Source organism: Elaeis guineensis, chromosome 4 (genome assembly GCF_000442705.2).
Source record: "Elaeis guineensis isolate ETL-2024a chromosome 4, EG11, whole genome shotgun sequence".
Taxonomy (NCBI): domain Eukaryota; kingdom Viridiplantae; phylum Streptophyta; class Magnoliopsida; order Arecales; family Arecaceae; genus Elaeis; species Elaeis guineensis.
The window spans coordinates 13,168,527-13,225,253 of record NC_025996.2 but is presented as its reverse complement, the minus strand read 5'-3'; the positions used below and the strand labels follow the sequence as shown (position 1 = coordinate 13,225,253).

At 37.5% G+C, this 56,727-nt stretch overlaps 1 protein-coding gene, 1 long non-coding RNA gene and 3 pseudogenes across 6 annotated transcripts; 4 read left to right on the top strand and 1 right to left on the bottom strand.

Annotated features, from left to right (window-relative positions):
* Positions 1–2,344: 2,344 nt before the first annotated feature.
* LOC105043818 (probable purine permease 11) lies at positions 2,345–5,457 on the top strand. The gene is made up of 2 exons (XM_010921536.4): positions 2,345–2,574; positions 4,152–5,457. Exon 2 carries the CDS (start codon positions 4,219–4,221, stop codon positions 5,239–5,241), a length of 1,023 nt encoding a protein of 340 aa, XP_010919838.2. The 5' UTR covers positions 2,345–2,574; positions 4,152–4,218; the 3' UTR covers positions 5,242–5,457.
* Positions 5,458–6,892: 1,435 nt separating this feature from the next.
* Positions 6,893–9,061, top strand: LOC105043891 (probable purine permease 11; annotated as a pseudogene).
* Positions 9,062–20,393: 11,332 nt separating this feature from the next.
* LOC105043819 (uncharacterized) lies at positions 20,394–21,593 on the bottom strand (annotated as a pseudogene).
* A 12,957-nt stretch (positions 21,594–34,550) lies between these two features.
* On the top strand, positions 34,551–42,047 carry LOC105043820 (uncharacterized). 5 transcript variants are annotated; one of them, XR_012140640.1, is made up of 6 exons: positions 34,551–34,979; positions 35,056–35,186; positions 35,608–39,343; positions 39,420–39,741; positions 39,881–40,052; positions 41,913–42,047. It is a non-coding gene; the product is annotated as an uncharacterized lncRNA (long non-coding RNA). The 5 variants fall into 5 exon arrangements; XR_012140639.1 differs by lacking the exon at positions 41,913–42,047 and adding an exon at positions 41,314–41,678; XR_012140637.1 differs by lacking the exon at positions 41,913–42,047 and adding an exon at positions 40,998–41,678.
* Positions 42,048–44,252: 2,205 nt separating this feature from the next.
* LOC105043821 (uncharacterized) lies at positions 44,253–49,029 on the top strand (annotated as a pseudogene).
* The last annotated feature ends 7,698 nt before the right edge of the window (positions 49,030–56,727 follow it).

Here is a 56,727-nt window from a genome sequence, read left to right as displayed (position 1 = left end):
CAAAAATTCATTGGAACACAAATTTTAACAACCTTTACAAAAAAATAATTAAATAAAATGATATTAGGAATAGATTCTAAAGTCACTAAAACCAATGACCAACTAACAATGGAATCCAAATTAGATTGGGAGGTAATGGATCTCAATACTTCTCCTCATTGCAAAATCTAACCCCATAATATTGACTTTGTTAATGTCATGAAATACCATAGTAGCCTTCATCATCATCACTATAGTAACATCAATATATAACAACTTGTTAAACCAATAATTGAATAATAGAAATCTTTATTAGCTTGAACATTAATTTCTTCGCTTCTCATTCTCTTTGATAGATATATTAAAATCGATGATGTCCACCAATTTGTCTTAGCATTGACTCCATGACTATGATGTCGAGATTTTTTTGAGCATCCAACTTATTTCAAGAGGCATCAGGTTATCGGTTATAATAATTACGGCCATTACTTATACACAAGTAAAATAAAAAAAAAATTTAGTCAAATCCACATGCCTCAACTTGAGGAGCTTCAAAAACTTTCTGCACATAATTGGCTTCGACATATGGGATTAAATCTTCATGCATAGAGTTATCTAATAACTTGAATTTCAAGTAGCTTCAAAATTAATGATGTAACAAAAATCTTATAGACTACTAAGGCACAACAAGAGTCATCTCCATCAAGCATATTTTTATATTGTTTGATTTCTAAAACTACTTCAAAATTAGTCAACTCTTCATACTTATAGTTGACTAAATCTTTATATGAAATATCCAAATCTTGGATAACTTCAATATAAGACTCTTCTGCATGATTTAATTCCTTAATAGAGATATTCATAATCGGATCAATTGTAGCATCATCTAACTCTTCTTGAATAATTTTAGAATTAATGGATTTTTCAATCATGATCTCTTCTAAACTTAACATAGGATCGATTTGATCGAGCATCTCTTACTCCAAATTCTTTTCTGGACTTAATTGATTCTCAAGCTGATCAATCTTATCATACTCTAAGTTCTCAGAAATTGATCCAGTCTCTAACTATTCAAACTCCATTTTTCAAATCTTCATCTTTAAACCAATTTTGTTCTTCTTTTAGATTTTTGAGAAAGTCTGAAATCAGAATTTATGCTTCAGATAATTTTTATTTAGGATGTCTCAGCTTACATGAATTTGAGTAGATGGATGCAAAAATATCTGTATTTTTTTCAGCTCCTTTACATCTTAAATATGGAGATAATTTTTTTTATCAAGTGAATCTTGAATAATCCATATTACCTTCTTAGATTTCATATTCCAATTTTTTCTTTAATATTATCTATTGTATCATCTCTGACTCATCCAAAATATCTCACAAATCTTGATCTTTCAAATAAGACCTAACAAGAGCCATCCAATATAGATAACAGGTATTATTTAGTTTATGAAGAGAAGTAGTGGTAGTAAAAGCAGCCACATTAATATTGATAAGATTAATGTTGTATATATAAACACATTGATAGAGAAGATACTAGCATCGACCATGATGATTCATTTTTTGAATCATCAAATAAGAGTCCACAAGCTTATACCACTGCAAAATGAATCACTAAAAGCTCTTCAACTATACCAAACTACGAATATAGAAATCACCAATAATCAAGTTACTGCTTCAAAAAAAATCATATTTCAAATAAATCTAATGAAGTTGTAAATTGCTCAACTACGCTCTGTGTCTATGACTTTAATATCATATAGAGTTACAAACGTACATGTCGCCAATCTCAAAATATGGCTCTGATATTATACAGAACCACAAATATATAAGCCATTGATATAAAATCTTATCTTTGATATCATATAAAACCACGTACACATGGGCCACCATGAATACACTGACTCTAATGCCACATACAATGGCAGACTATCTAGAGTAGATCGTGTCGGTCCAAGATCTAAACAAACAAAAAATTAATAGAAAAAAAAATAAATTTAAGATAAAAAAAATTTATTAAAAAAATTGAGCCAAATAAGGAAGCTCTCTCATACCTTACCAAAGAGGATATCTCTCTCTTTCTACCATAATCTTCGGCTGTTTTACACGTGCTAAAAGAGATGCCAACAATCCTTTTAAATAAAATACATGTAGATGGTATTTGATTTTTATTTTAACTAAAAAATAAAAATTTATTAAAATAAAAATTTTAATAATTTTTAAAAATAATTAAATAAAATAATACTAAAAATAAAATTTTCAAAATTTAAAATTAATAATTAATTAAAAATAAAATTTAATTAAATTAGGATTTGGCAACAATCTCAACAAACCAAGGGATACGGTACCTATTAACTGCTTAAAACATCTTGCCGGAGCCTCACAAAAAGGAGAACAGGGGAAGTCCTCGAAACCGACATATAAAGAAACAATGTGGAGAACGTCATCTCTCAAACGTTGTTAGCAGCGAAGCCAAAGACTGAAGAATCCCATTCATCCCCCCTCCCTCTCCTCTTCTCCTTTCAGTCTCTCTCGCTCTAACACAGGAGAAGAAGAACATGGATGGCGGCCGACGAGACCGATATCACATCGGAGGTCAGATTTCGCTTCTTCCCCTTCTATTTTTTTCCCTCTTCATGTTTGATTTTAAATTAAAGATTCAATCTTTGTGGGTATTCCGCCGAAATGAAGATTACTGATAGATAGATTCGAGGCTGTATCAGTTTTTGTTTCTTTTTCTTAAAAAAAAATCTCGTTTCTTTCTTGTGCTATAAGAATCTGAGAGGCCGTATGCTTCCAAAACGTTTTTCCTCTCCGCCATGATCCCATCTCTCCGGGAGAGAGACAGGGAGGCCGAGTGTCGGTGGGCGACGCGTTGGCGGTGGACCGAGCCAGCCCGAGCCCGGCCATTTGGCCGTACTTGGTGCGTGTGTATTCAGCGAGAGTCCACGCTTTCCTTTGACATGTGCCCCACAAAGAAATCGCACATAAAAAAAGGGGTTTTTTAATATTTTTCTTAGAGAACATTGAGGCATCACCAGCTGTTTTAAAAGAAACCATCTGAGAATCAGCGAGGTCCCAAAGTTTGAACTTTAAGCTGAGAACTTTTTCCATACGGAGGAGTGGTTCAAGCAGTGGGCGTTGTCTAACTTGTGACATTGTTGTTGTTTGGTTCGCTGAAAGCAACTGCACAAACATAACAAAACAAAAGTTATGCATCGTCTAAGTTTGTTCTGTGAGATTGTTGAGTTGCCGTGGCATTATTTCTGCACCTTACAAAAGACTATCATCTGGCTTGCATAGTTGGGTGTGGCTTGAACTTTGATCTTATATTATAAAAATTTATATAGATATATGTATAATCCCATATCGATAGATTTTAAATATTTATATAAATTTAAAAAAATTAAATAATAATTTTTGATTAATTTTTGAATAACCTTTTAAGTTGCGGCTTATGTCGCTTTTAATTATTTGCGTTTCTCTCAATTTTCTGACCTACAAGTCTACTGGCATTGTGACTATGGCAGTCATAAATGCTGCAGTAGACTGGTGACTAGAGCAGTCATAAATGCTGCATCGACTGTCTTGAAGTGTGCACTGGTGCATTAAGTCTATGCTGCATCTCAAGATCTTTCTGCATGCATCTCAAGCAGTTTAGAAAGTAGAAATTTAGAATCACCAGAAGTGCACTCTACCTATCTATCGAGCCTCACATACCCCACCTTCTCTTTCTAGTTTAAACTCAACATACCAAGCAACTGCATGAATCCCTTGCATATGGTCAATGATTGCATACAGAACACATCGCATCTTATTGTTCCCATTTGCAAGACTTGTCAGTGCATACGGCGTTGCACTAGTTCCTTCACTCTTCTTATTTCAGCTGTTAGTTATGATAGATTTTGCTTACCATATCCTTCAGACTCTTCTTTTTCATTTATGGTTCTGTCAATATCAAATTTCTATCCCATTTCTTGCACTTAAATTCAAATGCTTAAGAGTACAAGATTAACCAGTATGAGATATAACTCTTAATGATACCATGCACAAGCATCCGATCACTACAATGAATAATTTATAATTACGTTTTATGGAATGGATGGAATGGCTTGCATTGTATTGATTCTAGCTGATGTTGCTGTTTTGCTCCGCATGGATTCTAACTTCAGGACGACCAAAAGATGTGACTAGCTGTAGCCAACCAGCACCACCCCCTCCTGTGCTTAGACACTGGCAATGGTGGCTCATGGTGCCCTCAACATCTTCTTCCTTCTTTCTGGCCAAACCGCTGCCTTGCTCCTAGGGAGGTTCTACTATGATAAAGGAGGCAACAGCAAGTGGATGGCCACCCTTGTCCAAACTGCAGGCTTTCCCATTCTCTTCCTCCCCCTACTGCTCTTTCCTTCAGGTCAAAGCCCTCCTGCCACCCGCCCCATCCCTCGTCCCCCTCTTGCTAAGATTTCTTCTATTTATGTTGCATTAGGCATCCTGATAACCGTTGACAACTTTATGTACTCTTCTGGTCTCTTATACCTCCCTGTCTCAACTTACTCCCTCATTTGTGCTAGTCAACTTGCCTTCAACGCTGTCTTCTCCTACTTCCTCAATTCGCAAAAGTTCACGCCTATGATTTTCAACTCTGTCATCCTCCTCACTTTCTCTGCTGCCCTCCTTGGCGTCAGTGAGGACTCTGGGGACTCCACAGATGTCTCCAAGGGGAAGTATGCGCTCGGATTCATGTTGACATTGGGAGCATCGGCCAGCTACTCGCTCATCCTCTCCCTGATGCAGCTGACCTTCGAAAAGGTTATTAAGAAGGAGACCTTCTCGGTCGTGTTGGAAATGCAGATATGGACATCTTTGGTGGCTTCTTGCGCTGCTGTCATCGGATTATTTGCAAGCGGGGAGTTGAGGACTTTGAGAGGGGAGATGGAAGGATATGGAACAGGAAGGGTTTCTTATGTGTTGACTCTGGTCTGGACTGGTGTGTCTTGGCAGGTGGGTTCTGTTGGGGTGGTAGGACTAATTTTTGTGGTATCATCACTTTTCTCCAATGTGATCAGCACTCTTGCTCTTCCTATCGTGCCAATCTTTGCTGTAATTATCTTTCATGACAAGATGGATGGAGTGAAGGTTATGTCCATGCTGATTGCTATATGGGGGTTCATTTCTTACCTGTATCAGCACTATATTGATGACTCCAAAGCTAAGAAGGCTGTAAGGGATGCCCATGAGGAATGTGGTCCATCTGTCCCTTGATGAGACTAGTCAGGTTTAAGCTATATTTTTGAAACTATGGGGTTTCTACGGAAAAGGAGTAAGAGGGCATTTATTTATTGATTACCATTTAATAGCTGTTTATTACTGCTTTTCAACTGTTCAATCACAGAGTACTCTGCTGTGTATAATTGCTTTATGTATTGACTGCTTCACACCTATGCTTCCTTCATCAAATATAATTTGTTCTCTTTGATGGCACAGCTTTTTCCATATTCAAAGGTAGATTCAGGAAAACAAATGGCTTAACAGTTTCCCGCTATGTATAATTGCATGTGGCGGTGCTTTGTTTCACTGGTCTAGATCACTTCATATGAATAGGAACTTGGAAACAGTTTGTGACCATCAAATTTGAGGTGTGATTTTTGGCATAGACACATGAAGTCATTTCCTTGTAGATCTAGACTGGAACACTGAAATCTAAAGGAGTATCTTGCAGAATCGAAACTCATTTGATGAAGATTAGAAGCTAGTTTCTGTATTTCGTGCGAGTCATGACTTCTTTACTCCAGCCATTGTCATTGGTCATAGCACAATTGAGAAAGTAAAGTTCATATAATTCTCAAAATACTTCAAAAAGTCACATTTCACTTGCATATTTTCCATATCTTTCGTTTTGTCTTGTAGATATTGTTTCTTGACCTCTTTACAATGAGAGGGTTGATTCAGGTAGATTCAAGCGGTACAAGTGTGCTTGAGAAAGGAGGACGAGGGACCTTGTAGATTTAACAAAGGGTTATAGTAAACAAAACCAGAGTACTTAGTTGTTCGGTTAATAACTAAGCATGAGTTTGTGCTTTTTGAGTTTGTTATTGACAATACCTGCATGATCAGTAAAAATTAAGCTTCTGATAACAGGGCGTTAAAATAGAAAAGTTTCTTTGAGAACTGAGGAGGCTTGCATGATGAAATCTCTAGTTATATGCAGAAGAGCTTGGAAACATGCAGGTGGCAAGATCAAGTGTGCTGTTTAATTTGAAATATTTTTTGAGGTCTGTTTGATTTGAACTAGAGAGGGCCCTTGGGGCTATTTTTGAGCAAGCAATAGAACTTACTCTGATCTTGTGAACATGACTCTGCCAAACCTTCAGGCTTTCACGTTTCTGTTATACAATTTGGTGGTAGCTGAGAGGAGGCTTCTAGCCTTGTGAAGATGGAAGTTTTATTGATCTCAAGCAATATTGCCAAAAGTAGCAATAATAATAATGATTATGATAATGGTAACGACAATGATAATGATAATGATTAGGATATATGAAGAGGTGAGACTGCATGAGGACTTTTCATCCGCAATAAACATGAAGCTGCCGAGAAACCCAGATACTGACATTCGATGAAGCTTCCTAAAGGAGCTCTGGTGGATAAGCTGTTTTTATATAGAATAAGGCACGTGACATTGATGGAGATGAATGGCCTTCATTGCTAAGAAGCCCCTTATTCTTTACAGTTGTTGTGGTAACCAATTTACCTAGCTTTCCTATCATATAATGTCAAATATAGAATGGCTGCTAAGAAGGGTGGGAATCAAACAAATAATGGAGAATCACTTCCATCTTGATAGAAACCTGGCTTCTGATGTATTCCAACAACTTGAAGCCATTTCCAGGTGATTCAACAGATGAAAATAGGAATGAGTCGAAGTTAGTAACTAAGCTTTGCAAGAAATTTAGAGAGGCAAAAGTCAGTAAGTGCTAGGGGACCACAGGAGACTGAGGAAGATCTAGAAATTGGTACCTATATTCAAGAGAACTGAACATGGCTTCGGGCTTATCAGGAATGGTGAAAGTTCCCTGTTAGCTGAACCAGAAAGAGTCAAAAGAAGCCCAAGAACCATCCAAGTAACTCTGATTGAAGCCAACAGGGATCATTTTGTCTAGAAAAATTCGGAATGGAGCAGACTATAATTCATGAGCCCAACAAGGGTGGTTCATGACTCCCCACCTGAAACAGCGTAGGCGTGGCGGCTACGCAGCTGAAGCAAGTGAACAATGAGTAGCCATGAGCTTTCATCAAACCACATAGCCAATTAGCCATCCATTTCAGCTCTGCTTAGCCACAAGAATATAATTAGTTCTCTGAACATTTTTTACTTGTATCACCACATATTTGAAAAACTCCCTTGATACCACTCACTAAGGCAGAGGATCGTTTAAATACTGTATTTTTCTATGGAAAGTATGTCTGATTGGTGTTGCTTTTGATAAGAGAACGCTCCTTGTTGCTTCGACTCTTGTCCTTTATAAACCTTTGGAGCACCTCTTTTTGACTATGTCCTCATTAAATAAACTTAGCTTTTGCTGACCTTTTCTTCCTACTAATTCATACCATCCATGAGGTTCTACAAAAACAGTTCACTTCATGCATAAATTATGAGCGCGGGTTTTCTGCAGTATGCACCGTCCGTTCCATGATGGATAGTTACATACGTCGGGTGCAACATTCATCGTATAGCCTGCATCCGTTTATGGCCATCTATCATAATAGATGGTACGTATGGTGCACCGCAGAAGATCCGTGCTCATAAATTATCATATCCAATTCAAGAGAGGCCCACCTGGCTCCTGAAAACACCTGGTAAACTGTCATCGACCAACATCCTCACCAACCCACACAATGTTCAAGAAAAGGGACTGGTGGCTTCTAGTGGCTCTCAACATCATCTTCCTCCGAGCCGGAGAGACCACAGCCATCCCCCTTGGGAGGTTCTACTACAACCAAGGTGGCCATAGCAAGTGGATGGTCACCCTTGTCCACTCTGCAGGTGCCCCTCTCCTCCTTTTTCCCCACCAACTCTTCTCTTCACCTTCCACTCCCATACTTCCTACTCCCTCCCTCACTAGCATCACCCTCATCTACATCTCTTTGGGTCTAATGATGGCATGTGACGACTTGATGTATTCCTACGGCCTATCTTACCTCCCCATCTCCACCTTCTCCCTCCTTTGCGCCACTCAGCTCGCCTTTGATGCTATCTTCTCCTATTTTCTCAATTCACAAAAGTTCACCCGTTTGATACTCAACTCCGTCGTCCTCCTCACCTTCTCTGCCGCTCTCCTTGGAGTCGGTTCCAACTCTGAGTACTCCGATGAATCCGAACACAATTATCCACTTGGTTTTGTATTAACAATGTGGGCTTCAGCCACCTTCTCTCTCATCCTCTCCCTCATGCAACTGACTTTTCAAAAGGTGCAAAAGAGGGAGACCTTTGCAGTTGTTTTAGAGATGCAGATTTATAGTAATATGGTCGCAGCTTGTGTTTCAGTGGTTGGGCTTTTTGCTAGTGGGGAGTGGAGGAGCTTGAAGGGAGAAATGGAAGTTTATGGTAGTGGGAGGGTGTCCTACGTGATGACTCTAGTTTGGATTGCTATATCATGGCAAGTAGCCCCTGTCGATCGCGACCGTGGGACTGATCTTTGTAGCGTCTTCATTGTTCTCTACTGTGATCAGCACCCTGTCTCTGCCCGTGGTTCCCATTTTTGCAGTAATCTTCTTTCATGACAAGTTGGATGGAGTGAGGGTGGTGGCCATGTTGATTGCTTTCTGGGGATTCGTTTCTTACCTCTATCAACACTATCTTGATGACTCCCGAGGCCAAGAAGGGTGTTAGTGGTGCAAAGGAGATTTCTGTTGTTCGTGTTGCTCGATGATCCAAGGTCAAGTTCATGCTGTGTTGGTAGGAGACTCGTACTTCCTATAACTGATGATGGGAGATCGTTTAAATGATTAGTCATATTAGTATAGTTTCATGTATTTTAGGTGGGTTGGAGTGCATTCTATAATGGTGATATTAGTACTCTTATGCACCATTGGCTGGTTCAGATCAATGTACACTTGATAAGTTATAAATTTGTTTGGATATCAACTTGTCCTATATATGGAGAAGCATGCATATGGAGAAAGGGCTCTTAAATTCCCTAGTGTATGTACTTGCATGTCATCTTATCATTTGTCTGGCTTGGAGAAACTTAACATAGCTCTTGTGGATGACTTTTTTCAATATATGGTTGGCAATTAATACAATGACCTCATTTAATTAGTCCATGAGCTGAAAAATGTTCAAAGCCAAACTCTCGAGGAAAATTTTACAGATTTGTCTGGCTTGGAGAAACTTAACATAGCGCTTGGGGATGACTTTTTTCAATATATGGTTGGCAATTAATACAATGACCTCATTTAATTAGTCCATGAGCTGAAAAAAGTGTCAAAGCCAAACCCTTTAGGAAAACTTTGCAGGGTTAAAACACTGAGGTGGCGTTTGGTGCATTACATAAGTAATATTGTTACGATAATGTGATTGCAAAGAAAATATGGTTACCTAATAAAATTATAAAAAATCCTATATTGCAGTGTTTGGTATATGCAGTAATATTGTTGTAAAATTATAGAGAATCTTACATTGTAGTGTTTGGTATATAATTTAGATTACATGAAATATAAGTTAATTTTTTCAAAGTATCTCTATCCTTGCTTATTGATTATTATCTATTTTCTAGAAAGACAACTTAATTTTGAGACTAACCATTTTTTGTGGTATCACACATTATATTTTTTTCTATTTTTACCAACTGGGACTATCCATAATTTATTTTGATTTATTTTGATGGGGGTATTTTGATCTTAAAGTTATCTTGTTGTAAGATTGCAGGATTGTAAGATGATATATATTCACATAGCCACTTCTTCTAGCCAATCAGATTATCTTTTTTTGAGGTAATGTTGCATTACATATAATGCAGCATTACCTATGAAAGTAACGAAATAAACAGTGTAATCTAATTACCTGTTGCAAAATTATATGTAATCCTATCAGGATTACATACTATCAAATGCCCTCTGAGGGAGGAGAAGTTGTTTTCCACCATCTTTCTTTCTTGAAGATTGTAGATATCTTTCTAAAAAAAAATATATAACAGGAAAAAGGAGTCATTAATATGCAATCTATTCTAAACTGTAATACATCATTTCTCATCATGTTAATTTCTTACGATCACCACTATTATGTCCTGTTTCCCCACCGAAATCTCAATTTTACCATCTAGGCCTAATCTATATAATTTTCTAGAGTTTAAAAATGAGGATTGAAAAGAGGCATTGAACTTAACAATATGTGGCTTGAGAATGGAGAAGTGTTTTGTAATGGCTCTTAAGAAGATACTGCTAGGGATGCAAATGAGTCGAGTTAGATCGAATCATGAGTGACCTCGATCCGATCCGATTTCTTAATCGAATCTAAATATTGTACCCAAATCCAATCCAACAGAAGGTCGGGTCAGATTGGATCGGATTTATGATCAATTTTTTGACCTAATAGGTCATTCAGATCGGATCAGGTCTATGTATAACCCAGTTCTGATCCATGAAATACGGATCCAGTTCGTATTCAAATCTGGACTGATTCGGATCGAGTTATAAATAACAAGATCAATAAATAGAAGATCTATAAACAAACGTTATTTGCACTACAAATTTTGATCTTGATATATGAGATTATTAGAGCCCCCATGTCCCACACTCTTCACTTAAGAATCTAAAAAGTCTAATCACATTTTCTTCACCATTGCTCCTGACTTAGTTAATCCAAATTCAAAATATTTTAACAAAATTTTAAAAGATAAGAATCTAAAAATCAATAGAATGTTTTTTCAAAAACAACAAATATTAAAGCAGGTACGATCCAAATTAACATTCATGTAATATAGGAATAAAGAAAGATAAGAGATAGGTTCGGGTCAGGTAGGATCGGATTGGATCATTTATCTCAAGATCCAAATCAACCTAAAAGTCTCCACAGATCGGATCAGATCAAAATTCAGTAAATCTAAATTCGGCCCAAAAAATATAATGGATTCAATTTTAGAATCTGTTCTGAATCCACAGATCCTTCAAAATGGTTCGGATCATGTCTATGTGGGTCGGATCGGATCGAATCGTGGATCAACCCAATATATTTGCAGCCATAGATGCTGCACAGAGAAATTTTACAAAAGAGTTCTGTTAGTTTTCTTTCCTTTCTGATTCCATTCATCATTTGATTTTATGAGTGTATTGAAGCCAAGGCTCTGGACGTTCCATTGACAATAGAAATTTAGTATCTTGCTAATTATTGAGAAAAACTTATAGGTGGTAAAACAAACTCTGGATTAGAAGTTAAAGTTCTACTCTGGACAAGTGTCTAGTGCCGAGGAGGTAACAGGATCCAAGGGAGGAAGAGATAAAAGGAAGAATGCTGATGTCGATTCACTAAAATTCAAACTATTGATGCTGCAATATATAGGTGAAAAGAAGATCAAGAAGCTTGTGTATTTTGCACTTGTTGCAACAGGTATCGAGATGTCGTCGATGCGCAACTAGTTCGGAAATTTATGGCATTTCTCACAAATGTGGATTTTGATGAGGAGATCAAAAGGACTGTTCGTCTGAAAGATGTGCCAGTGGAAACATTCCATGGTTTTCCCCAAGCATAACCTTTGCTTTTAAGGTTTTGATTTAAATGAATGAACTCCTTTTCTCATTCAATACGTGGTGCTAGCGTCCTTTTATCCAGTAAAGTGATGCTTTAACCAAATATGTGGAAGAAGTTTCTAACTTACGGAGATCCCCACGAGGTGCATGTGGCATCCCTCCACCCGTGAAAGACATTGCACCTGCTGGCTAGCAGTCGCCATCAGCATCCTCTTCCTCGTCTCCTCTCTCTCTCTCTCCATGTGCTCACTTGCTTGGGCTTCAACACCGTCTTCTTCTACTCCATTAACACGGAGACTTCACCCACCTCATGCATAAGAATCAAGTCTTCCATCCTCCTCGCCTTCTTTGCTTCCATCCAAATGTTATAACAACATTGATCATCCACTCACTCTTCCTCTCCCATTGGATCTTGCCTTCTAGAAGGTCATGGATGGCAAGTTTTCTAGTGTTCGACAGGGAGATCTCCATAGCAGTCGTGACTCCTTTTGCAGGAGTCCATGGACACATGGAACTCGAAGTTGTTGTCTGAATGCAATTAATTTTACTAGAGTTGACATCAAGCTTCCTCTTGGCCTATTAGAGACATAGGTATCACATGCATCCATGGTTCCTAAAAAGGTCAGTTTGAGCAGGTCAAAGAAGATTTGCAGAAATAAGAAGACAAAACCAGACCTGAAAGTTTCATCAAAAAGAAAAGGTGTAATCCATGTACTCTGGTCCTCGCACATAGCAGACAGCCGAACTAATAAGTTGAATCTACATCAGACCTAGATGTGAAACTGGATGAGAGATGGATCACATCGACTCCCAATGGCACAAGAACCGACACAAGGCCCCAAGCTAATACCATCCAATTTGCACTTTGGTCCGAGCATCCATCGGTGTTCCATAGGCTTATACCATCCAAATTCCATTCCATGCCATCCCTGACTTCAGATCCGAGGATTAGAATCTCGACGAGACCATTTTTCTTAATACCCTCGAAAGCTAGCTCATTGCACCACCCGCCAATCAGATCCAACGCCACTCTCATGTGGCTCGCTCATCACTCGCCGTCTCCACGGTCCACCCAAAGCCAAGTCACGCCTCGAATTGCCCCCTGACCACACACCACCAGCCATGCCAAAGCATAGGATCTGTACACCTTCCTTCTCCTCGGCCGCTTCTATTGCGACCAGGGTGGCGGCAGCAAGTGGCTGCAAACACTCGTCCTCTCAGCTGGCTTCCCAATCGTCCTTATGCCCCCCTCTCCTCCGCCGCACCCACCACCACCCGCTCTCCCCTTGTCAAGATCCTACTGCATCTACATCGCCTTAGACATCAGCGCTGTCGCTGAAAGCTTGATGTACTCATACGGCCTCCTCTATCTCAGTTTCAATTTAATCCCTCGTGCCCTCCCCTCATTGGGGTTTCAACACGATCTTCTCCTACGTCATCAATGCAGATAAGTTCACATACCTTAAGCTCCCTCGCAGCCACCATCGACGTACGTTCCAACTTCGATGACCCTGAAGAAGGGCCCAAGGGAAAGTACGTGCTTGGAAGAAGTTTCATCCTAACACTAGCTGAATCAGCCATCTATTCACTCATCCTCTCCCCCCATGGAGCTTTCCTTCCACAAGGTCGTGAAGAGCCAAATTTTCACAGCAGTGCTTGACGTGCAGAAATACACACGGCGCTTGTGTCGACAGTAGCTGCGGCAGTGGGATATCTGATAACCTTGGTTTGGGAAGGGATTGAAGGAAGACATGGAGGTGTTTGGAAGGGGGGGTGGGGGGAAGTTGTCATATCTGATAAGCTTGGTTTGGACTGCAGTGTCTTGGCGGATAACCAATGTTGGGATGGTTGGATTGATCTATGAGGTAGTGTCCTCGCTGTTCTCTAATGTGATCAGCTCCCTTGGGATCCCCATCATCCCATTGTTTGCTGTGATTTTGTTCCGTGATAAGATCTTGATTACAAGTTCGAGAATAAGGATGCAGGGAAGAAAGTCTGAGGAGGCTTATACTGTGGGAGAGAATATATAGGTAGTTTTTTATGTCTTTGAATGAGGGATGGCAAAGAAATGAAGAGACAAGATGTTGTCACATGAAGCAAAGAAAAAGGAGAAGGGCCGGGATGAACGCTCGCTTAATATGTGTGATCTCAAGCATCTAGCTTCATGCTATATTATGGTGCCTTTGTCTAATGTTCTCCTATTGCAAATAAAAATTGACATGAACTAATAACTGCTCTATCAAAAATCAAAGAAACAGATGTAAGATTGATGATCTGTGTATATTTGCATATACGTGAAGGGATTTTCTGCTTGGAAGTAACCAAAAAGGAAGCATTCAAGCAAAGCCAAGCATCTGACGATGGACAGATGAAAGATTCAAGGGGACAGAAACTCTCTTGTTCAATAAAATCTGATTTCTTATTCACATAAAATCATCTAAATTTTATCTAGTACATGCCAGCCAAATAAAATCATCAAAAAATGGTTGACTTCAATTATTCTAGTGATCCAGATTGCTAATGCATGCTTCATGTGTGCCGGTAATATCCTTTTGCTTTCTTTCTTTTTTCTTTTTTCTCGGAACACGTATGCAGGCAATATCAACCACGCAAAACAGAACCGCCAATGATTTCAATTCTACCAATATATTAATTGTTTGGATTAGCACCCACAATTTAGTTTATACTATTGATAACCTCACTTTAGTTCTAGTAAGCAGTACTAAAGTGGGCCTGGCTGATTCTCTGTTCCAATACTCAGACAAAAGGACTTCTAATCAGCATTTGCTTGTTTATGAAGTTTCTCTTGGCCCATTATAGTCATGTGCTTCAATAGTCTGTGATTTGTCTTTTTTACTTTGATTAGGTGAAAGAATATGTGCAAACATAAGCAGATGAAAACAGCCTCGCAAGTGTGAATTCACACACAAAAATACAAAAAATATTCAAAAAAAAAAAAAAAAACGCTGGCAGATAAATCATCAAAGCATCCTCTGAATCTGGAAGACATCAACAGGAAACAGTTGGATTGGCTGTTCACCATCATGACAAGTTCAGCTAGCTGGTCTTCGCACTACACAATTAATGAACAGATTAGTGACAGAAGCAATGCAGAAGTGGGGTTAAGGGCCCCAAGAGATAAATATTTAGAATTTTATGCTAGGGACCGCATGATGGAAGATCTCAGGACGAATCCTTCACAGAGACACCATGTCCAACTGCATAAAAATAATAAAGTTCCTAGTTTTCTTCTGTTTGGAGCATACTGGATACTGCCATCAATTAGAGAGGTCCCCATCAATTAGACAGGTAGTGATGTTCTATTTGTGCAGAATTGCAATGACTGGTCACCAAGCTATGAAGGAAAGAAGAATATTTCTTACAAGCTGAGGCTGGATCTAGTCCACCTGACCCTTTCTGGAATAAAAATCTCATGGAGGATCCACGGATATCCAGTGTGAAGAAAGATGCCCACCGCTGCAGTAAACACTAAACACCATGGACATTGAAAAGTTCCAAAGTACAGTCCTGATCATATTCGGGAAGCTGAAAGCATTTCAAAGGTTGTGATTTTCAGATGTGGAGATAAGTGAAGTATCAGTGCCAGAAATACTTGAAGTGGACACGGGACAGCCAAAGTAGTGTGCTTTGCGATATTTCATCTTCAGCTGGACTACATAACTAACGGATCGGCTAGGTGTAATTTGCAACACAACGATGCTGCTAAAGAGAGCTTCCTCACACTTGCAATGCTTTCGATACAGAAGATAGATGACCATCTAACACCAGCTACCTGCAACGCCCAAACTCAAGCATTCAGACACATGTTTTTCACTTTCATAGAGTCAAAATCATCCTAGGTACTCCATCAACTTGCAAGAAGAACTATGCACCACTTAAAATTTTGTAAAGTAATCCACTCAAAAGGACACATAACTAATCTCAGACTTTCTGGCAATTATAGATCAAAATTTCACAATACTAGTTAAAATCAGAGTTGAATGCATTCTTGTGGTTCCAAGAATGCAGCCGACATTCTAGTTGCCCGGTTCACTTATGGTTGATAGATGGATTCATGACATTCCTTTGAAGGACCAATTTCCCAACTTCTGTCTGTCGCCAGTGACTTGAACTCTTTGGTGGCAGATAATTGGGGCTGCACTTCTAATTCCTAGCAGATTAATTTCAGAATAAATGTTGACTCTCCCTTGGTGTACTACTTATTGGCTTACTAAACTCTCTATCTGCTCTAGTCCCCCTGTGATAAACTGGATTTTCTTCTTTGCAGATGGCATTCTTCAAGTTCCTTTTCTGTTAAAGCATTCCATCAGTTTTTGAACTTTGGAGGCATGAGGACTCCAGGCATTGTGAAACTTTGCAAGGTTTCTGCTTTTGAGAAAGTGAAGACTTTTGGTGGCTGGTATTTGAAAACAAGATTCTCAATGCTGAAAATCTAAGAGAGAGAGGATGGAACACCCTGATCTTGTGTACTTTGTAACTGGGAAGCAGACACAGTTTCTCTTCTCACACTTGGCTGCTCAATCTCTAGAATACTCTGGCAGCAATCTAGTCTGAAATTAGATATCTCTGCTCTTCCTGAAACTGCTCAAATTTTATGATTTGATTGGTTCAACTTTACTGTTCCTAAGCAGTTCAGGTTTGGATGGAGCATTGTCGTCTTGGCCATATGGTGGAGAATGTGGCTTCTGAAAAATAATATCATCCTCAATGGAAGAAAATGGACTCTCAGAGATTTACTTGCTGATACTTCAACATGTTGGAAAGATTAGGCTTCCATTGCTTCTAAATTTGCTTTGAAGCTGGAGTTTTTCTATTCTTGTTGCTAATCCTAACTGTTTTTCTTTTCTGTATCACCTGTGTATTCATTTCCTTATATCATGAAATGAATCTTATTCTCAAAAAAGAGTGCGTTGTATGTTCCATTCTAACTACCACTTAGAATGTTCTTCTCTGTCAATTATTAAAAGATTCATTTATGCTGTCCTTATAAAAAAATGCAGCAACACATAGAGGAATACAGGTCCCAGGACAATTTGGGATAATTCAAGATAAAGTAAGTTGCAAATAAAGCTGGCAGCTTCAAAGTCAATGCAATTGATTGATGAAGTTAGAGAAAAACGACAAGTACACCACTTGAGGCCAGGTTTTCATTGTCAAATGTTGCAGTCATTGCAACCAAATTGTTCGAATACAGGTTAAATAAGACTAATCCACTTCCCAGCTTTGATAGATATACATCAGCTCAGCAGCCTCAATGCTAGGTAACATGATGGTGACATAAGAGCCTGAATAATATACAAATAATTTTTGACACCAACCAAGTTGTGAATATATGACTCATGATCAGTTAAAGATTACTGTGGCTCCAAAGCATTAAAGAAAGAGTTCAGCATAGCCAGAAATAAAACAAAATCTAAGAAAGTAAATATGTTTCAGATGTTCCTCAGTGGTTGAATTGTCTTCCATCTTCAAGCATACCAACAAAGCGCAACCAGTGGCTTTAAAATAGAGATCTAAGTAACCGTACAATGACAAAGAAATCAGATAGCTTATAAGACGACAACAGATGGCGTTCGCTCCTTTTCAAGGAGATGTCGTTTGGATCTTTTATGCAGCCTAGGTAGCAAGGTCTATTGCTACTGGAGATGGACTATAAGCAATATATTCACATACTATTTTCTGCATTCAGATCTGTTCAGTTTTAACTAGTGGATCATTGGAATTCATACTTCAAAATTGTACTGACCGTGAGAGAACATACGTGAGAAAAGCACAAAGCACGTATAATCTATCTACTACTTCTAATCAAGAAATGGAGTCCAGAAGTGGCTTTGTAATGAAAATGTAAATTCAGGTAACTAAACTGAGACAAGCAATGATCCAAGCATTCTTCAACTTCAATTTCTAGGATAAAAAAAATCCTGTATAACTGAAAGAATTCAAATATTTAATGAGATCAGAGTAAGTGTTTCTCTCTCATATCCGGAAACACTGATTCTAGGAGCATATAGATGATTAAGATTATACAGAAAAGAAGTAAAATATCCATTCACCTTCAAGTAAGGTTACTAAACTTTTTTGATGCCAATTTTTTTCCACCACCATTTATCTAGATTTGATCACGACATTTTATCGTGCCAACATCAGAACAACCAAACACAAGAAAAAGAAAAGGATGCAAGGAAATTTTAAGGGTGCAATCAAATGTTACCGTCACCTTTAAAGTTACAGCAACTACAGATAAACAACGAATCCCTGATTGAATTCAAAACTTACGGAAATGTCATATAAAAGCAACAAAGATCCATCACCACTTAAATACATATCAAGAGATAAAATTCTCCTAAATAGAAAACTACACCAGATTAACGAGGATTGTGACATAATGTACCTCCTGCTTCCGATCAAAGGACTCCTGTGTGACCACCTACATCCCCCCAACTCAAATCATTAAACTCGCACATCAAAACATATAAAAATCCAATCTTTTCTCCCTCATTCACTATATTATGTTGGTGCTCGAAGAGGTTTGGCATTCCAACAAAGACATGAGCATGCGAAAAGTGATGCTGGTCACGAAGGCGGTGAGAAAAATTGGGGAAAACATAGAACAAATTCCCTGTTGGAGTCCTTGCGAATTCCTAGGAATGAATTAGTTGTGTTGCTTAGGAAAAAAAAAATGATGTAATTATCATCATTTGTTGCTTGATGGTTAGAATATACTGCAGTCCATTAATAATGTGAGAATAATCAAATTAATGTCTATGGGGAACTAAATCATCTTGAAAACTAGGTAGCCTTTGCTTCTCCAACAAAAAAGAAAAAAAAAGAACCCTACAATCTTGATATTGTGCTCCATTCAAATAGGAGCGGTGTGACTATAAAAGAAAGCTATATTGCCCTTTCATGATTACCAAAACAGAAATACTTGTTTTTGGATAATAGGAGGGGGTAACCCCCAGGACACCTGCTTGGACCAATAAGCAAAGTTGCTGGGTAAAATTTGAAGACCAGAGGAAAGCGCTGCTAGTGAGTAAGCTTGGTTTACCAGAAAATCCATAGTCTAATTGAACTCGCAGTAGATGTGATTCCCCAAAATCACATCCTACTATTTTGATTTCCATTTTTCTATTCTGTCTATTTGGGTAGAGACGGTTGACTTTTATCATTCTTTTTCCGCTTGGCTATCAGAATGAAAAATGAATAGCATTTTGCCAAACTCTTTTCTCCAAAATCTGAATAATGCCGTGGGAAGCTTGTTTTCATGCATACAGAAGTCCTCGAGGCAACGTCGTACAATGGATTAGTGTTACAGGATTTATTTGCAAACATGTGGACTGGTTGGGTATTAAATTACCAGGTAATCATATAATCATAAGGAGGCTCAAAGAAGTCTCTGCATAACCGATGCCCCAAAGCATTTTTCTCCAAAATTGATGTTAAGCACAAGATACTGCAGCTTTGGAGGATTTGGTATCCAAAGCTCCCTGTAACCGTTCAACTATTTGAACAAGTCTTTTATTGGCTTCCACACAACTCCATTACAAGCTGTTAATATTGAAATGATTTATTTTAATTTAACATATTGAGTCAGATCTGCTATCCAAAAAAGTATCTTACAATAGTTCTTAACTTTTTGGTGGTGTAGCATTTCCCTTGTATCCATCTTTCAAAGATAAAACTAAACAGCTCTTTAGCTAGCAATTGCAGAAGGTCACCCTGAAAGTGATGCATTGAGGACAACCCTTTTACAGGCCTTTTTTTTTTTTTGGGTGGGGGGTGGTGGGGTTAAAAGGGGCCGGAGCTGCACTGAAATATAATAAAACACACAACCTTATAGTTACATCTGATACATTGGAAATATGCCACCCAAACCCAAAAGCAGACATCAGGAAGCTCCTAAGACACATCAAAGAAGAGCAGAAACCCCAAGCCTTGTTTTTTTTAAAGTCTGCGCGTGGGAAGCACGGATAGAACTCCCAACTAGATGTCAATAGAATGGTGGAGACCTGGGAGGATAGCCAGCGACAGTCACGGCAGTCATTGGCTCGGACGTAATGAATTCACTACCTTCGGTTTAACCAAGCCAATCAACAGCAATATAATAGTAGGATATGAAGAGCACTTTGGCTGACTTATCAAAGTCAATGGAATCGGATTCGTTTATCCACAGAGTATAGTTGACCAAACGATGTCCACCATGTCGATGTTTGATTGATCTTTCAGAATATGAATATTATTATAAAAGTCCATTGAAAATATGAATACTATTATTTAAGTAGAAAATAATAAATTAAAAAGTCATAATGAGTTATTATTCAAATAAATATCGAAAATTTCTTAGCGGATAGGCGTTTGCATGCTCCACACCTTCCAAGCAAGGTGTGGGACCCACTTCACATTGTTTTGGCTCTGAATTATTCCACCGGACCTCCGTTCGGCCATCCGGGAAGAAACGTTCGGATGTGGTGGGGATTGAGTTGGACAGGCGAAGGGAGTGAAGTAAGAGAGCAGAACAGGGGAAGGAGAGCCACATAGGATCACCCGGCGCAATTACTATTATTATACAAGATCGAGCGGGAACGTCAGAAAGAAAAAAAGAAAAGAAAATTTTAAAATACGCTGATGATTTATTTCTAACAATCCAACGCTGAAAATATAATAAATTGCATTTAGTACACCATTAACTTTCTTTCTATACAGAGACAATTTAATTCAAATCCAATAGAAATAAAATATGGCCTTTTTCCCAAAAATAAAAAGGGCAGACGTGGTAAAAAGCGAGGAAAGGCCGGGGCAAAAGCGTCATCGGAACCTACCGAAGTCCGCAAGCTTCCTCGACTGGTTCGGGCCGAGCGAGGTGGCCAGGCCGGACACGTGGCGACGGTGGCGTCGATTTGGCGTGCTTCGGAGATCGTCGGAAAACCCCACCTCCGCCGCCGTCTGGCTCCTACGGTGGCTGGGGCTAGCCCTCACCAGCGGGCTGAGACAGATGGCGAAGCCCGCGAGCCCACCCACACGGTGGTGGTGGTGGTGCGCCGCCGCCGCCGGCCGCCGCATCGGAGAAGGAGTCGGTCTCCACCACCATCCCGGCGACTCCACGGCGCGCTCGTCTCCCGATGCGGAGCAATCCGTTTCCGGCGAGAGTCCCCGGTCCCTCCCCCGGCACGACCTCCTCGCGGCCTCCTCCTCCGCCGCGAACAGCCTCGAGTTCTTTTTCTTCCGGTGGCCGTGGAGGAGAACCGAGAGCCAAGAACTCGACCAGGGCGCCTCCGAGAACCCATGATCATGATCGGCTTTCTCGGATCTGGAGTGCCCAAAGAGGGACGCTAGAAGAGAGGACTTCCCGGAGCCCCTCTTACGGGACGCACCGCTGCAGGCGGCCGCGGGGCCAATCTGAGGAGTGCTGTAGAAGAGGCGGAGAGGCGGCAAGGGGCAGGGGCAGCGGGATCGGCGGATCGGCGGTGGGAGATGTAAGGGGAGACGGACCGGGGGCATTGGAGGGGAGGCGGCGGGGATGGGAGCTCCGGGTTCCGGGGGTGGTCCCGCTGGTCGTCAGGCTGGTCGGCGAGGAGGGCGAGGAGACGCTCGCGGAGGCAGGGGGCACAGACGCCCACGCCGTTCTCGTAGGGATGGCGCTTGCACCTCATCTCCTCAGCGGCCACTCTCCTCTCCTCACTTCCGCCATTAGAGATCCGATGGAACAAACTATCAAACCCAAGAATTCGAATCCGAGGGTTGGTTACGGTTTGGTCTTTCGATTTCTTCCTCCGATGAGTAGGGAGAGATATGGGGAGTTTCTTTCTGCCGTTGTTATTATTGATTACTTTTATATATACATATATATTTGTTTTAATTTTCCCTCCCACCCAGTGACGCACTACTGGGATTTATTTATAAAAATAGGTTTGAATGCCCCTTCGGAACGGTTTAAGATAAACAATTAATGGGTAAAGGGACTCTTGACTCCGGATTGTTATTGGTGGGATTTCCGGTTTAGGTTAACATAGAGGTCCGAGGGAGCACAGCTGAAGTATGTGATGTCTAATGGCTGGAGACCTCTTGTGTGTACGTATAGGTTTAAACGAGGTTCGTCTTAGTATTTTTAAATAAATAAATTGTGTTCCATGGAACCTATTTATTGAAGAAAGTCTGTTCAAAGGAAATTAAACCCCGGCCTATCAATGCCCAACTGCGACCCAATGAATTACAATGCCGGGAATCTAAAGGAACGTCATGCAACGCCGCATTATCATTGTCAAAATTAATATGCAAGAATCTTGACTCCAAAGAGGGTAGCATCGAGACATTATATGATTAGAAATCAATCATCATTATAATTAGATGCTTACTTGTTAGAGACGTATTTAATACGTGATTGGAATTGAAATAGATTGAAATGAGAATGTAAATAACGGTATCCTATTATGATCAGAATTAGAATAAAATTTACATATCATAGAAGAGTAGAGTCCAAGTCTCCTCTACCAAATATACCTCCAATAAAGCTTTTATCTTATTATTCTCAATTATGGATTTAGTTTATTGTCTTATTCTGTGTTGGACTTCTAATTAGATGGTTGTGACTTGCTTGAAACCAATTTGATAAGAATTTGATTGGGATGGGAAAAGATTTTTGGATGCCACCGACTTGGGTAGAAGATTCTGACCAGTCTCTCATGCATATTTACCGTTGTCGATAGAAGAAATTTACATGGAACATAACAGCAAGTCTGTAATTTTTTCAATGGCTAGTAACCCAAAGAACACACACCAATGCGCCAAGTTGTATGGTGTAGATTCTTATTGTTGCTTGTCATCCAACAAATTGCACCGAGACCGCTAGAAAATACCTAGCCAGTGATCTTTCGTCCCGTCTGGTAGTTGTGTTTTTTTGTTTTTTGAAGTTTTCTTTTGCGGAGTGATTGAACCTAATAACTTCCTCTTGTAATTTCTTTTCTGTTAAGAGTTACAAGATACACAATTTCAAAAAATTATAATATAATGATACTTCAGAAGTCCATTACAAATGATCATGTACTTGGAAACCACCCGCAGTCATTGGACTCGTTACCTCCTCAAGTTTGAGCTTTATTAGAAGTTGGTCCTTGTAAAAAAAGCCACAACTTTTAGTGGATATGCCGATGGAATTCATGCAAGATTACTGAATTTCTTCGGTCATATATCCAAGTTTGCTTGGGATAGGAGTTGTGTCTTTCTCAGAAGAATCATACATATTTCTTCGGTTATACATCTTTCTTTGCATGAATCCATTATTGAATCATATAGTAATTATTTTAAGATTTGTGCAAAATAATTTGGAGTGCTTTCAAGTTTGTGCATGGTGCAATCCAACAATCGATGTTGTGAAAGAAGATCAATCAATCTTCTATGCAAAAACTACAATCCAGACCCATTTGCCGGTTACTGTCAAGTAGTCTACTTTCACAATGCTGCTTTGATGTAAAGATTAAGAATGCAGGATATAGCTTGACGTTGGCATTAAAGTAACATCTATTTTTATGCCTAGAATTTGGAACTAATGTTTATGCATGCCATGGATCCATTTGCTCTGCCTCAAATTTAATTTTTTCTTTCTTGGTATTGCATGATATCACAGTCAGACATCTCTTTCCTTGGTGGTTGGAGTGGGATGCGCACATAAGTTCGGTAGAGTAGATCCAAAATATTACAAAAACGCCTGTCTTTCCGCACCTTGAGATAATAATGTTGCACCTCCCGCCACTACCACCACGCCTAAGCATTTTACGATAAGTACGCTTGACATGTTGCGTAACCATCTAGCAGGTGAGAGACTAGTTTTGCTGGACTCTCTCGTGATGGTTAATCCTCTGGGAATGCAATCAGCTCATACAGTTGGATCCAAACCGTGGCAATTTGATTAGAATTTGATATGTATGTGTTCTAGACCTGTTGGTCAGGTGTGGGCCAAGGACCGACATGTTCACAATAAAACCCTATGATATATATTAGCTAATTATATTTTTTTTTTGAGAAACCAGGAGGAAAGGGATATTCCTCTGAGATGTATTAATAATAGCATGTAACTATAAATATAATATTGTGCATATATGAATATATGCAAAATAGATATAGGGTTGGTAATGTAATTCCTAAAATTAAGTTCAGTATAGATGAATGAGGGACTGATAGAGTTACTAAAGATCTAAGGTTTAATCGAAGCAACAGAAAGTGTCAGCGAGTTCATGAATACTGTCGTGATGTTCATCAATTCATTGAACTATTAACCGCCGTGCCCCTCATGGATTCAAGGACGTTGGTGATCAACAATTGTAGCTCATACCATTGCACTGTCTTTCTCAATTACCGAGCTCATCCAATTTTTGAATATATGGGCAATTTTTCTAGTGGCATCCGGTGCCGAATGAGCTTCAAAACTAAAAATCCTGCTATTTTTTTCTTTCCACACCATCCACTGTGCTGTAAGAAGGAGAGAAATCGAAAGACTGTCCTGTTTTTAATTTGTAGCATCTGGCGTGTATCCAGCCTGATCAAACTTGTGTAATGTGACGAGGAAGAGAAGGTAATCTGATACGTTTGGTAAGGATTGACCAAATGGATGAAAAATATGAACAGATAAGTGGGATATGATCTGTAGATTCAACGAACCTATAACATACTAGCTAATTATGTTGATTCCATGCGCTTTAAAAACCGTGACCCAGCAATAATTATTAGCTAATTATGTTGGTTATAACCAGGCATGAAGAGGGATTTCGCTCATGTAATAAAAATGAATGGCTACATCTCAGTTTAGATGGTTGGCCAACATCATAGACCTACGGTTAAGGATTGAATTTGAGTTTGGCTTAAGGCAGCTCCATGCAACCCAATTGCACAGCAAGTTGCATAAAAACCTGTTCTTTTTTTATGTGGTTTATAGAGATGGAGTACCAATTTTGTGTTTCTTCTTTTGAGACATGTATACGGCCCACGCATTGTCATCTTGCATTGCAACAACATAAAACGCTTTCAAGAGATCACGATACAAATGTCCAAAACAGTCTATTATAAAAGTTAAACCTATGTGCATATTTATACTATCAATGGCCACCATGCTATCCATTATAATTTCACAATATTGGCCTATATGATACGGAATTACAGACTCTGGAAGTCAGAAGTGGAAAAATCCACACCTGCTCCTCAAGGTTTCTTGTGGCAAATGGAGAAAACGAGCGTGTTACTTTGGAACCGTGACACTTCGTGACAGCTTGAATAGGTCCGTGACAAAGAAGAGTTGCTAAAGTAATCGACTCTTGAATTGGACAGGTGCTGGACTCCGCCGCCGATGGCTCGTGGCACCCACTCTTCCATTCACTCAGTCAAATTTATTCTAGACTGGAGATATCATCAGTGTTATTCGTCATGGAAAAGAGGTGGAATCAGTGCTCATGTCACTGATATCGGCTTTCTGGGAAGCCAGGGAAACGTTAGACTACTAAATACGAGCCCACATTGCTAAAGAAAAACAAATGAGGGAGGGGAGAGGAGAGAATTGTTCAACAATTTTTTTTTTGTTAAAAAAATCATCAGCCTCGTGCGAGAAAGGAAAATGATTTGGGTGCAATGATAAAAGTTCATCAATACTATACCTGTTGATTTTTACCAAAAAAAAAAATAATACTATGCCTGTTGATTTGGTAATTTATAATCAATCAATACTCTCTTGCCATGTGGCAAAAGGATTGCTCATAAATGCCATCTAATTATTACTTGGATCAGGTCTGATGGACCATAGCCAAATCCCACAGTGGATGATACGCCACATAACCCCTGTATGTCATCAATTTCTGATTGCACGTTATCCATCATACATATGCTCCAGATTTGCCTCGGTCCACTTGGATTTGGTCCACGCAATAATTTCTCCATAATGGAAGCTTTCTAACATCACCCAAAAGAAGTAATGAATTAAATTTAATTGATGACTACTTTGTACATAAACCTACAAGCATATATGAGTCATGGAGGCAAATTAGACTGGATATTCATTAGAACTTTCTGACTGTTTGATGCATCATGGATGCATGAGGTTTATAGTCATCAGCATGTTATGTTGTGGGTGGAATAGGAGGAAGTAAGACGCTTCCCCATTAAATTTATTAAGGTCAACGTTAAGTACAGGGAATTATGTACAAGGAAAAAAAAAAAAAAAAACTATAATAAAAGAGGAGTGAAGGAGATGAAATCATCCCATCCTCGTGACGCCGCCTTCCGCTGAAACAAAGCACGTCTTCAAAAGCTCCTACGGTCAAGAATTTAGTCTGGGCCCGAGAAAGCTAGTTTGCTCCACAATTGCTGGCGCCTTTCCCCAGTCTTCTTCGTTGACAGATGCCCCCAACTACGAAAAGTCTGAAGAAGTTAATGCGATAGATTGAACACTTCTTCTGAGAAATATCTCAGCTTTCCTTTCTTTCCAAACTTCCCGATGCACGGCGGCAAGAAGTTGATCTCCAGCTCTCTTAACGGCCACCACCTCAATTTCAATGGCGTTTTGAAGACCCTCCATATACTATTGGTAAAAGGACATGTTGCGAATGGATGTGGGCAATTTCCAATCTAGAACTGCGCAAGCTGCGCCCGCTCACTTGCAATCCTTTCTAAAATCTTCCTTAGGTACAACTTATTCCTCGAAGCCAGCCAGATGGAGGCTGGAATGCTAGCTTCTAAGTGGTTTTCTAGCACGAGCAAACCAATCAACCATTATTGAGAAAGTTATAGTATAAATCCACCAAGAACGCACCATTCTGACCATGTTTCCACACCGAAATGTGGAAGAGTCAAACAAGGACCAGGATGCAGACTCAAGCGGGTTCTCCTCCATTCTTGTTAGAGGGCCTTGAAACCTGATATCTCAAGGCAAAGATCTCCGCCTCTAATGGAAAATCACTGAAGCAATCAGGTCTCCGAAGAGAGATGACAGAGGGGCTGAACCAAGCCATAAATCTTCGCCAAAATGGATGCGTTCTCCGAACTTGAAAGCAACACAGTTCCAAAATGCATCTAGATGAGCACACACACACACGCTCCGAACATAATATCTGGATCGGATACGTGTTAGCCGCACATCTTAGGACAAATCCTAAAGAATATGTAAGGTCTAAAATAATTCATAACAACTCAATATCCATAATGTCTAATTTCATAATAATTATAAAATTTACATAATTATATATTAAATTCTTTCAATCCTCTGATCAGTATCAATGACACTTTATTTATGTATCCGCTCACTCGTAAATCCATACCATAGTAAATTATGAGATCCTGCAATTCTGAGAAAAAAAAATGGAGTGTGAGCTTTACAACCTAGTAAGAATTTCCATATCACACCAATATAATAATATAATCTGAAAATAAGGATAAGCAATAAATCATACAATCTCATGTTCAATATCCAAATACTGTAAATATCCATAAATTATCTGTCTTGTCAAAAAGATGCATCATTATATGTTAACAGGTGAAATACTTTTATTCAGCATTAGTTTCATGTCTTGTCTTCTATTTCTCTTTTCATAGTCACGTAATCTTTAACTTTTTTCTTTCTGACTCCAAACTAACTAAGATCATGCCTCAATCTCCATCTAATCCAAATATCTCGCTTAAGTTATTAAGGCTTCCCAGACATAAACTCCTGATGATCTGTCTCAGAATGAGCTTCTGGTCCAGCTGTCTCACGTATAAAAGCCCGTAGGGACTGTCCCAGACATAAACTCCTGACGGCTGTCTCAAACATGAGCTCCTAACTGACTGATCCATGTATAACCCATAGAGGCTGTTCCAAACATAAGTTCTGGCAGGCTGTCCCAGGCATAACTCCTAGCGGGCTGTTTCACATGATGAGGTTAGTCCAAACCATATCTTTTCCATCTAATTATTTAGGTTGCTTTATCATATTGATTTTAGTTTACAGTTGACCAAATTGAGTATATCATATCCACATGCTCATATAATCAATCACTAGTATATATATATAGTCCACACATAAGGTATTCACACTGAAAATTAATAATTAATGATATCTCAAACACGATAAATCCATCAACGAGTTCAACAACATAAAATCAACGGTACAAATTCAACAATAAAAGTAATATATATAATGGTGATCATATACAAAAATTCTTATCTCTATCGGTATCGATTTAAATACAGAATTGATGAGCTCCTCCATTTACGAACTCAAAATTAATATATTTTGCTCAAACCTTCTTGTACAATAATTGCATCTCTATATGATTAGGATTAAACATAAAAATCATGTGCAATTAAGGACAGATAAATTATGAAAATATGTTAAAGTCACGAGCTTAGGACATCTCTAGGATCAACTAATATCTAGATTTGTCTAAGTATCTAGACCTTCTGCTGATCCATTAGATTTTTAGAGAGAAAAAAAAAATCATGAAGAGAGATAAAATTCTAGAGAGACAAATTAGAGAAACAAAATGAGATTTTTAGAGAGAGAAAGTGAGAATTCAACTCCGAGAGAACAGAGAGGGGGAAGAGAGAGAAATTCTCTATATCTTTTTTTTTTTATTTTTCTCTTCTTCCTATTTTTATTTTTCTCTTTTTTTTCTTTTCTTTTTTTTTTTTCTTTTTCCTTTCTTTCTTTTCTTTTTTTTTTTTTTTCTGTTTTCTTCTTCCTTCGTTGAAGCAGGAGAAGGGAAAAAGGAGACTTTAAGGTCGGCCACCTCCCACGGCGGTGACCCCCTTGGCACAAGCAACAGTTGCTTTAGCCCACAATGGTCCAAGCACAGTGGCCACATCCGACGACGGTGGCTAACTCGACGAAGGGAAAGGAAAAGAAGAAGATTAAAAAAAAAACAACACAGAGGAATATGTTTTCATGAATTCCGGCCATGACCCTTGCTAATCTCACTAGAAGTCAAGCTTTAGAACTAGAGAAGGTAGGAGAAGAAGGTCTGAAGTTGTTACCTCGACTCCGATGAGGTCTTCCGATCGAATCCAGCAGGAATACTTCCATGAAATCTCCATAAAATAGGTTGAACTCAAGGACTTTTAAGGGTGGAAATCAGTGAAACTCGAATTAGGATGCTCGATAAGGGATAAAGATTGATTTTTATAGGCTAAATCTAAAGTTAATCGAGTCAAAAATGGAGTCTATTTTTCTCCTATCGGAATCAAAGAAGCAGTCGGACTCCTTTCAGGAGTCCAATTCTTTCTTTTTTTTATTTTTCCTCCAATTTCAATATTCATGTAGAAGAGTTTAGGAAAATCGGGGTTCTTATATTCTTCCCCTTTTAAAATAATTTCATCCTCGAAATTAGCATATCGCAAAGCCCAAACCCTAAGAATATAAAATTCTTATCTTATCCTTAATCTACTAGGTAACTTTCTTCATTAGAAATGAAATTCCAATCCTCAATCATAACACCTTCGCTTAAATCACCATACTTTCACTGTGCACTCCGATTTAAACTTATCCAATTTTTCAAGGTTTACTAAATAATCTTCAACCAATTAAGACCATAATTTATCGCTCTGATACCACTCTGTCACCATCCTTAGTAGTCATAATCTAAGGTGTGATATCCTTCTGCCATACTCCAATGATTATAACCTAAAGTCTTGATATAGCTTATATCACAGTCCCTAGTGATTTTAAATCTATGCTCTGATACCACTCTATCATGCTCTGAATCAACATCCGGATCGGATACGTGATGGCCGCATACTCCTTAGGACAAGTCCTAAAGAATATGCAAGGTTTAAAGTAATTCATTACAACCTCAACATTCATAATGTCTAATTTCAATAATAATTAGTAAAACTTGCATAATTACAAATTAAATTCTTCAATCCTCTGATCAGGTATCAATGACACTCTATCGATGCATCCGCTCACTCGCAAATTCATACCATAACAAATTATGAGCATCCTGCAATTCTAAGAAGAAAAAAAAATGGAGAGGTGTGAGCTATACAGTCCAGTAAGAATTTCACATGTCACACAATATAATAATATAATCTAAACATAAGGATAAGAATAAAACATACATCTCATGTTCAATATCTAGAATACTGTAAATATGCATAAATTATCTGTCTTGTCAAAAGAGATGCATCATCATATGTTAACAGGTGAAACATTTTTATTCAGCATTAGTTTCATGTCTTGTCTTCTATTTTCTTTTCATAGTTATGTGATCTTTAATTTTTTCTTTCTAGCTCTGGACTAACTAAGATCATATCTCAATCTCCATCTAATCCAAATATTTTGCTTAAATTATAAAGACTGTCCCAGGTATAAACTCCTAGTAAACTGTCCTAGGATGAGCTCCTGACCAACTGTCCCACGTATAAAAGCCCGTGGGGGCTGCCCCAGATATAAGCTCCTGACAAGCTATCCAGGTATGAGCTCCTGGCTGGTTGATCACGTATAAGCCAGTAGAGACTGTCCTAGATATAAGCTCGTGGCAAGCTGTCCCAGGCATAAACTTCTAATGGACTGTTCCACATGATGAGGCTAGTCCAAATCATATTTTTTCATCTAATTATTTAGGTTACTTTCATCATATTGATTTTTAGTTTACAGTTGACCAAATTGAGTATATCATATTCACATGTTCATATAATCAATCACTGGTGTGTATATATATAGTCCACACATAAGGTATTCACGTTGAAAATTTATAATTAATGGTATCTTAAACATGATAAATCCATCAATACGAGTTTAACAACATAAAACCAACAGTACAAATCCAACAATAAAAGTAGTATATATAATAGTGATTATGTACAGAAATTTTTACCTCTATCGGTGACCGATCTAAATATAGAAATTGATGAGCTCCTCAATCTACGAACTTGAAATTAAGATATTTTGCTCGATACCTTCTTGTACAATAATTGCATCTCTACATGATTAGGATTAAACATAAAAATTATGTGCAATTAAGGACAGACAAATTATGAAAAAATCCTAAAGTCACAAGTTTAGGACACCTTCTAGGATCAACCAATATCTAGATTTGTCTAAGTATCTAGATCCTCCACTGATCCATAAGATTTTTAGAGAGAAAAAAATCATGAAGAGAGATAAAATTTTAGAGAGAAAAAATAGAGAGACAAATTAGAGAGAGAAAGTGAGATTTTTCGAGAGAGAAAGTGGGAACTCAATTCGAAGAGAATAGAGAGGGAAGTGAGAGAGAAATTTTCTATCTTTTTCTCTTCCTTCCTATTTTTCTTTTTCTCTTTTTCTCTTTTTCTTTTTTTTTTCTTTTTTTTTTTTTTCTTTTCTTTTCTTTCTTTTTCTTTTTGGTTTTCTTCTTCCTTCGTTGAAACAAGGGAAGGGGAAAAAGGGAGCTTTAAGTTCGGCCACCTCCCACAACGGTGAGCCCCTTACACAGGCGACGGTTGCTCTAGCCCATAATAGTCCACGCACAGTGGCCACGTCTGATGATAGTGACCAACTCAACGAAGGGAGAGGAAAAAAAGAAGCTTAAAAAAAAGAAAACAACATAGGAAAATATGTTTTTCGTGGATTCTGACCATGACCCTTGCTAATCTCACTGGAAGTCAAGCTTTAGAGCTAGAGAAAGTAGGAGAAGAAAGTTTGGAGGTTGTTACCTCGACTCCGACGAGATCTTCTGATCGAATCCAGCAGGAATACTTCCACGAAATCTTCATGAAAATAGGTTGAAATCAAGGACTTTTAAGGGTGAAAATCGATGAAACTCGAATTGGGATGCTCGATAAGGGATGAAGATTGATTTTTATAGACTAAATCTAAAATTAATCGAGTCAAAAACGAAGTCTTATTTCTCTTCTATTAGAATCAAAGAAGCAGCCGGACTCCTTCCAGAATTTTAATTCTTTTTTTCTATTTTTTTATTTTTTTTTACTTTAATATTCATTAGAAGAGTTTAGAAAAATCGGGTCCTTCCACCTCCAAACTGGGGACAACGCTTCGAGGCACTTCTTTGATCGCATACCAAATTTTTGTCCAGCATAATAAGTACTGCAAACTTGATTCCACCAGCCAGTCCGGCAAGAAGAGCCTGGTTCACATGGTTTCGATTCTTGATGCCCAAACTTTTTTTTGGCCCCTAGTGCACCAAGCAATGAAAGATGCTGACACCGTCCTTACCCTTTTTACAGACGAGTCCTTCTCCTTTATCAATTCTTTTTATGACCCATGTTGATGGCTTGAGCGCAGAAGAAGGCAGGATTCGGGACAAGTTATATAACGTGGCAGTTCTCACCACTGTTCTACCAGGAGTTATGTGACTGCTGTCTCAGCATCTTATTCCATAAAAAAAAAAAAAAAAACAAAAAAGGTTACAATGTGGCAGACCAGTGCAAGTATTGATGCACCAAATTTCTTAGGCGTCGTGGTGCATAATGTGGGGCCAAAGCTGGTCTTATGCCAAGCCTATTTTGTTTTCATAAGTCAGAAGCTTAAAAAAATCTGTACGCTGCGCCATGATACATAAACGATGCACCTTAGGACAGAAGAAAGATCAAGAATTTTATATTTGATTTGGAGACTTGTAGGGTTTTAGCTACCTTCTTCTGCAAGATATTGAGGCATTCGATTTGATCCCTTGTTTTTCTCTGCTCGATATCCTGGTGGCTCTGTGGCAGTTGTATCATACCGGGATGGAGATAGTGACTGAGTTTCAAGGAGCGTATATGTCCGCGTATGATATCGTGATATCCCTTACACGAGAGTAAATTTTCATTACAACGGTGATACCACGTCATTATTATAACAAATCAATCAATGATCGAAAATGGATGAAATATCGTGAGGGGTAGTATGGGGTATTATCCATAGAAACCGATAAAATATAAAAATTTTTATTGATTTGTTATAGATTTGACATGATATCACCGGTGCAACGAATATTTTTTTCTTACGTGGAGGGGTTGATGCATTTGGGGTGCAACATTGGAGACGCACCTCACAAAGAAGTAGGCATGCAACAATTAAACAATAGCTGTCCTAATTTTCCAAATGCATTTGTTAGATTGTTAACAACAACAAAGTAATTTTGGGTGTTGGCAACAATGAATTCTAGATTAAGTAGGAGACATACGATAATTGTTATCCCAAATTGTAGGATTAAGATAATGTTTGGCATTACTTTCAAATTTTTTTTTTATTTTTAAAAATAAAAAAAATTATTTTTATTTTTTTAATTTTTAAATATAATATTTTTTATATTAAATTATTTTTAAAAATATAAATGTATCGATTGTGATAAAAACGATAATAACAGTGGTAGAGCTGATGCTAAAAGATGATGGTGATATGATGGTAGCAAAAATAATAGCAACGATAGTGTGTCGAAGATGACAGTGATAGCAACAAAGGCAACGGTGATACTAATTTTGGAGAGAATGATCACGATAAAATTTAAAATTTGAATTATTTATTTTTGAAAAAAATAATTTAAACATAAAAAATAAATATAATGATATCAAATCTATTTTGTTGTCTCGATTTCTATAATTTTTAAAAATAAAAAATAAAAGTGATGCTATGCATGCTTTTTGATCTTCTTGTTTTTTTTGGTTGAAGGGGTTAGGAGGTGGCTAAAGTGATACTATTATTGGAAAATATCCCATCATCGTATATTGTAGTAGGCATGCTTCTTCTGATTCAAAAATAGAGATGAGTTTCATATATCAATAAAACAAGTTTGGATGGTTGGGAACTTTTGTTACAAAATTATGTACAGTAAATTATTAAGCTCCCTATCTTGTATATATCAGACGTAGAAACAAGTGCTTCTTTGATGGCAAATGCCTTGCCTCCCACTAAACTCCCATAGCTAATAATAAGATAAACTTAGAACATATAAGCATCAGAGTAGATGTTAATATAGTTTTACTCCTTTTTGTTACTGTCCAACCATTCTACATTCTCACACCCTATAAGAATTGTAAAGGTACATTTTGATCATATACTAACAACAATAAGAGGGCCGAAGTGCACTCTTCTATATTATTAATTTTAGTCAATATTATTGTACATTTTAGTTGAAACAAAAGTTACTTTCTACCGCGCTTGGAAGGATTTCTGTCATCCAACGCTAACTCAGTACTAATTTTGACAAGGACACTAGTATAATAACTTTTATTCGTTGTTGAAAGCTTTCTTGGAGTGCTTACAAAATTTCATAAAGATATAGGCTCGTATTTCTCAATGGAATTGCAGCCTGACTGTTCTGTTTGCTTGAGTGCCATACCTTAAACTTTATACCTACCATCTTGGCACTGAGAGGCCAGGTTTAAACGTTTTTTTTTTTTTTTTTTTTTTTCATAAATATACTTCAGTACTATCTCGATTCATCAAAATCATGATGAGATGTATGGAACATTAACTTTCTACTTTTTTATTTATTCGTTTTATATTTTATATTTTTAGAATGTTAGTAATACATTTGTTCATTTTTCTGGAATTTATCACGTCAAAGCGATCATCTTGAGGGAAAATAAAAGAGAGTTAACTTCGGAACAGCTTGTCAGTTCACGAGTACGCCGCTTGACCAAAGTCTAAATATGGAGTATAAGCCCTTTTTATTTTTTATTTTTTATCCGCGCTTATCTCGAGTCCGCGTGAATCTTTGAGTACCCCAGCGCGAACCCACAAGGATGCAGTCCGGCTTATTGCCGGACCTCTAACGGGTTAGCGCGCATCAGATCCCTAGAGGAACCACCCAAGTGCACATGCTGCTCCTTTTAAACGCCCGGTGTTCAGCCCGGGTACTCGTAGCCCTCCCGGATTTTAAGCCCGGACCCAGTAACCCGGCGTCCTTTGGTTAATCCCGATCGACCGTATACGTCCGTCCGACCAATATCACGCGGCTGGAGTGCAGCGATCCTCCAATCCTTTCTCGTCCCGGCTTTCCAAGAAGCAGCAAATCCCACCCAGAAAGCAACCACCCTTCGCTCCCCACTCCCGTGCCCTCCGTCATATTCCACTTCCCGGCCCCAACACAACTCCCACCCCGGAAGAACACCCCCGGCCGATGAAGATGGCGATCTTCCCGTTGCTGCCGCACCTCCAGCGGCCCCTCTTTATCCTCTCTCTCCCGGTGTCTGAGGCGGAGGCGGCGGCGGTGGCGAGATCCTTCATCACCACCGAGGGCTTCCGGTCCACCATCGTCCACAATCGGAGCGTCGACATCGTTCTTGATCCCTGATTCAATGAGGCAAACCTCCGTTCTCATCACCTCTCGAGTTTTATTTTCTTGACGGTTCTTTCAAGGAACTGTTGATGTTTTGTAGGAGGAACGAGCTGCTGCTCATCGATTGATTGGTTCTTGATTTTCTGAAAAGATGATTTCAGGGTACGGCTGGATCTTCGTGCGCTTCTTCTCCCCAATTTATTACTTTGCAGCGGCCAATTGATCGCTTCAGTAAGTTTCTGCAAACCCCCTTTTCTGTGAAAAGAATCTGACTTAAGTTTGATTTGTAGAATTGGACTGTTTAGATTACTACCTCCTTTATACGAGATGAAATCTTCTACATATTTCAGTATGTTATTCTTGATTCCCAAGTTATCCGTTCCTTGTGTGCTAGGATGCTTGTGCCTTGAATACAGAGGGACCATGCACACATGCACGCGCGCACACGTACACACAAAAAAGATTTTATCTGATCAATCTGAAATTAGGTCTAGATACCTAGTTCAGCTTTAAATTTGATTCAAGAAGAAAATTCTTTGGGCTGGAAAGTATTTTCTTATCCTGAATTTAATGCCCTTCCCTCTCCAAAATCTTATATACTAGACATGTCCAAGAAATCTACAAATTCAACGCCCTAATATGGTCTATGCAGATTCTGATATTTTTAGGATGTGAAAGAAAGCGAAGTGAAGATGCAAGGGTGTTTTGCTGACACGTTTTAACCACCTCTGTTTGTTCTCCTCATCCTCCTTTTGGCATGTATCAATGCTTGCATAGTCTTTTTCCTTTTTCACTGATTTTGTGTTATAGCGGTTGATTTATGACAGCTCATTGGTGAATTCATGGTTGTGTGAGGGGGAAAAAACTATTGCATGACAAGAAACTAGAACTTGGGATACAAATTAAGTGTCCAACACTTACATATCAAGATCAGAAGCTGACGTGAGAATTGGTGAAGGGAAAGATGACCATTTGGTTGCTCACATTCAAAGTGGCAAAGAACATGTGGTTGGGGAAGAAATCAACACAATTTGGCAGCCTTTGCTTCTTATCCACGGCAGTAGAGATGACAAAGCCATGACATCGAGTAAAATCTCATGCTCAATCATCTATTGTGCATATTTTTATGTTGCCAATTATTTCTTCTTCTTCTTCTTATCATTATGTGGATAGTAAGAGATGAGAAATTAATATAAGAAATCTCGGAAGTTCACTTGTTTGGAGACAAATGTCAGAGGAGCATTGTTTATATGTTGAATTGTATAGAGGTAGAAAATGCTTGGCAGAGAGACAAGAACATGTAATACATTGTATTTAGAAGATATAAAAGGGAAGTCAAATTACAGCCTAGATCTGTTAAAACTATCACTTGAGTGCCCAAAGCCCTAAATTTGCAATTTTTGAGTGAAATTTTCTAAATGAAGCCTAGATTTATTAAATCTATCACTCGAGTGCCCAAAGCCCTAAATTTGCATTTTTTTTGAATGGAATTTCTAAATGATAGCCATCGAAGAACAAAATTTGTCTCTTTATGTAGGTTTTCTAAATGTAAAATGACACAGAATAGTCATGTTTATACCTGCCATGTGATGCAGACCAGTCCTTCAAAGGCTGACGAATGACAATTGTACGACTTGTATTCTCAGACTGAATCTGAGAACATCAAGATAAGGTGCAGAAAACCTTCACTATGGAATGTGACGACAGTCCAGAGGCAAAAAAAAGCCGCAAGCTAAAGGAAATCAGCCAAAAGTCGGAAGAAAAGAAAGAAAGAGGAAGAAAAAAATGAAAATTCTGGGTTTTTTATAAATCTATGCCATACTGAATTCAACTAGGCAAACCTACCCCCTTTTATAACTCTAGACTGCACTGATACTCCTAAAATAGGGCCCATAGAAGATGGATTCTTTTCTATACTTTCCTAGCAAAAAAGTGAAAAGCCCAAACACTCTCCTAAAAAATGTAAAATTCGTGCACTATGGGATCCCTCATAAAAGATCGTGAAAAACTTTTTAAAATTACAATCATAATGAGTCTAAAATATTTCTAATGTACCTATGATCCTAGATAGGACATTTAGATGACATTCCTACTTAAAATAAGACTCAAAAACGGATGACAAACTAGGCCCAAAATTATGTACAAAAATCCCCTAGAAAATAGACAAACTAGACTTTTCCTTAATGACTTGAAACATGAGACTTTAACTAAACTAAATCAAAATATACGAAGTTCTAATTTTAGACTTTCTTTTGCCCAAATAACCTACATTTCTTCATGAATATTTGATCTTCAACTATGACCATATGAATTCCCCTGGCTGAGGGAAATTCGCTCTGATAATTAGCCCAGACCATCCAAGAAAGCCACCTTCCCTTGGTTTTCTTCATTTTATTTGGTATAAGTGTAATTTGACGTCCTTGATGTAGAAAGGCGTAAGTATTTACCCTATTAAATGCACTCCTCTCTTGTCAAAAAATCAAGGCCATCCAAGCATAATTTGGCCCGCATCATGTCTACTCACAGGCTTTCTATTTGATTATATCTAATGCACCAGTTTCGCTCAACTGCTCTCTATGTTCTATCATAAAGTCCAAGGTTTTGCAACATTGTGATATTTCTTTTAATTCTTGAATTAGATACTGGAATGAAAAAGTTACATATGGATAAATGAGTTCGAGGTATTAGAGTAGGAGTTAATACAGTTTGTTTTTTATCGACTCTATACTCTGAAAATATGGTTTACTGTTTTGCAATGCTAACTTGTACCCTTATAAGCTTGGCTGTCAATGTTAGCCTCAAAAATTAGTATACAACTATACAGGCTAGCTTGTATTTTCTCATCCAAAAATATGCTAACTTGTGCCTAAAGAGAATAGTTATTTGAAAGCAAAAATGGAAGACACAAGCAGAAGTGGGATATAGACATGTGCAAGTGAAAAAATTATTAATATGAAAATCAACTTTAGGCGGGAATGTAGGAATATGGATAAGAAAAGAATGTTGGTGCTTCAAAGAGAATCAGAGAGGAAGTTGATAATATTATTTTTTATGGATGATACTAGCCCAAGTTGTTTGATTTCCTAAGATTTACACTTCCATATAAGGTGCATTTATGAAACATAAGATGACGGCGCCCCTTGAAATTAGTTGATCATATACTCTGGTCATTTTGATATGAGATTTGATGGTTATTTTTAAGTTCAGTTGTCATGAGGATTTAAATGACAGATCAGTGGGCTAATATAATTGGGTACTAACCTGTCTTTACGTCTAAATAGTATCTACGTGTCCTATTCCCACCTTTTATTTCTTGTTGTCTTCTTTCACCTCCAATCTAGTTTTTTAACCCTTCAATGAATCATTTAACAAATATACATAGAGAAGTTTTCATGCTGAAAATTTATTCTTATATTAATCAAGTCTTGGATAAAATCCAATAAAAGATGATGATATGATGTGTTAGATTGTCTGTATGAAAAACTTGAAAGACTATCATTTGATGCTTGGAGTATTTTTTGCTTGCTTACTTAATCCTTCTATTAGAAGATGAAAACTTTGGGCTTTATTAGCATAGCTTGTGAGTTAAAGATATGATGGTACCTCCATCCCGGTACTCAGGTATTTGGACTATCTCAAACTGCCTAGTTTCTGTTGCTATCGGTTATAAACCAATCAATTCCATGTAGCCAATTGTAGGATCACCTAGTGGACAGGCTTATGCCCGAGCATTATATGGATTTAATGATTGTAATTTATTCAATTAGCTGGATCTCTTTCTTTGAGTCATTATATGTCCATGTTTGTGACCATTTATAAGATGTCAGAAGCGAATTATTGCTTTGTCAGTTTTTTGGGAAAACTGTTGGCCGTAGGCATGTGTCCCTCTAATAGAAGCAATGTTTTGCCTTCTATCAAGAGCTCAAGTACATGGATCTTTTTTGTTCTGTCAATAACATTGTAAACTTACTGTTCATTATTTTTAAGAAGGTAAATTCTTTAGCTTATAGACTGGTTTCCTTTTGTAGGATATGGTAAGATTGACCTCTCCAACCAGGGAAATAACATGCATCTGTTTCTTGGGTTACGAATGTTGTCTTTTCTCCTCTGACCACGACAGTTTGCTTACTTTTCCTAATGAATGATCATGTACACGGTCATGCAGCATAGGCCTTGGTAACATTTTGTCTGGTGCACGTGTTATCTCTGATGGCATGCTAGCCTTAGACTCTTGGTGACCTTTCTTCCTAAAATTTTATTCATTTGCTTGCAAAGATTCATTGTGTAAATGTCGTTTTGTTACTTCACTCATGTGCCTTTCACAGCTCAGCTTCATGTATCAAAGAAGAGGAGTTTCTTGAGAGTATCATATACCCTCCGATATCCAGGTTTGTTGTACATCTTAAAATGCCAAGTGATTTAAAAGCTTGTTTGCTCATGCCTGGTGATGGATAACTATTGCAGTATAAGGAACATAGCAAAGGAGGTAGCTGCAGCTGTGGTAATGGATGCTGTAGCAGAGGATCTAATGAGGGATACCATGACATGGATGCTTGGGAGTTCTAGACTTAAGTGGATAAATGCTTTACATGGATATTTGTAATCCTGTCAGTCAGTTCAAGTTATTTTGCTTTAACAAACAACATGGGGAATCTGGTCTCTCCAACCTTGGTTTACAGAAAGGACCGAGCACCATCTCTCTTCCTAAGTTAATATTTTTAATTAGAGGCAACAGGGAAGTATATGAGGCATCATGAAAGCAATTGCAGACCTATTATGATCAGAGGTACTCTCATGCCTGCTTCATAGGCAATTTTTGTTCTCTTTAAGATGAGAAATCTCAACGGTTATAGTTATCCTTGTCTATATATTTTTACTGGTTTAGTCCATTACAAACCACTAATGATTTCTTTATTTTTGGTCAGGTATTTCACAGTTGCAGTATCCTTTGTTATGGGAGTTCATCGGGCATACGAGGTTGAGGGCTTGCATGCCTGCTTATTGGCATATGATAGGATGCAAGGTTTTCATATTTCCAATGTATACCACTTGCTTGAGCCAGGAGGCATGAGTGAAGTGAGATACTATAAAATTTACGTAATTTCTATGCCCTTAACTTCTCTTTTCAGCCATGAGAGCTTTGATACTAAACATAGTTTGAAGTCTGATAGTTTGAAGTCTGATTCTTTTGCTAGGATTACTTAATTCTCTAGCATCCAAATTTGAGTTGGCAAACTCATTATCTTATTGATTTCTGCATTTTAGATCTTTGCCACTTTCATGCTATTTTTCTTTGATTGGCTTGCATAAACAATGAACAAAACTATCATTCTTCTAATTCTGAGCAAAGAGATTGCGGACTTTTTTCTTCAATTTGTGGATATTTGTATGTGATACATTATTTCATTTTGTTTCTCTGCACTGATCAACCATTTGTGGAATAGGAAATGTACCACGGGAATGGACACTGTTCTATAATGTATTGTAGCTTATATCTTAGGGTTTGGATGCTAATATGGATGGCATAACTTAGTATTACAGTATTACTCAAGCTCTGGTTCTTATTTACTTTTGATTGAAGGGACACTGATTTATATTAAGCTGCTGGCAATGCCCTGATGGATATGACTGGTATTTTCATTTCCAAAATGGGTTTCAGAGAATCCAGTTGTTTGTTACCTCTCTCGTTTCCCAGCACATTAACATTAAATTGGAGTAAATTTTTCTGTCAACAACCAGAATATTTCTGTATATTCTTGATGTCATTATTCTTTTATCTTTTTTAGCTTGATGTTCTCTAGTAATATTAATACTCTATCCTGGACTCAATCGTGTCATTGGCTGATCTTTGATATCACCAACTTCTGATTGACTAGTAATAAAAATAGTTTGCATGAAATTACCTTCTCTGTTGATTTTTAGTGAAGGCTGTCATGATAAAAGCAATACTTGTATAAAAGAGAGTCTTATATTTATCTTCAGTATGAAGTCATTAGTAAATAACTGAAATTGTATTATTGTTCAACCATTCATGTAGCTCAGTAATATCTATTCCTTGATGATTATCATCACAGCAAACTCGAACTTCCAAGTGTATTGGTGAGGCTCTGCACAGGATGTCATCAATCCCACCCCATAAGCCTGGCATGTAGCAAATGATGATAACAAGAGATGATTGTCAATAGGTTATGATAAACAGGCAGTATATTCTCTCAGAGCTCAACTCATCTGCCATGACCAAGGATATCACTTTTTTAAGAGTCTTAGCAAGTGATGTCTGATTAAAGTTGCCACACATGTCAGTCCTTCAAGTGATTTAGTGTCAAAAAAAGCTCTAAACGCTGCAATTCTCTGGAAGGTTGGAGTTGTGCACAATGAAACTGGCATGAAGAACTTGCAACGTTTAAGGATTGGTATTATAGGAGAGAACAGCTGAAAGAAGATGCGAAGCGGAGGGGAAATAAATTCTAATTTTCATCAAAAACCAAATTTACAAAAGCTTAAGTTAAAAGCTACAAAGCAGTATGCACAGACCAAATGCAAGAAGTTGCATGAAGATGATTTGCTGCTCCCCGACAGCATTGCTTGTACCTTTTTTTTTTTTTTTTAATTGTACATACTCGTTGTACTGCTCATTTGGCTGCCAGTTTGTTTTATGACGGGCTGTTCATAGGAGGAGTAGCATTTTAAGATTTATTATGCCTATGTATTGTACTTATCTGCGAGATTTTTATGTTATTTTTATTATTCTTTTATTTGAAAAGCATGTCTAACTCTCAAGCTTATCGGCCAGTCGCCAAGACGCTAGACGCCTAGACCCACTTATTCCTCTTGTTTCCAATTAGAGCAGTAGGAAAGTCCTCTTTATAAATTACTATAGAAAATTTCCACGGAAAGCGCCGAGTTAATTCATGAAGGCTGTACCTCATACGTTATATTCTCTTGTCTACCATGTAGAAATCCAAAGAAGTTCATGTTGCCGTGAAGTGTGCAAGCAACAAAAACGTAATTATTGTCTATGGAGTTCCGGTGAGTTATAACTGTCCGGGAGCTTGACTGGAAAGGTGTACAGTTTTTTATTGCTACAGATTTTTGGGGTAAGAATTCCTACAGATCTGTTTTTTTAATGATAAAAAATTATCCAAAAAATTATATTTTTTTAGATAAATATTTTTTAGATAATATTTAGAAAAAAATAATTTATTTATATTTTTTTATATATTAAAAAATAGTTTGAGAATCTATTATCGATATTCCATAACATTACTAGTTTTTTTGATAAATTACTAAGATCTATCCATTTTTCAAAATATTTTTATTATATAAATATTATTATATATAATAATATAATATAATATCTTATATTATAAAATATTATATTATTATAATATATGATAATAATATAGTATATAATAATATATTATATTATTATATCGTTATATTATTACAGTATAATATATTAAAATATATTAATATATTATATTATTTTATTGTTATATATTATTATATTACTGTTATAATATTTTATGATAATATAGTATATTATATTAATATCTTATATTAATGTAATATAATATATGTTATATAATATTATTATATATATAATAATATGGTATAATATATTATGTTATACTAGTATTTATTATCATATAAAAGATATTATATTATTATACTATTATATTATTATATATATTAATATATTATATTATATTATTATTATAAGATGAGAATATTTTATGAATGAATTAAAAAGATTATTTTTTTGATTGATGGAAAAATAATTTAACTATCTTTTGGATGGATATTTTTTTTTATTTGATAGATAAATATTATTTATAAAAAAATAATTTATTTATTTTAAAAAATATAAAAATATAAAAAAATTAATTAATAAAAAAATTGATTAATTTTTTCGTAATATTTATTCATCCACAGTTTATACTGGGCTCACTCATCCTCAACAGGGTATAAATCCTATGGAATGACAGCACAAAGCGCAAAGTGCTTGCATTAAAAGACTTCCTACCATTTGAAAGCAATTGGGATGGCAGCTTGAAGGTAAGACCGTAGCAGGGATCTCATATCATCGTTAATGTTCCCAATAAAAGTTACGTGCTTCCTTTGCTTTAATCTGCCATTACTTCATCTTTCTTATAAAAATGAGGTGCTTCCTCGGTGATTCAAGAATTTCAATGGTAGACCGTAGACTGGTCCTTGCCTGTCACCACCCGTTCAAATATTGGAGCTCTATCTCTAGGAAGATGCGAACCTAGGATGCAGTCCAGATGGCGCGTCGACCCTCGTGTCCGTTGGCGATCATTCACGTGGTCTGGCTCCAACTTCTGAGCTGGGAAGGCCTCGATCCATACGATTTACGTATTTAAATACAGGTCCTTAAGGAGATTTGGTTCTAGGCTGGCTCTGCACGCATCCCGTTGCTTGCCTAGTTGCTTTCGTCGTTCATGTGACTGCCTTCAGATTGGAGGATGATGCTGGGCACGCAGTATTTGTTAGGTGCCTCTACCCAGCTCGTGCCCACTAAAGAATCCTTGTAGATGGGTTACAGTTGACTGAAGGTGCTTATTCTCTGTTGTGCTTCATAGGCACCAAAAGCGTAAGAAGATTACTTAACTTTCCCATTTCATTTTCCTGATGAAATGAGTGGTGCATTCCCCACTGTTTTGCTTGAAAATGGATTGACAAATTTAACCTGCATGCCTTTCATATATAACCATGACTTTGTTTTAGGTTTCCTCTCAATTAATACAATGTATTGCGAGTAACATAGGGACATCTTTGATCCAATATCACTCGACTTCAACATAGCAAATTTTGCGATGGTATTTCTATAAATGCATTACCCTATTTTTTGTCATCATATTAGTGAGCTAAGTGCACATCTAATAATAGCTGGGGCAAGGTTTGCTGATAGTAGTTTTGTTTATGCATTACAAGCACGTCCCTTGAGTGGTAAAGTCGGATTAGAGTGGAACTCTGGGCCTACGGTGGATGCACAGCCGATTATATAGTAGTGGATGGTGCGCTATAAAATAGACATGCAAGACAGTCACTTTTTTTAGCTTTGCTTCTCTGGATTTCCCTATTTGCTATTAAAATTACTTTCAAAATAAATTTAGTGAACAAATTGTCAATAAAATGAAAAAAATTGACGATCTCCAGGATGTTATTTACTTGACCTAGTTTAGGAAAGTTGGATAACTTGGGTTTGAGGAATTACTGGAGGACAGTTGTCATAACATAATATAATAAACGATGCCTTAGTACTGTGAAGGTTCACGTAAGCAAGTCTCGTGCTTTCCGTGTGCCTTCTTCTTTTAGAATGCATATAAGACCATTCAAGGAGCACGCGTCAGGCAAGGAGGTACTCCGTCCGTTGGTATGCTTAAGTACTTCCATTTTGAGTAAGCTATTTTTATTCTTCTACTATGAATGATGGATTTCTTCCTTTAATATTAGCTTGTATTACACTAATGAGTTTCCTTTTAAGGAAACCATGGGGGTGGTGTTGGTCTTCATGGTGGTTGCTTGTGGTGGGTTAATTGCCACCACTGCTTTTTATTTGCTTGATGGTTATTTCTTGTCCTTCATGACCCTATTTTTACTAGTGTTCTTGGTTCGTGATTAATTTCACAAGCTATTTCCACAGAGAGATCCAAAAACATGTCATCCCCCTTCATGGTTTCGATCTCCAATCTTCTTCCAAGTTGCTTTTACCCATGCAAATATTCAATGGTATTTTGACATTATATTGTTTGTGGCTAGTTTGATATAATGCCGATGGTCCACCCCTGTAAACTTCAACTGAATGACAACTGAAGAAACGGTTACTGACAGAACATAAATTTTCTTTGTACACGGGTTGGGGAATGGCATCAATTTGATATTCTGAACTTTATATCATTTATTAGTCAATTTCTTCAAGAAAGTTGTGATGCTATATGCGATTATTCAAGCTTTCAGCTCCATGGTTTCTGCACTCCAACAGGTCTAACTGGTTCATACATGGAGGAACTCAGAGAGGGAATAAAATTTGGAAAAGTCTCTTTCTCGAGACATTCTTCATTGCCTTTTTCGATGGTGAGAATGTTAATAATAGTTATTTAATATTTTTTGATTACTCTAGTTCAGCTGCTTCAGTATATAATATCTAAGACCCGATACAATATATTTATTTCGACAAAGTATGTAACTGTTTTGTGTGGTCTCGATGTTTTTCTTGGAATAAACTCAGTGCCTTTTCCCCCAGCCAATTTAGCAATTTCACTCTTGGAGTTTCTTTGCAATTAAAAGAAAATTTATTTTGAATAACTGAAAGCATAAAACGATATTAAGTTATTGACTGGTGAAGGATTTCATTTCAGTTGTGTGGATATCACATGAAAACTTACTTCGTTCTTTGGTCTTTAATCTACTTTCGGCGTGTGGTAGAGTGAGAGAAAGGAGAAGACACGTGAACAGAAAGCTGTGGAGTTGTTTAGAGATAAATCCCAGCAATTGGCTTGCTTTCATCCCTTGGAGATCCCGAAAGGTCCTCATCGGGTCATGGAGTTCCTCTCTAGAACCTGGAGCCCATCTTCCTCAGACTTCTTTCAAATACTCTCATCAAATGTAAGTGAAGAAGTTTTGTTTATATCTTCTGGAGTCTATGGTGTTTTGTAACAACAGTCTTGCATTCATAACTATTACAATAATTATGAAGCTTAAGTGGGAAATACAAGACTCGAGAAAACCTAGGAGGGGACCATGAGGCAGGAGTATGCCTAGTAGTGCGCATGAAGTAATTGCATGTGCATGGTGTTTACCCATATTATTGGTTCTTTCCTAACCACATATTATGGTTCCAGTTGGTCATCGAGGCTGATCCAGCACCACGAAGCTACTTGCACATTCTCAAAATGTTTTGTTTATGCTTCTGTCTACAGACTGAATCCTTAAAGATAAGCTCAGAACTCTATAAAATGTTAGCTGTTTAAGTAAATGGAATATTTGAACCGGAGATCAACAAATTATAAATTACCCGAGGAATACAGATGATCAAGTGACTACTATAAATAATCACGGTGGGGTATTCATATTGACAGCCTTAATGTTTGATGTAGAACCTAGTGCCACGGCTGGAGGACTGCAGGCCAGGAGATCATGATGAAGAATTAGAGTTAGAAACAGAGAACAAGGTCCATTTAAATGGAGGAACAGGCACTAGAAGTGTGGACCAAATACGGGTATGGAATCTGTTTTGTCCTAGTTTAAACTACCTAGTCCAAGTGTTGTATAAGACCCAAATACATGCAACTCTACCTGAATAATGTTCTTGCTTTGTTGATCTTTCCAGACAGTACTTTCCAGTGGAAAGCTTGCCCCAACATCTCCTCGAACACATAGAATACATAGAAAATGGGTGAGAAAAAAAGCTTCCAAATATTTCTCAATTTCTTGTTGATCTGACCACCTTGGATCCCTGTTTCCTTGGCACAGAAAAATGTGAAATTTATGAAGTCATGGCTAGGTGGTGAATCCATCAGCAGCTTGTTGAGAGGAAGCAAAATGAAGAGGAAGGAGGAGCTGCGACTTCAAGTGGCTCAGGTCCATGCAGCTTTATCTGTTGCAAGGCTGGCCGCAGGCATTGCAGGAATTGTAGCCAATTGCAGCTTGAAACCAAGTGATTCAAAGAACCCCAGCGTCCATAGTGAGGGAGGAGATTGGGGTGAGGAGATGAGCACAGTGGTTGCTTCTGCTGCAGCATTGGTAGCGACTGTGTGCGCTGAAGCAGCTGAGTCTGTGGGTGCAAATAGAGCTCATGTTGCATCGGTCATCAGCACGGGCTTGGCAACTCGGACTTTCGCTGATATGCTCACACTTACTGCAACTGCTGCAACATGTAATACTCTACACTTGGATAAATAACAGTGCAAACACAAGACAAGCAACAAAATAATGCTAATTTATGAAATATGTTATTTCATTTTGCCATAATGCATAAGCATAATTTATTTGCATCCCATATTTTTTATGCTTAGGACAAAGCACCAAATCTTAGAGTTATGAACAAGGTTTTGAAGGCTTTCATGGCCTCTTATCTTTTTCGCTGAAAAATCATGATAATTTCTTATTTTTCCCTAAAAACAAGAAAAAATTTATAAATACAATCATCCATTTTTTTAATATCCAGAAATTGTCTTAAGGATGATCTATATATGTTTTTAAGTTGAATTTTTGGAGTTCATAGGTTTTTAGCTTATTTTTTAACAAAAGTACTTTTTAACTTAATCAAAACTATCTTAATTTGCCTTAATATCTCTGATGAGTATAGGCCTGCGAGGAGCTGCAACACTTAAGCTAAGATCTGCAAATTCACCGGAGGATCAGAATATCCTTGCAAGAGGCAGTGAACTCCTAGTTCTTTTGCCTTCTGGTAGGGGCTAGCAACAACAGTTGCTTTCTTGTATCTTATTGACATGCACCTTAGCATTTGTTAAATCTTCTTCCTTGACATATATTACAAGTATCTGATTTTTTGTACGCTTTAAACTCCTTTACATTCAATAGACATCATGAATTGCATCGGATTTGGCTTAATTTATGCAGGAAGGGTTCAACTTAGGATGGTGTGCGTCTACCTCAAGCATAAGCAACTCACGCTGAGATTAGGAAAGAAGCACTTGCATGGAGTTTTTACAAGATTTAAGGAGTGTAAGGTCATGTTCCTCTTCTTGATTCTAGTGCATAACACTCTATTAGGTACTGTAATGATTTGTGTAAATTATATGTTAGCTTGTAACTTCTTGTCACTTAGCATTGGAAACTAGGGTTCTTTCTTTTCCCCTGTCCTTCGTTGGAATTCAAATTAGGCCAGGATATCCCTATTTTTTCTACTCAACATAAATACTCTGAAAAGACTGGGCTGATCACCTAATTCAAGAATATCTTTTTACCAAGCATCAAAAGGTCATTTTAGCCAGTTCTTTGTTTTGACCGAAACCAGAGGTAGCAGGATGCTACACCCTTTTTATCGCTGGTAAAAAATCAAAGTTACAGTTCCAAGAGAAACTACATTTTAGCCAGTACTTGCATGAGTAAAGACCGGAGTAGGATTGATTTCATACCTTGACAATTTTGATAGCAAATAGCTAACATCCATCATTGTAGGCAGCTTTGGGCCTGCATTTCACATGATTATTCTTTTCTGAAAGAATGATTACTTAATGATCAGTACAGTTACTACAGTTCCAACAATATCTCCTTCAGTGGATTAAAGTCAGTAAAACTTGAACTAAGCATAAAAAGGGAGGGTGGTTGGGGGGGGGGGGGGGGGTGGTTTTACATATTTATAACCTTTGCATGTAGTCTATGGGTCTTCACTTTAGTTGTTGGCTCCCACATCCACTGGTGAGAGATCTCGAACCTGGAGTGTGGCATCATCACCTCAAATGAACAATATTGAATATAAATATAGCAGATGAAGAAGCCACATCAAATGACATTGTCATCAATAGTTTGAGTGTATTTAATGCTTAAGTTGTGAGAATTATGGTCATAGTATATGTGAATAATTTATTCAAGGTTCATGAGTTTTCATGAAATCTGCAAGTAACTTGACTTTCTGGAAAGGATATGGAGGAGCCATATCATATGCCTGTAATACTTGTGCATGTCTGGTTGCCTCTACTAAAATGCTATACCATGATTTTTTTTTTTTTTGGTTCCTAAGATTTCACTTTTCAGATGGGATATTTGATGCAATAGAGGGCATAAAAGACAGCGCCTTCACCAAGGATGGCAGCTTTTTCTACTTGATAACCCTTGTTACCACAGGGGGAACCATTCAGTGCTGTTTCAAGAAGAAAAGCAATATGATGTTTGGAAGTCCACTATTTCACACCTCTTATCTGATCATTAAGAGCTGAAGGCATTCTTCTAATGTTTGTATTAATCTATGTGTCCTGCTGAGGTGTTCTATTTTCTTTTCCTCTCCAACTTAATTATCTACATGAATTAATAATTAAAGTTTGATAATGGAAATAACATACGTACATGAGGATCATGTTTTGATGTACTCCAGTTCTTGATTGAGCCATTCTCCGTGAATAACCTTGCATCTTATACACATTTAGAAAATAATGTAAGATCTCTCTCTCTCTCTCTCTCTCTCTCTACCCCTTATATATGTATATAGAAAGCCATTTTCATAGAATATTTATATTCAATTGCTATCTTTTTTTTTTTACTATTACATTTGATATACGATGTTGATCTTTTTCCTAAAAGCTCAGGGTCAATTAGTTGATTATCATGGTATTAAAGCTTAAGTTTGATGGAAGTTTTAACCCCCTCTTTATCAATGGAAGTTTTAATCCCTTCTTTATCCTAATTCTGTACAATGTTGATCTTTTCCTTGATAACTCAAGCTTTTGACCATCAACTTAAATTATTATACAAAGGCCTACATATTGCATATTAAAAAAATCATGTATTATTTGTATCTCTATAATTTTTGTATGATGGGGGGATCCGAGTGCCAGTGTTTAAACCCCGGTCCTCCCAAATCCATTTGGGAAAAGAATTCTAACAAGCCAAGGCTAGTTGAGGATGCCCGATAAAGTAAATAGATAGAGAAGTCAAAAGCATATTTTTCTAATAGCACTGTTTCTAAAATATTGAGCACTAAATCAGTTTTACTAATAGATGGTTCTATACTTCAAGATTTAAATTTTAGCAAGATCGGTTTGGACATTGCGAGAGTGCATCTACTGAGTAGTGCTCTTTTCATCACTTTGAGAATACCCACTAGACCCTCTACTCCCTACGTGCTGAGCATGCGTGGAAAAATATATATAGAAGTAAAAACATTTCTTTTGCATGGAAATCCCTTTTTCCCCCCTAAATATAGAAGTAAAAACATTTCTCTTGCATGGAAGAAATTATTTTGCTTCCTTTTTTCCCTCCCTTTTTTTGTGATGTTTATTTATTTCCTTTGCATAAGACATGCGAGGCAAGAAAACACATGAGACAACCCCCACAACATATTTTTTTCTATGCACCAGTCCTGCAGAATATACACAAGAGTATACAAATACATAGATTTCAGGTTTCAAATTCTTGGTTCGAAGGCTTGGTAGGAGTCGCCAAACTCCAAATATTAATTATAAATATTATTTTTTGAATTATAAATTTATCAATGATCATGTAAAATCTAGAATAGTACGTCCCCCCGCCCCACCCAACGCACCCTCTCTCTCTCCATCTATCTATCTTTGCTTTTACTTTAATTTCTTTTCTCGTGGGATTTTATGTGAGATGTGCGTGGACATTTAGTGTGCATAAGTAATGATGTGCACCTAAGCAATTTGCCCTATATATTAATATAAAATTAGCTTTCATGTCTATTGTTGCGGAAGATTTTCAGCCGCTGATGGAGTAGGTTAGAGTCATTGGAAGAAACTTCTTGCAAACTAAGTCTCGATCGGAGTTGACTCTGACGAAAATCTTTTGATGATCAAATCAAAAAATCTGATACAACAGATTTGAAGGAGAGAGAATTGAGAGAGAGAGAGAGCAAGGATTTTAGTGGACTAGTGTGCGTATATCTCGAGGGTTCTCTTCTTATCTCTATTTACAGAGAGATTAAGGTCAAGGATGGAAGGATAAGAGATCATTCCGATCGTGTCCCATCATACAGACTGTATGGGGCATCTTTAAATGGCTCTAACTGCGGACGTTCCTCTAATCGGTTCGCAGTCGACCGTAGAGGGGATGGTGATATGATATAGGCTCAATTGACGTGCAGCTGGTTGGTGGAGTGGCGCAGTTAGACAATATGGTCTGACAAGTTTGTACAAAAAATAATGATTGGTGTGTTTTTCGGCTTGGACCCTAGACAGGAGATGGCTATCCGATGCTTGACCTTCTTCCGAAGTAAACAGTTAGGGGTTGGCCAGAATAAGGATCAATCAAATTACTGAACTCTGCCCGTCTAAGGCCTACTAGCCGTCAGGATTGACAATCGGATTAAAATCCGAAGGCCGGAATCGGCCTGATCCTGAAAGGGAGTTCGGACCACGGCACAGGTATCGGGTAGCCCTTAGTTGTTGGGTGGCATATAATTATCTGCTGCAAGGATTGAGTTGACTGAGGCGACACAGGTTCCATATCTGGATCGAAGTACATTCCCACCAATATCAAGGCAGAACCGATTCCTGCAAAATCTGCATCGTCTTAATCAACTCAATCTTTGTAGCGGATGTGCCATCCAAAACTGAGGGCCGCCGGACACCTATGTCGTGGTCCAAACCCCCTCTCGGGATCAAGCCGATCTCGGCCTTCGGATCTTAATCCGATTATCGATCCCGACGACTAGTAGGCCTTAGATAGGCAGAGTTCAGTAATTTGGCTAATCCCTATTTTGGCCGACCTCCAACTGCTTACTTCGAAAGAAAGTCAAGCATCGAATAGCCATCTCCTGCCTAGGGTCCAAGCTGGAAGATACCCTAATCATTTGATTTTTGTACAAACCTATCAGACCATACTATCTAACTGTGCCACTTCACCTATTGGCTGCATGCTAGTTGAGCCCATGTCACATGGCCATCTTCTTTATGGTCGACTGCGAACCGGTTAGAGGAACGTCTGCCGTCAAAACCATTCAAAAATGGCCCATGCAGCCCCGTACGATGGGACACGATCGAAATGACCTCTCATCCTTCCATCTTTGATCTTAATTTTTCTATAAACAAAAATTAAAAAAAATCCTCGAGGTATGCATACACTAGCCCACTAAAACCCTTGCTCTCTCTCTCTCTCTCAATTCTCCCTCCTTCAAATCTGTTGTGCCAGATTTCTGATTTGATCGAAGGATTCTGTCGAAGCTGATTCCGATCGGAACTTATTTTATAAAAAATATTTTTTCGATGACTCCAGCTTGCTCCGACAGTGGTCGGAAATCTTATGCAACATCTATAAATATTTAAATTTACTATTTAGATTAGATAGTGTTGCATCCAATCCCCTCGTCGCTTGATCGCCGGGGACGCGCACTTGCAAAGAAGTCCTCACTGACCAGAGATGCCTCCGACGGAAACCCTCCGATGCTTAAGTCAGAAAGGAGACTAGGCAACAGTAGAAAAATTAGGGGCTCGGTGAGAGAGAGAGAGCTTACCAAAATCGTTGCTTTACCCCATTTTATAGTAGAATGCGGTATGGTTTTGCCATTAATGGTGTAGATAACTGGAGAGTTGTCAAATCGACGGAGGCTATCAAATCATCGTGGGTTGTCAGATCATTAGAATTAACCCATGTCCTTCGCAGGACAACGTCCCACGACGGTCGTACAGCATATCCTTGGCAGAACAACAGCCCATGGCGGTTGTACGGCGTTTGGACGGGCTGGCCGACTATATGTCGGTATTTGGTTGACGGGACGTCGGTTGATGACTCGAAAACACCGTCGGCTGATCTGGTGCTTTGTGGAAGTTGGATGTCGGCTGCCACCCCCGACAGTGAGTCGGTGATATGGGTTCGGCCGTTCGACCGGTTGGAAATAGTATTGACCTGTTTGGCCGGTATACCTTTGGTCGAATATTGTCGGAGTCATCTGTCCGTCCGGTGGATAGAGTCGGACATCGGTCGGACTGTTCTGAAGATAAGTCAGCATATAGAGATAAACCGGTATATCCCAACAAATAGATATCCTTTCGGTTCATGCAGAATACCAGTATGCCTATTGGAAAATAATATGGTATTACATATTTGGAAACTTCCCAGAATAGAGGAGTCCCCAAGCCCCTTAGAACCGAGTCGTGCATGCACTTCTACTATTTGCGGTTCTCAACGAGCCCCCTTGACAACTTCCAAATTGTGCAATTGTTCCAAGTGCACCACATACGCAATGACTCGAACATTTGAGGATGGCACCTAAGAAATGTACTTCAGATTTTAATAACTGACTTAAAAACTTAATGTTCATATTAAGACACCGTATGTAAAATCTCTCCAATTGAGCATGACTCTCTCTCTCTCTCTCTCTCTCTCTCTCTCTCTCTCAAACGAGTCCACAGTTTAATTGGAGTGGGCATAAAAGAAGTGAAAGAATATTGGGATCTAACTAGAGAATTAGGTGCTAATACCCTGGTATATATGCACTGTTTGCTTTAGTAGGAATGGATTAGTAGCAAATGAATTAGCAGGTTGGTTATTCGTGCTAAAATGAATTAGACGGAGAAGCAAAATAGTGCTGCTTTGTGTTAGCGGAGAATCAGCCAATAGGCTACAAAGAGGACTGAACAAGGGCCATGGTGCAATTTTCTTTATTGTTGTAGCACTAAAATGCTAGTTTTCAAATGGCCAACAGGAATCAAGTGGAACAACAATGGTGTGACACTTTTTATCAAAAAATAATAATAATAATAATGGTGTGACAATGCGTTACAGCAAGTTCTAGGCAATGCTTTGGTGTACCAAGAAAGTCTGAGAGAGAGCATGATATAGGACTGAAATCGGATTGAATACGGATCAGATATCATCATATTTATATCTATAATTATTTTATTTGATGAATATAAATATAAATATGGATATTATTTGAATATAAAAAATTTATATTTATATTTATTTTAAATGGATACAGATATAATTCGGATATTGGAGGTATAGATATAAGTATAGATTTACTTAGATAATCAAATTTTATTAATATAAAATTAAAAATATTACTAAATAGATGATAAATCGAATTAATAACATGTTTATATAGTTATATATTTTTTAAAAAAATTAATAAGTATTATATAAAATTATATAAAATTATATATAGATTTGGAACGGATCGGATAGTTATCTATCTATATGCATATTCATTTTTTTTCGATGGATATGAATACGGATACGGATATTAGTCGAATCTTCAAATTTTTTTTTTTATTCAATTTAATTTGAATATAAAAATAAATTTAGATAAATAATATTCATGTCATTTTTACTCTTAGCATGGGAGTATACGTTTCTTTTTTTGATGTCACTGGGGCCTCTAATCTAGTTTAACATGGAATTTTTTTTTTTTTTTGGGTAAAAACATGGAATATCCTTCCTCGGAAAAGGGTTATCAATGTCTAAACGTCCATTGTGACATCATTGCAACACAGCTAGCAAAATACCATTTGATACCCTTATGACAATGACTCACCACTAAACCTTACATTACAACAAGTTGAAGGGGAAAATTGCTTGAACCCTGTGGCAGTCATCGTCAAGTTTCATCGGCAAACGCAAACTAGGAGGGTTGATGTATGTATTTAAATGGCTGATAATGGATAAAGCAATTCTTTGTGTCCAATTGGTGGGCAGGCTATCACGAGCCACTTTTAATAGCATTCACTGGACGGAGGGAGAAGATAGAAGATACCAAGTTATCAAAATGATCAAATTCTTGATAATTGCATTAAGGACTTATTTGATTTATGAAAAAAAAATTTCAAAAAATAATTTTTTGAAAAATAATTTTTCAAAAAATTACTTCATGAGAATAAAATTATGGTACATTTAGTTGACTATGAAAAGATGACTTATTATAAAGTAATTTATGTTTGAATGAGCATCTATTTTTCTAGAAAAACTGTAAAATATCTATTATATCTCTAGTAGATATAAAACCATATATTTTTACTCATAAACTTTATATAAATATTAATATTATATTTATATTAATATAAATATAATATTAATATATTATAATATAATATTAGACCATAATAAATTATTGTACTAATATAATACTAATATATTAATATAATATTAATATTTTAATATAATAAATTTATTAATATAGATATAAATATAATATTATATTAATATAAATATTATATTAATATTAATAAAATATTATATTAATATAAATATTAAAATAATATTAAAATATAATAAATATTAATATTATATTTATATAAATATTAAGATAATATTAATATAATATTATATTACTATTCAGTATTTCATTCTAACCATCCACTGATATTTTACTAAATTTTTATTATGGATCTTAAAAGAATATTTTAGAAAAGAAAAAAGTACCACCACTTTTCATATCACGGAAAGTGCCAAAACCTACCTCCCCCATGGGTTTCCATTTTTCATGAAACGTAGGAAGTGACTTTTCATGAAAAATATTTTTTTACTCTCTCTCCTCTTAAAACTCCAACCAAGTAAAAGACTCTTTCTCTATTTCCCAGAAAGTGTCTCTTCCTCCCTCCACTTTCCGTCAACCAAATGAGTCCTGAGAGTTTATTTGATTAGGGGTATGCTGGCATGAAAAAATAAATTTCATATCAAATTTTTATATTTGGTATGAAAATGAAAGAAAGAGATGGTAAAAAAAATTGATGGCCTCATTTTATTTTTCAGAGAGAAGATAAAATAAATATTTTAGGAGTTGATATTTGATAAATTTTTGAGTGATGGTAATCCATATTTGATAAGAATAATCTTAATAAAGCTGCATGTGAAATTATTAAATTTGTTCATATGTCTTTTCAAACTTATTTAATAAAGAACTTTTACAAAAAAGTTAAGATGGAGATAGTATATACAAAAAACTATGTGATTATAGTCATTATAAAAAAAATCTAATTGAAGATGGTAACGCTATCCTATTATTAAAAAATTATTTTATATTGAAAGATAGATTTATAAATTTGATTATATTTCTATATAGATTTATATCCAACTAAATTTAAATGTAGTAACTTTTTTTTTCAATATTATTTTTTGAAATATTTTTTTTACTAACCACATATAATAAAAATTATTTTTTTAAATAAATAATTATCAAAAATTATCAAATTAGTAATTTGGCATATCCCAACCAAATAGATCTTAAAAAAAAAGCATTTAAATTCCATCTTCGCTTGGATTTAAGAGATCAGAGGTATCTGAAAAAAAGCTGTTACGTACACTACAGTAAAAGAGGAGTTAGCGATCATTTTTGCCGATGCTTTTGGAAGCGTCGGCAGGTTGCGCTGACCTGCTGACGCTTTTAAAAAGCGTCATGCTTCAACGACGCTTAAAAGTATCGTAAAATTTCATCATTTTCAATGCCGACGCTTTTAGCGAAAGCGTCGTTAAATAAAGAAAATACCAACGCTTTGTTGCATCATTATTTAATGACGCTAAAAAACGTCGTTAGATTCGATTAATACCCCCGTTCTCTCGTATCCTAATCTATCTACCGCCGCCCCCTCCCACCCATTCCTCCATCTCCGCCGACCCCCATCTTCGTCGATTCTCCACCACCGGCACTGCACCCGCCATCCACGCCGCACCGCCGTCCGCCGCTCCCCTCTGCTGCCGCATTCGTCTATACCGCACCCGCGCCATCCACGCCGTCCGTCCTCCTTGAAGCCATCCCACCGGCTCTCCTCCCCTCTCCCCTCCCGGCGGCCGTCTTCGCAGGCCCAAAAGACCCTCTGGTTCGATCTCAAGCTCGATTTACCCTCTCCTTCGTCTCTTGATCCCAAGCTCTCAAGCTACGGGTGTTCTCAGGAAAGGAAGGAGATGAGGAATACGGTGGGCGATTCTTTAGCGGTGGATCCATAATTTCCGTTCTAAGAGGTTATCTTTTCTTCCCGTTACCGTTTCGTTAAATTTTTTTGTCCAGATCTTCGCCTGTGTCCTTTTGCGTTCTATTATTTTTGGGAAGAAGGACGAAGTAACCATCGGAATTGCCTACCAACCATTTTATAGAAAACGATCGGAGAGATGGTCACAA

What these genes read in the sequence shown, in the direction of transcription:
- LOC105043818 (XM_010921536.4), top strand. Translation starts at nt 4,219, where the DNA reads ATGGTGGCTCATGGTGCCCTCAACATCTTCTTCCTTCTTTCTGGCCAA.